The 58,783-nt window shown below is 34.6% G+C and overlaps 5 protein-coding genes, 1 non-coding gene and 2 pseudogenes across 8 annotated transcripts; 6 read left to right on the top strand and 2 right to left on the bottom strand.

The window, feature by feature from the left end:
* Nucleotides 1-7,310: 7,310 nt before the first annotated feature.
* LOC147279496 ((R)-mandelonitrile beta-glucosyltransferase-like) lies at nucleotides 7,311-9,488 on the top strand. The gene is made up of 2 exons (XM_086249585.1): nucleotides 7,311-7,828; nucleotides 8,112-9,488. The coding sequence occupies exons 1-2, from the start codon at nucleotides 7,315-7,317 to the stop codon at nucleotides 9,050-9,052; spliced, it is 1,455 nt and encodes a 484-aa protein (XP_086105711.1). The 5' UTR covers nucleotides 7,311-7,314; the 3' UTR covers nucleotides 9,053-9,488.
* Nucleotides 9,489-24,518: 15,030 nt separating this feature from the next.
* On the top strand, nucleotides 24,519-26,240 carry LOC147279495 ((R)-mandelonitrile beta-glucosyltransferase-like). Its single transcript, XM_086252312.1, has 2 exons — nucleotides 24,519-25,029; nucleotides 25,300-26,240. The coding sequence occupies exons 1-2, from the start codon at nucleotides 24,519-24,521 to the stop codon at nucleotides 26,238-26,240; spliced, it is 1,452 nt and encodes a 483-aa protein (XP_086108438.1).
* Nucleotides 26,241-26,692: 452 nt separating this feature from the next.
* On the top strand, nucleotides 26,693-28,600 carry LOC147279494 (putative 2-oxoglutarate-dependent dioxygenase AOP1). The gene is made up of 3 exons (XM_086252448.1): nucleotides 26,693-27,078; nucleotides 27,165-27,486; nucleotides 28,361-28,600. The coding sequence occupies exons 1-3, from the start codon at nucleotides 26,702-26,704 to the stop codon at nucleotides 28,598-28,600; spliced, it is 939 nt and encodes a 312-aa protein (XP_086108574.1). The 5' UTR covers nucleotides 26,693-26,701.
* A 914-nt stretch (nucleotides 28,601-29,514) lies between these two features.
* On the top strand, nucleotides 29,515-30,905 carry LOC147279493 (7-deoxyloganetin glucosyltransferase pseudogene; annotated as a pseudogene).
* A 1,553-nt stretch (nucleotides 30,906-32,458) lies between these two features.
* LOC147279492 ((R)-mandelonitrile beta-glucosyltransferase-like) lies at nucleotides 32,459-34,286 on the top strand (annotated as a pseudogene). The gene is made up of 2 exons (XR_015123449.1): nucleotides 32,459-33,037; nucleotides 33,111-34,286. The product of XR_015123449.1 is annotated as a (R)-mandelonitrile beta-glucosyltransferase-like (transcript).
* Nucleotides 34,287-35,664: 1,378 nt separating this feature from the next.
* LOC147279491 (protein TRANSPARENT TESTA 1-like) lies at nucleotides 35,665-36,934 on the bottom strand. The gene is made up of 2 exons (XM_086252035.1): nucleotides 36,518-36,934; nucleotides 35,665-36,096 (listed from the first exon to the last, which is right to left on the bottom strand). Exons 1-2 carry the CDS (start codon nucleotides 36,932-36,934, stop codon nucleotides 35,665-35,667), a joined length of 849 nt encoding a protein of 282 aa, XP_086108161.1.
* A 1,993-nt stretch (nucleotides 36,935-38,927) lies between these two features.
* Nucleotides 38,928-44,776, bottom strand: LOC147279490 (RNA-binding (RRM/RBD/RNP motifs) family protein). Of its 2 annotated transcripts, none has more exons than XM_086251640.1 (6): nucleotides 44,218-44,776; nucleotides 43,998-44,121; nucleotides 43,762-43,900; nucleotides 41,719-41,758; nucleotides 41,257-41,530; nucleotides 38,928-39,344 (listed from the first exon to the last, which is right to left on the bottom strand). In XM_086251640.1, exons 1-6 carry the CDS (start codon nucleotides 44,398-44,400, stop codon nucleotides 39,265-39,267), a joined length of 840 nt encoding a protein of 279 aa, XP_086107766.1. In that variant the 5' UTR covers nucleotides 44,401-44,776; the 3' UTR covers nucleotides 38,928-39,264. The 2 variants fall into 2 exon arrangements, with proteins under 2 accessions (XP_086107766.1, XP_086107767.1); XM_086251641.1 differs by having other exon boundaries at nucleotides 41,257-41,527.
* Nucleotides 44,777-58,336: 13,560 nt separating this feature from the next.
* Nucleotides 58,337-58,421, top strand: TRNAM-CAU (transfer RNA methionine (anticodon CAU)). The gene is given in 2 exon segments: nucleotides 58,337-58,374; nucleotides 58,386-58,421. It is a non-coding gene; the product is annotated as a tRNA-Met (tRNA).
* Nucleotides 58,422-58,783: the final 362 nt, after the last annotated feature.

Raw genomic sequence — 58,783 nt, 5'->3', positions numbered from 1 at the left:
GGTCCCCACAGGTTCCTAGAGTAGCTCGCTTAACGCTCCATGGGTGTGGGCGTCGAGGGTGGTGGGAGCTTGACACCATGTCTCCCCCTAAAGAGCATTTTATGCCTTTTCTCACAAAGCAGGAGGAAACATCAACATGCGCGATGAGTCATAATTTGCCATAATTAATTCATCCGAACTCCGAATGACGAACCGTCAGTTGCGTTAGACTCGTTTCGACCTCCTGAATTTACCGATATTTTTAGTTTTCTCAAATTCCAACCGGAAGACCTCGAAACAGCCAAATTACGAAATTACCTTTATAAGCGCTCAACCCGGCCACTCTTCGCCAAATGGATGCCATTCTCTTGCCATTTGACCCTCCATACTTCATATTAATGTCACGGAAGCACAACTCTAAGTGCGGACCGTGACACTTTGGGTGGTTGATGTTGTTCTTGCTCCCCCACATGGCCACATGTGCATCTGCCATAGGGATCATGACATGGAAATGGAAACCATAATGATTGTGAAATAATAGTATTATGCCATAACAAAATGCAATGCAATGTCATATGGTGGGCTAGATGTTAGGCAAAAATATCAAGGCCACCCGGCCCACCCTTTAGGTCAAGTCTATTCACGAACTTGGGGTGATTAAAATGTCTTTGGTTTTGACGCCATGTACTAGTATTACTTGACAAAAATCATATTATATACCGAATTTAGAAAAATTATAATTTCGAGTATGTTATCGGGATAAATAATAATTTAGAAAAATTTAATTACCAAAACTGAAAAAATCCTAAAACTTTGGGGCCTCAAATTTTAATTGGGTATGGCCCATCCATCTGGAAGTTGTATAACTTGGTAAGCCTTTCAAACAAGGAAGGTGTAGCTGCTGTAGCAGTATCCTGATTAAGAGGCCAACTCAATCAAAAGAATCAGGAGCAAATGGACTATGGCCCGACTCAAATGCTTTAATATGCTGTTTTGTTTTTGGTCTGAAAAGCTCCAATATGCTTTAATATGTGAGATTCACGTGTCCTGGACATTTAGGAAGAAAATGTTGGAAGATTGATTGACCCTAAAGCTCTATAAAACTGGTAAGGCTTCTATTTCCCAGAGCACTCCATTTTCTTTGGCTTTGTGTATGATTAATTTTTGAGCAATGTATAACCCCGATCCCTACCAAACATATATATTGCAGCACGTACATTTAAAAATTAATCAAGAGGCCTTACAAACACTTCAAAATTACATGGGTGTTCTAAAAAATTATCAAACTATGTACATAATTGCTATGCAAAAGAAAACATACTATTTACTTGAGTCTCAGATATTTCTGCAACAAGGCCGAATGTTTCTTCAACAAGGACCAACAATAATTTTGAATTCGGATCCTCTGCTAATCTACTCTATGAAAATACAAATCACAAACAAAAAGGACAATCACTTCAAAATTTAAAATAAAAAACAAAAAAAGGAAAAGTGTAATCATGAAAATAATAATTTAAAAGGCAATTAATTATTGAAAGGCATGACAGACATCGATCTGCAGTACTAGTCGTGGCTCCCTTGTTGAACTTATGCATCTATTTATTACTAGTGTGTTATTTTATATGTTACACTTTATATCTTTCTGTTTGTTTTCTTCAGCCCCTCTCCCTTCTACCATATGAGATTAGGGCTTCTCAAATTATATTAATTAATTGTTATGACAAATTTGTGAATGAGAGAAATCCAATAGCCAAAAACTATTGATATATATCGATGCAAGCTTTTTGGGTTGTGGACGATTTTTCAATCTGGGTGTTCCTCATACTCTATTCTATTGGATTTATCGAAGTTGATGACTGGATTCTTCAAAAAGCTTTTGTTACCCTAGTCTATAGGAGAGATATTTTTCATGTTTTTTTTGTTGGTTTATCAAACAATAAACTTTGCAGAGGAAAAAGAAAACCATGGAAGAAAAGGATTTTGGAGGAGACCAAGTAATGGTGTAGAAAAAAAAAAAAAAAAAAGCCAAAATTTATTATGATACCCAGCCAGTTCCATTACAAACATTCATACTAAATTAAAGGCAACTGCAATGTGAGGATAAAACATAGAGCTAATATGTGAGATATAGGGAGAGCGTGACCTTTTTTTTTTTTTTGAGAAGAATATGAGAATTTTTATTCAAGAGTGATAAGCCTCATACAAAGAAAAGAAAAATTATAGCAGCCAAGATTTGACTATGGCAGCCAAGGGTGAGGAGACGAAGAAGCAAAAGCCAAGTGAAATTGTTAAATTCACGTTTTGTTATTTTGGAAAAAAGAAGAAGTTATAATCCCCCTAAATTATTGTAAATTATATGATCTTACAATGGACATTTGTCATTTTATAATAAAAAGATTAGCTAAATTAAGAGATTAAGGTAGGAAAATAGATTTTTATCAAATTATACGTAATTTGTCATTTCATAAAAACATGTTGCAGATGGCTCCATGACGTTAATGACTCTAACTGCGTTAAAGTACGTGCAATAGAGACCAATTGGCAATTCAAATGACATTTATTGACAATTTGAAACAAAAATAATTTGCAATCGGGTGTCAATTGACAATAAATAAATTAAAATGGTAATTGGGAGATCAAAAAATTAAATTGATCTAGAGTTAATAAAGGAACCCATCGTGAAAATGGGTGAGAGGAGGAGAGAAAGTGGTAAATGGCTGCCTGCACGTGGGCCCCTCAGGTTTGCTGCAAACGTGCTTGATATTGGGTCATCTTGCTTGTTGATGTTTGGCCTTGTGATTTGTGAACATATTTGGGTATTAATATGAATTATGATTTTTTAATTAAATTTTGGTATTAATTTAAATTATTAAAAATATTAAATATTGGGTTCATTTTAAAGATCTCATTGAGATAATTTTAATGGTATAATTTTTAAAATAAATAAATTTATAATTTTTTTGCCATGTAATAAATTTATAAATTTTGATTTGTAAAAGAATATACGAAAATATTAAAAAAATATATAACTATTGACTTATACTATTAACTTGAAACATTACAACAAAATAAACTTGTGTCAAGTCATAATTGAACAAGGAGATCAATAGGCTTGTATTGAATTTCTTATTGATTTCAACCATTGCACATGCTATTATAGGAGTTAGGACTAGCAGGACCAGCACAACTAGGGGTGGGTTCGGTTCGGTTACCGAACCGAGAACCCCAAACCGGCAATCGACCGGACCCCCCTCGGATGGCAGTTTTGGTTACCTAGACCGGAACCGAAATGCCGGTAAACCGGCACTCGGTCGGACCGGCATTTCGGGTCGGCTCGGCTCGGTATGGGCCTTGACCGGCTTGAGTTGAGAGAGAGAGAGAGAGAGAGAGAGAGAGAAGAGCTGCTCTTCGATTCGCAGAGAACCCGTCGGACTGGGTGGCTTCGATTCGCCGCCGTGGGGCGTCGCCGGCGTGAGGAAAGGTACCAGAGGGACCAGCTCGACGAGAAGAATAAGTTTTGGGTGGTGGGAAGTCGCGAAGCCGCCGGAGCACAGAGATCACCTGCAAAGGGCTCGGCTCTGCCCCAGCTCGAGTCGCCGCAATCCTTACTTTTCTGGAAAATCAAAACATATGGGCAAAGAGAGGAGGGAGAAGCAAGCATTTCGGAGGTGGTCTCGCCTCCATCAGTCGCCGGACGACAAAGATACCGCCGGTCAAAGGCACGGCGAGAGAGAGCGAGCGTGAGGTCGGGGAGAGAGAAAGGGAAAGTGAGAAATAAGAGTGTTGGCAGGAGAGAGGAGAAGATTAAAAAAAAAAACTCTGATTTTTAAGTTTTAAAAATCCATTTGACCCAAAAAAGTTAAAAATCCATTAAAAATTTATACATTAGGGTATTTTGGGGTTTGGTTTGGGGTTTGGGTGGGGTTTAGGGTTTAGGGTTTGGATTTTTTACTTTGTATTACATATGTTTTATAATTTATATAAAACATACTTTATATAATACATTTTAATACCCTAAATATTTATATAGACTATAATTATTAGTTATAGACTATTATCATATTACATCATACTAAACATTTCTATAGACTAGGATTTTTAGTTATATACCAATTATAAATTATTGAATTATTATCAATTATATCGGTATAGGATATAATAAGCCTTATAAGGTATATGATTTAAAAATTTTAAAATACACAATAGGGTCTAGGGTATGGGATATAGGAATAGAATATAGAGTTTAGTATTCAGTTTATAGTTATATGGTATAAATTGTTTAGAATATAGTATAATATTAGTTTAAGGTATTTTTAATTAGTTTTTATATAGAAATTTATTATATAAATTATTAATTATAGGGTTTAGGGATTATAAATTTATATATATTTTATATAAATTATAAAAATGTATATAAATGTATTACAGAAAGGTATTTTAGGGTATAAAAATGTATAAAATTTAATATTTAAATTAAATGTTATATATATTCGGTTCGGTTCGGTAAACCGACGGTTCTAAGATCTGAGAACCTAAACCGGAACCGAATATACTGGTTCGGTTGACAAACCGATATCTCGGTACGGTTTTTCTCCGGTACGGTTATTTTCGGCATCGATTGGAACGGTTTTGGATACGGTCTCGATTTTTCGGTCAAATCAACCCAGCCCTAAGCACAACCACGAATGCACATGTGCCTTCAATTCCCGGGTTGTCTTCAGTATATCTTTTCTTTGATTGAATAGGGTATCAAATCATAAGTCTCTCAAAGGTGTCAGCCCTGTACTAAACACATTGCTACATCATAACTCTGTTGTATATATATATATATATATATATACATTTGAAGTACTACTATTGAGTATTTTCATATGCAACATCCGGAGATTTGAGTTGACAAATCACATATATGAATGGGTACTTGAATTCATTATTCATATGGTTCCTCATTAGATTTTGATTAGAATGCCCATGACTAGCTAACAGAGTGAAAATTTTGAAATCTTCAAGATTTTTATTCTAGACTTTGTATCTGAGTATTTTATAAATATGATTCTTATTCTTATCGATCTTGACCTTGCAAGATCTTGTATTTTACTTTGATTCACTGAAAAGAGAAGAGAATGGAAATAGCCAATTGATCTAAATCAAACTCATAAAAATTTGGACTTGACATCATCATCATCATCATCATTATAAAGTTTAAAAGGGAGTCCTAACATTTTGAGGCCTCAAATTTTAATTGGTATTCATGGCCCATCTGAAATTGTATAACTTGGTAGACAATTAATTAACAAGGAAGGGCTAGTTGAATCCTCAACAAGAGTAAGACGCTCAAATAGGTGGAATTTGAGTAAATTATAATTTAATACCTCAACTTTACCTCGGATTTCAAGTTAGTACCTTAAGTTTAAAAAATTGCAATTTCATGCCTCAACTTTCATTTTGTTTCAAGTTAATACCTCCGTTAGTCTTGCCGTCAAAAAGGCCGTTATCTGATGACGTGACACACCACTAAAGGCTTCATTTCAATTTAGTACCTCAACTTTACCATGTTTTTTAAGTTCATACCTCAAGTTAAAAAACTTGCAAATAAATAAATATTTTCTAGTTTTTATCTCAACTTCACCCCAACTTTTAACTCATCAAATCTTCACCAAAATCAACAATTTTATACTCATTTTGAAGCTATGAATCTCCTCTTTATAACCATATAGAAATAATTCAAAAAGAAGCTATGAAACGCGAAAGAAGTAGTCACAAATTAGGCTATTCGAAATTGTCAATTTGTTTGGAAAATTTGGCACTTTCGGGTAGCCTACTTTGTGACCAATTATCTTGGGTTTCATAACTCTTTTTTGCATGATTTTTATATGGTTGTAAAGAGGATATTCATAGCTTCAAAATGAGTATAAGATTGATAATTTTGGTAGAGATTTGATGGGTAAAAAACTGGGGTGAAGTTGAGATAAAAACTGGAAAACATTTATTTATTTGCAAGTTTTTGAACTTGAGGTATGAACTTGAAAAATATGATAAAGTTGAGGTACTAAATTGAAATAAAGCATTTTAGTGGTGTATCACGTCATCAAATAACGGCATTTTTGACAGCAAGACTAACAGAGGTATTAACTTGAAACAAAATGAAAGTTGAGGCATTAAATTACAACTTTTTGAACTTGAAGTACTAACTTGAAATCCGAGGTAAAATTAAGTTATTTAATTGTAATTTACCCTTCAATCTATTGTGACACATGTCTAGAAAAATTTATTAAAAGACTAACAAATCACTGCTTCAACAATTCATTTTTCAAAATTTTTGGAAACAACTCAGCATTTTGACGAAAAGAAAATTGTTTCCTGTCCCATTTTGCAGGTAAATTTGAATTGAATTTTAAAATTTTAATCGGTAATTATCATACAGTATAATATTTTTAATTAATTAACTGGCGTTCATGAGTTATGAATTCAAGACCTATTTGGTCTGAAGTACTATCTACTAGACCAAATGATCATCGACAACTATAATCTATTAGTTTAGTTATATTTATCTTCAAAATGTTGAAAATTTCTTACCATCTTCATATTAAAGAAAAAATTTTAATAGTTGATTTGTTGATACTCAGAATTTTCAAGCCGTTACGTACTTATGTCAATTTGTTGATTGATTTGTTTTGTACTTTAGTTTGAAAATAAATATAAAAATTTATAATTCTAGTGAATACGAGTATTTAGTATCAAAGTCAGAATTTGAATCTCCTTTAACCTCCTTGGCCTCTTTTGTAAGAAACAACAAATTCTCTGTACTTTTCTCAGCCTCTTGTCTTCGATAAGCGTTGAGCCTAATAAAGATAAGAATTAATATATTATAAAATATATAAATATAAAGAAAAAGATAATGCCCGGACCACAGAGCTAGTATGGGAAAGAGTACAAAATCGTATATACTGATCTGCTGCCGACCCCCTATATCTAATTAGCACATTAATTCTCCAACTCACGAGCTTGGATAGTTGCATGCACCAACGGCGTTGATGTTCATATTCAAGTTGGTAAGAGTTTTGAATGAACATCTCCAACCCCAAGAGCCGTATTTGACATATTTAACCCTGAATATTCCTTTAAAGTACTGTCAATGAAGCAGTGATCAATATTGCTTGCACTTACAATAGTTGGATTTATTTGACTTGTAAAATATTGTATTATATTATATATATACATGAACCGACTTACCCTTTTGCTCTATATAAACTGGCACCATAACTCTTCTCTTCTCCACAACACATCCCATTTTTCTTTAGCAATAAAGTTTGGGAGAGAGAGAGAGAGAGAAGTATGGGTTCTATTGCACTGACAGAGAAGCCACATGCAGTATGCATACCATTCCCAGCTCAAGGCCACATAAACCCAATGCTCAAAGTGGCCAAACTCCTCCACCACAAAGGCTTCCACATAACCTTTGTGAACACAGAGTACAACCACAAACGTCTGCTCAAATCCAGAGGCCCCAACTCTCTTGATGGCCTTCCCACTTTTAAATTCGAGGCCATTCCCGATGGCCTCCCTCCAACTGATGATGCCAATGCCACCCAAGACGTACCTTCTCTCTGTAATTCCACAAGCAGAACATGCTTGGCACCCTTCAGAGACCTTCTTTCCAACCTCAATTCTTCGCCGAATTCGCCTCCTGTGAGTTGCATAGTCTCTGATGGTGTCATGAGCTTCACTCTTGATGCAGCAAAAGAATTGGGTGTTCCAGAAGTTCTTTTCTGGACTACTAGTGCTTGTGGCTTCATGGCCTACGTTCAGTACCACCTTCTCATTCAAAAGGGTCTCACTCCTCTCAAAGGTATTAAACAATAATAATATTCAAGCCTAGACAAACTCAACTACTTGTTTGATTCTCTGTTTTTTGTTAATAAAGTGCATATTGTTTGGAATATATATGAGGAAATGACTTCAAAGTACTTCCGAGAGGTCATTTGGGAAGTCAAAAGATTTACTTAATTTGTAATTAATTAATATCTTTATTGATTTGGTTACTACTTTTGTATATGAATTACTATTTTTACATTTTGCATTTGAATGTTTCATTCACTAATAGTACAATTTTATTTTCTTTGATTTTGCAGATGAGAGTTACTTGACAAACGGGTATTTGGACACTGTCATAGATTGGATACCAGGCATGGGAGGTATTCGTTTGAAGGACATCCCCAGCGTCATTAGAACCACAGACCCAGATGACCAAATGCTTGCTTTTGTTGTGTCCGAGACCAAACGAGCTCAAAGAGCTTCTGCTATCATTTTGAACACCTTCTATGACTTGGAACATGAAGTTTTAGATGGTCTTTCACATTTGCTACCACCCATTTACTCCATTGGACCCCTACATGTACAAGTTAATCAGATCCCAGCAGATAGCGATTTGCAGTCGATTGGGTCAAACCTATGGACAGAGGAACCAGGGTGTCTTGAATGGCTTGACTCTAAAGAACCCAATTCAGTGGTTTATGTCAACTTTGGAAGCATCGCAGTCATGACATCCGAGCAGCTGATTGAGTTTGCTTGGGGACTTGCTCACAGCAACCAGACCTTTTTGTGGATCATTAGACCTGACCTTGTTGCAGGGGATTCAGCTGTGGTTCCACCAGAGTTTGTGGAAGAAACCAAGGATAGGTGTCTAATTGCAAGTTGGTGCCCTCAAGAACAAGTCCTGAGCCACCCTTCTATTGGAGGGTTCTTGACCCACAGTGGATGGAACTCTACCCTTGAAAGTGTTTGTGGTGGAGTGCCTATGATTTGTTGGCCATTCTTTGCTGAGCAACAGACCAATTGCAGGTACAGTTGCAAAGAGTGGGGCATAGGCATGGAGATAGAGGGTGATGTCAAAAGGGATTTTGTAGAGGGGCTTGTGAGAAAGTTGATGGAGGGAGAGGAGGGCAAGGAGATGAGGAAGAAAGCCATTGAATGGAAGAAGTTGGCAAAGGAGGCAGTGGCTGCTCCTAATGGGTTGTCTTTCTTGGGTTTGAACAAAATGGTTGACCAGGTGCTTCTGTCCCTGAGAAATTAGAATTTGATTGATTTATTGTATTAAGAGTGTAATTATCCCCATCTATGTATCAAACCAATGTACCATGCGGCTGGAGATGATATGAAAATCTCAAGTATTTAACCTTTTAAACCTTTTTATTTTTGGACATGGTATGAAGATTTGAAGTAGATTCATTTACAAAAGGCCCATGTGTTGGTACCACACCTAAAAATCCCGAAAATGGACACGTGTCTATTACTCCCTGAAAATCCCGGCCGGACAAATCATTTCAATGATTCAATCATCCCGGCCAAGTTAGAACTTTCCCAGAAATTCCGGCCGGGATGATTCAAAGAGAACAAAAGAAATTTCTGATGACAAGGACGCAAGGATAGACATCTGATACTCCTTTGTTATTTGTTGCTATTTTATTTAAATTTTATTTTCCCATTAGTTATCCAACAAGTTTGAGGAATCATTGTTTGCTTTGGGTTATCAAATATCTCAATAGTTCAATGAATGCCATTTGTTGCTTAAATATTAGCTCGCTCGTTTCAAGTTAATATGTCTTGTTTGAACCAAGGTTTTCCTTTTAGCTATAATAAGCTTCTCTGAAAATAGTCCTTGATTATTTAGTTTTAAATCCACCGTTTCCTTTTACTTAGGGTGTTTCTCGAAAAATGACATAACTATGGTAAGATTCTTGGCTTAGTAAGTGATCAAGATTACTTACTTGTTGCTAGTTTCATTTGTGTTCATATTGTGTCCGCTTTTTGTCCCAAAAGTTGCTTATTTCCTTTCTCAAGTTAGACCAGTTTATCATTCGCCGTTTAAAAATTTACACAAACTAGTGAAGTCCTAAGAAATAATTTAGGCGCATAAAGAATCCAGGCTGGGTTCATTTGAATCCTGGCCGGACAATCGTTCAAGAGGAAGTCAAATTCGGACCAAAAGGCCATTTCTCTATAATTCCCAGCCAGAAACATATACGGCCAGTGGCACGCCCATAAGCTAAAAGAATCTTTTGAGAGGCACAATCAGTTTTGGCCCTCCACGTGGCCAGACAAAATTTTGTGGCTAGACAAGTTTGAAGGACACTGAAACAGAGGAGATTTGGAAAAAAAAAAAAAAAAAAGTATGTTATAAAATAAAGAGAAATGTAGAGAACATAAGAGAGAATTGGGGAGGAATCAGAGTATATTTCTCATTTACATAAGGCCTCTATTTATAGGCTCTTGAATGACCTGAGATAGACCCTTAAGGTCTCCTATTTTACAATGAATTGAACTCCTCATAATTATCTATACAATTGCTCTAGATAATACATGAGATAAATATTGAACATGATAATGGACAGCCACATAATTAATGATATTTACAACACTCCCCCTTGGATGTCCATTGAATATGATAGTTGCCTCATTAAAAACCTTACTAGCCAAAACCCTATGGGAAAAAGACTAGCTAAGGAAAAGAGTACAATCTTCATGTGTTTCTGATAGATATAATGGGCGCACGACACTGCCTCATTAAAACCTTGCCATGAAAACCCAATGGAACAAAAACCTTGGACGAAGGAAAAAGAGTACAATGTTTGATGGCACGCTCCCCCTGATGTTGATATATTTCTCCAATCAGTGAATGTTGCCTCGTTAAAACCTTGCTTTGAAAAACCCAATTGGACAAAACCAAAGCAAAGAAAAAAGAGTGCAACTTTTGCAATATCGCTATTACAATGTTGGATGCGCTTTGCCTCATTAAAACCTTGCTAGGAAAAACTTGATGGGACAAAAACCTAGTTGAAGGGAAAAGAGTACAACACGCAAAATGGTTGGATGCTCTTCCTGATAACAACAAGCTTTAATTTGACTGGCTCAATAATCCAACAAATAATGATATCTCACATCTCATCTTCTAGAGAGTGGAGTTTGACAATGCCTGTATGAACATGGCTTCCATACTATCAGGGGATATATGTTTGTCATTATATGTTGAAATCCTGTTGAGATTGGAGCAATACAAACAAAATATAATTCCACTAAATAAAGTGGTTAGAAACAATTATCTCTAAAAGAGATGAATTATTATGAAAATACTTTAAGTATTGGAAAAATTACATGACACAATCATCAATGCTATATTCGGTCTACTGCATTGTGCTAAGTTGAATAAGGCACATTAAGATATGGTGCTTCTGGACCAAAGATCTTTCTTCCATATCCTTAGAAAGCAAGTAATCAATCTTAATGCCAATAGGCCAAATAACCGTTGGGTATAAGAATTTCACCAGTACTGTACTCGATCTGTAGCTCGAGACACTATTTTCATTTCCCAAGGTCATTAATATCAAATCCAATATTCAAGCATTCAAATAATCTTATGAGCTCTTCAGGAGCCTCAATTAATTCATAACTTTATTCAAAAGTTTGAATATGTTGCAACAATTTCCGAATTCGGGTTCTAATCAAAGTACTCAATAAGGCAATTTTGACCATATTTATAGTGTTAAGGTTGAGTACATATTTTGAGCTTTAGGCTCTTTCAATCCTTCAAGGATTTGCTTCAAGCACATAATATTTCATGGCACTTTCAATTTAGGATTTTGACTTAGTAATTTGTCTTATATCTTATAGGAAATCGCTTCTGGCGATATGCTTCAGGCATTTCATAATCTCTAAAGGTTTTCTCCATATGCAATAAACACATTTAATTTATCAAAATTTGTTAAAATGCGGTTGCATCTATAACAGGAGAATATATAACCACAATCTCATGTTTCTTTAGATAAATCTTGTGCCATTATAAATAGTGATTTCATTCACTTTATTTCAAACACTCTATAACCTTCAGGGTTAACATCTTTGGTGTTTGAACTATAAGCTCTCATTATTCCACGTTTATAATGATATTCAATTCTACTGGAATTGCTTCTTTCCAGTTTGGCCAATCATTTAATTTTGTCGACATTTATAGTAAACGTGGTTCCACATTATTATAGCCCATGATGATTTTTAGTAGCTACTATAAACAAAATATATCATCATTATATCAACGATCTCACAATTCTTATTTGCATGCTTTATGTATAAATATATATCTTTGTAATCGGTATACATGCCTCTTCAAGGGCTTTTATAGTCTCTTCAGGGACTATCATCTCTTCTAAGATGATTTGTGTACAAAATGTGGATCTTTAAATTTAATTAATTAGGCTTGTGTGGATCATTTCATATACTCTCCACTTCTGGGGAGCTAAACTTTGGAACCTATAGATTTGTCACGCTTCAGGCGTACAATAAACCATTTTCCTCCAAATTGATGGACTACTATGTTAGGACATCAATCCATATTGACATATATAAAACTTCTATATGTGACTTTGCAATTTCATTGTATATATATGCATCTAGCTTTCAAATAAATACATTCACTAGATTTACATTATCATTCATATCTCATTCCCATATTGAATGGCATGAAAAAAAAACTAGTATATGCATACTATTTTCACGCCGTTCTTCAGGAACAGTCATTTCTCCCCCTAATGGCGGGAAAATTTTCATAAGTGCATATATAAAAATCAATAGAGTTAGTGGTTATACAAACTCAAATGCTTATATAACTTCAGGTTATATAAAGACGAAACATAATCAGATTTGCAATGCACATGTAGGTATATGAAACTTTTGGTTTCAAATAATTCTTCAGCATCTAACTTAAGGTTATAATGAGAATCAATAAATTAATGATGAATGTATATGCCAAAATGTTCTAAATTGAAGCTATGAAACTTCAAGTTCATTAAAAGCCATGAAACTTCAAGTTTTTATACAAAATATAAGCAGAACTTCGGGTTCTTAAATCTTGTTAAAGTATAGAACTACAAGCTCATATGAATAAAGGCTTTCTGCTTAATCTAAACTTAATCAAGAACTTCAGGTTCATAAGAAAAATTATGGAGTTATGAAAAATTTTAGTTCTAAATCATGAAATGATAGATCAAAGAACTTCTGGTTCAATTTGATTCTATAACATAGAGCATGAAAATCAAGGAACTTCTGGTTCTAACTTGATTCAGTAATGCACATTGAACTACAAATTTTAATCAATCATAAGAACATTAGGTTCTATCGCATCTCCAAATGTCATCCACTTCTGATAAAGAAACAAAATGTCAAAGAACTTCAGGTTCTTATTTGACTGTTTAATGTAGAACTACATGTTCTGATCATATTTTTCAAGAACTTCAAATTTCTCAGGTTTTGAGTAAAAACCAAGGAATAAGGAACTTCACGTTGTATACGTTAGAATATCAATTTCTTTATAAGTTTGATCTTTTCATTCCGTGATAGGAAGCATAAATGAAGTATAGCTCAAAGATCGATTTAGAATTTCAAGTTCTATATAAAGAAAATGACATAGTCAATTAGTGTACACAAGAAATATAATTATGTACAACATCTAAATTTATAGAATTGAACTTCTGGTTCAATCAATATTGGCAAAATACCAATAATATGTTCCTATGTATTCCCAAAACCTCGAATTTGGAGTAGGTTAGAATTCGGGTTCTAAATATTTGCTCCTCAAAAGTCATAACATGAACATCATGTCCATTTTAACATATTTTTGAAACTTCAGGTTCCATATTCAAAACATGGACATGAATTTAATTTAAAACTTCCCGGTCTAAAAAGTTCGGGCTTTGAACTTCATGTTCATATTTAGACTTCAAGTCCTTATTTTCTTTATGTACGTACAATGTTAGAACTTCTGACTCTTAACAAGATTCATGTATTTTGAACTTCATGCCAAAATAATTTGCTCAAAACTTCAAGGTTGAGCTGCATTAATTAGAATTTTAAGTTCAAAATGATATCTATACTCGAAGCTTCAGGTTCGATGTTTAGGACTACAGGTCCATATAAAAAGAATGATGAAATTCTGCATAGCTAAGAATTAAAATAAGGAAATAAATAGAACGATGAAATTAAAGAAGAAATTGTAAAACATTTCATTAAAATAAACTATGGAAACTTCTGGTTCCAATAAAAAGAATCAACAAACTTCGGGTCATGATTTGTATATAAAGATTGAGAAACTTCAGGTCCTCATTTAGTTACATGATTGAATAAAAATTGAAGAACTTCGAGTCTTTATTATATATAATAAAAACAAGAAACTTCAAGATTATGATTTGATCACATAATAAGAACCAAAGAATTTAGGGTCCTCATAAAAATGGAAGAACTTCAGATCTTTGTATGATTAAATGATTAATCAAAATCAAGGAGCTTCAGGTCCTAATATAATATATGATAATCGTCGTGTATATCATATATAAAGCAAAATCAAGTGCTCAACAATATCAAGACCTCAATGATCGAATATGTTGTATTTGCACTATCATCGAACGTGTACTTCATTGCATATGGTTCCAATATTGACCAATCATCATGAAACTTCAGGTTTCGATTGGGTCGCGAAACTCAGGTTTCGATTGGATCGGATGGTAAGGAACTTCAAGCCCTTATAATAATTAATGGTCAAAGAACTTCAAGTCCTTATAATGTTGAGAATAAGAAACTTCAGGCCCTTATCTCATTTATGTCTGAATAATCACATATTACAATGTATAATAATATACAACGAGTAGTGGAACATTAAGATAATACTGACATTAAAATTGCATAAGAAAATTTATATAATATAATCATATTAATTATGAAACTTCAGGTTCATAATATTATGATCCATAAACTATAGGTTTATCAATTTTGATATATTCGAAACTTCGGGTTCAGAATTTTGGTCCTTGTATGGATCAAGGAACTTTAGGTCCTTGTATGGATCAAACAACTTCAGGTCCTTATATGGATCAAAGAACAGTAGATTGATTGTTGAAGTTGAAGAACTTTTTTTTTTTTTTTTTGGCCTTCAACAAATATTATATAGATCAAGGAACTATAGGTTCCGATCACTTTTGTGGGATCAAATAATTTGATCTAGATCTCTTTTGTGATAAAGAATAGTAGAGCAGTAAAATCGAATTAATGATTTATAAATAATAATAATAAATTGAATCATATCCATGACTATGTATAGGGACCAATCATCAATGAATACGTGAGTAGAGTGATCATACCCTAAACCCATATAAATAGATATGCTTGAACGGAATAGTACGTAACACATATGGTTATACAATCATATAACATCACCTCATCAATGGTGATTAATAGAGAATATAATACTCCTGTAAAGAGAAACAATATTCATAATGATTATATATGAATGACTTGCATAAACCACCAAATCATTGATTCATGCTTGTTCGTTGGTTAGGTGGCTTCAATTCCTTCCCTTCATATATATAAGATGGCAACCACTTTGAAAGATTGCCATTCTGCATGTATCCAAATTCAATTAACAATCTAAAAGGATAATAATTGTCAAAGCAATAGATTTATATTTGCAATGCAACCGGTCATGAAAACCGATGCATAATAATATATTGACAATACTACAATAATTGTGAATGGAAACTTGAATAATTAATATTTATATCATGGCATGTATATATAAAACCGAAAGTCAAACTAGAATCATTGTCAAATATCCATGTCTGGGAGAGTTTCAATTGTTTTGGTAAGCCCAACACTAGTATCCCTGCAAAGCTATGTAGCCTATGTTAATGATCCGAGAATAAGGATATTAAGAGGCTAGTGATAGAACACATATCACTAGAAGAGTATAACACATAAAATATATAAATAGAACAACTCTAAGATTAAGAGTATTGGTAAAAGCAACAAGGTTGCACCATATGACTCTTAAATCTAAAAGAGTTTATAAGAAAATAAAATATAGAAGAGACTATCGTGCTGATAACGTGTTATAAAATAAAGAGAAATGTAGAGAACATAAGAGAGAATTGGGGAGGAATCAGAATATATTTCTCATTCATATAAGGCCTCTATTTATAGGCTGATAGACCCTTAAGGTCTCCTATTTTACAATGAATTGAACTCCTCATAATTATCTATACAATTGCTCTAGATAATACATGAGATAAATATTGAACATGATAATGGACAGCCACATAATTAATGATATTTACAACAAAGTATGGTTTTTAAACTATTATTAGATGCAATAGAGGAAGATGTTCTATATTTCAAGTTTGAATCTCTCTTCTTAAATGAAAAAGAAATGTAGTAAAGAATGGTTTCTAACCCAAAAACTTTTGTTTGAAAGTAACTATTATATGTATGGTCAATTAGTATATAATTATCTCAATTTATAAAACAAAACTTATTGGCTTCAAGAAAAAAAAAAAAAAAAAAAAAAAGGACAGTCCTTAGGGTCACCCCACCCCCTAAAATCGCAATTTCGGTAATGCCGGTGCATGATCGGAATCGTTCACTTTTTAGATCACTTATTATAGATTATCTCTGCAAAAAATCAACTCAATCGAAAATCGTTTGGTTATATAACTGTTGTTGATTAAATAGAAAAAATTAATGGTTTGTTCAAAAAAATTACTCTTTAATCGGAAATCATTCATTTTTTCTACTTAATTGACGACGATTATATAGCCAAACGATTTTCGATTGATTTAATTTTTTTTCAGAAATGATCTTTAGTAAGTTATCTAAAAAGTAAACGGTTTCGATCATGTACCGACATTGTCGAAATCAGAATTTGGGAGGGTGGGGTGACCCAACTCCCAAGTACTGTCCAAAAAAAAAAAACTTATTTTAAGACTATTGGTTCGTTCCATAGAAAGATATAAACTACCAACATAATCTTTTATAAACCTAGATCTATATGGTACTCATTTTTTCATCCACATCCATAACTCTCTTCCTCTTCCATTTTCTTATTCATATCCAATTACCCAAAGCCCCTGATCTGTTATTACCCGGGTACCTGGCCTACTCTCATATCATGGTCATTGCAGTTACATGTTAAATCTACTCCTGGAGCTTTTCTCTTATAAGCATACACATACGTAAGCATATATATAAGGTTTGAATCACTGGATTGGAAGATTTTGAATTTAAGAAAATAATTGTTTGGCAATCTAATAACTCAAACCTTACCTAATTACATATATGCTTATATAATTCATTCTTATAAGAGAAAATATGCTCACCCCCATTATCCAAGTTTGTTCTTCTTTACGGTTTGTTATTGTGGTTCACTCCGGCTTGGATATCATTCTCCTATGATGTTGGTGGTTTTGGGGCTCTTGGCTTTGGTGATTTTTCAATTATAAAATTATATAGTGCCTAATTTTAAACACCCTACTCACCAAAAAAATTTGTCTAAACCCCCTAAAACTTATAATCCTAAATTACCCTTCTGACGCGCGCTGACGCATGCTGACACATGCTGACGTCACTGTAACTGTATTTTGGTGAAACGGTTTTTTTTTTTTTTTTTTTTTTTGGAATTGAAGTTTTTGCTAAAACTCAATATTTCACTAAAACTAAAATCAAACACTGAAATTGAATTTCATTACACTAAAACTGAATTTCAAAAATTCAGTTACACTGAAACTGAATTTCAAAAATTTTCAAGAATTCAATTACACTGAAATTGAATTTCAGAAATTCAGTTACACTAAATTGAAGAATTCAGTTATGAATTCACTTACTGAAACTCAATAAAGTGATGAAACAATTACACCTCGACTAAAATGCAATTACACCTTAATTAAAAAACAATTACACCTTTACTAAAACAATTACACTTCACTAAAACAGTTACACCTTTACTGAATTCCGTTTCACTAAAAAGAACACAGCAACCTTATCAAAAAAAAACCAACAATACAACAAGTCATTGAGATGAGAGGAGTAGCCAACAATACAACGTCGTCCGATCACCTCACGCGCGACGAGTACACGACAGTCGCCACTGCCTCGATCTGTTTCTACCTGCAAATTTGATTCATCATATTTCAGAACCATAATTTCATTCAAAGTTCATTTAAAACTCATGTTTCACGAACTGAAACTGTTTCACGAACTGAAACTGTTTAATCAATAAATTAAGTAAATTTGTATATACTTATAAATCAATTAAAAAACCCACATTTCTATCCGATTAACATAATTAAGCTAGAACTGAATTTGGAGTGAAACTGAATTTTCAGAAAGTAAAACTAAATTTTCTAGAACTGAAACTGAATTTACACAGTTACACTAATTAAGCTAGAAACTGAAACTGAATTTGTTGAATTCAGTTGCACTTTTTAATCGCCGAGGTACCTGTTTAAGACCAGACAGTTCAACAAATCAAACAGGGTTCATAAAATTGATCGTTCAACGGCCGAGTCGGGCGGTGACCACCACACACGGTGGCTGCCCAGCCCCAATCAACACACAGAAAATTACAGAACTCACCCAAAAATATTCTCGAACCTCGAATTGAGCTTTTAGGATTCGGGGGAGGCTGAACAGCAAAAAAAAACACCCAACCCGCTGCCACAAGTGGCGGATCTAGCGGTTGCAGCGGCAAACCAACCTGAAAACCAAGATTTGAGTTAAAACAACCCAACCAATAGCAAGAGCAGGTCGAGGGGACAAAGATTGATACCTGGATCGACAGAAAACACCACTGGAATCGGCCCAAAAACCGTCGGAGAAGCCGCAGCTTTGTAGCTTCGCAAAAGCCGTGCCCAGTGGTGGTCGGAGTGAGGAAATGGCATGGAGAGATTGAAGAGGAAGAGGCGAGAAGAACCCAACCGGTCCGACACCTCGTCGCCGCCGGAATTGACGGATCGCCGGCGAGAGAGCTCAGATCTGCTTAGACCTGATCTGGCGTCGACGTTTAGTTTCACGGCACGTGGAGGGCATAGGGAGGAAGAGGAAGGAGAGGCGAGTGTGATGGGACCGGTCTCGCCGGCAACCGTCGCCAGACGGCGGCGCACGCGCCGGCGACAGCAGCGGGGAGAGAGAGAGACGCAGAGGGGAGAGAGGCAACAGATAGGAGAGACCGAGAGAGAGAGAGAGAGAGAAGAGAGAGAGAGAGAGAGAGAGAGAGAGAGAGAGAGAGAGAGAGAGAGAGAGAGAGAGAGAGAGAGTATTAGTTGGCTGAAAATGAAAATAAAACAAAAGGGGTAAAACTGGAAAATTAAAATATGGGGAGTCAAAGTTGACTGGGTATTAGTTGACTAGGGGGTTTAGGAAAATATTAAGTGTAAGATTGAGGGTTATAAGAGAGTTAGATTTTGGGTGGAGGTTATGAGAGATTTTATCTCTAACTAGGGGGTTTATAATTATTAACATTAAAATTATATAACCTTCTACATAAATCACATAATCTAACTAAATTTGATGATTATAATGGTTAACAGTTGATGTGTATTTCTCATATGACATAATTATATAGGAAATCGTTTAAGATCTCACTTTGTATATTGAGTTTGTTGAGACAGTCTTAATAGTGTTTATATTTTTTTTTATATGGAGAGTGGGGGGATTTGAATTCAAGACTTCTCAACATTGAGGAGAGAAATACAACTAAATTAACTGCTATTTAGTAACAATATTTTTTAATATATGATATAAAATTGTCATTTAAGTATAATAAGATTTTTTAGAAGAAAAAAAAAAAAACTGAATTTTAGTAAAAATTAAGATAAAAATATACATATTTATTGATTAAATAGAATCTTTAAACCAGGCAGGACCATCTCTAAAATAAAAACATATTCCATTCCTCCAACACAAAATTGAAAAACTAATTCTTAAATTCTAAACGAATTGACAAACTTAACTTAACAAGTAGAGTGGAGTGAATGGTGAATCCAAGACCCAACCACTCAAGTGAATCAAAGTTGGAAACGGAAGTCCAGTCCCTGAATTACGAGACTCATTTTATATAATAAATTACGATTTATTCCGTAATCAATATTATCATGGTGAGCACAAATGTGATCAGTGCACATGTCATCTATTATTGTGTGCACGTATATGAATACGTATCCTGCAAAACTACAAATGGGAAGGAGGCTTAGAAAGCTCAAGAACAAGTCAACTTCAAACTCAAATGGTCTTGTTTTGCCCAAAATAAAAAAACCAAAGAACCAATGTCTATTGATTTGTGCTATAAAGCTCGAGAAAAACTTGTTTGTCTCCGTTATAGTGGACGTGGCAAGTAAGAGAGAGAAAATTTTGTCTCTCTCTCTCTCTCTTCTTTCCCTCTCTTGCATGTGATGTGCATCACATCCCTTATCACATCCCTTATAATGGGGACAACCAAATTTCTCTCATAAAGCTTTACATAGCTGATAAATTGACGACAGTATTTGCAGTGCCGCATTTGAAGTGGCTTGTTTACATTAACAATAATATTAGAAACTAACATTTTTTTTCTTCTAATTTTTAGCTACTAACTAATATAACATATAGTATGACATTTTTTTTAATAAAGTTGAGAGTAAGCTAAAATATGAATGTCAATTACCTGTTGTTATTTTTCTACTTAATGATACAAGTAGTCAATTTTGATCTACTTTGCCTCTATCATCTGTCCGCATAGCACACCAGCTTTTTGTCAACTGGCTGAAATCACCATTACTGGGCAATTATTTTTTATAACCAAATGAATCAACGCGTTATGTAGATTTTTTTGTCTGCTATAGATTCTTTCCTCGTTTAAATATTTGGGTTACCCATTTGGATAACCTGCTACATTGGGCCGGCTAAGACACATCGGTTGAAGAAGAGCCCCAAATTGTTTTTTCTCCTAAAAGGGTAATACTTGGTCCTCATAAGTCCTCAGTTTTGACGTGAACAAATCAAAAGCTGCCAGAATTGCCCATAATAGGTTAAAGGAATTAAATTTTGACTTTTAAGAGTTAAAAAATATGAAAATTTTGATCCATTAATTATAAAAAATAAATTTTGTAAACCAAATTTTAGTATACTAACTACAAAATTTTGATAACTTCATATCGATAATATTTCAAAATCTCTAAAAAATGAAATTTTTGAAATTTAATTACATCGTTATAACTCATGACTTATGAGCAATGAAGGCAGCTAATGGCAGATGGCGCAGATCTGTCATGGGCATAGGAAAGAAGAGAAAAGACAGAAAGGGAACAGAAAGGGGGTGTTTGGTTTCAGAATGGTTTTGCCCTTTTAATTAAAAAGACACATGGCAATCTCTCATTTGTCCACGTCAAAACTGAGGACATAAATACTAAAATAATTTTTAAGAACGAAACAAAATGGTATTTATATCCCTCCGAAATAATATACTTGGCTCCGTCCAATCAAATTATTTGATTACGTTGAGAATCTTGCATCCAATAATTATATTAAAATAATAATTACTTACATGATTGTTTGTTATATCATATATGTTATTTATGGAACATTAATATATTACTGCATCACATTAAAAAATCCAAAAATGTATTATTATAATTGTTATGTCATAAAATATTATTGACGAACAATTATAAAAGTTTTAAAAGCACACAAAAACTACTCAAACGCTTAATTAAATTGTGGATCAGATCGACATAAATGTACTCTCTTTATCTCTACCTATATATATATATATATAAATGTACTCTCTTTATCTCTACCTACATGATATTGAAGAGTATACTAACACTTAATTATAAATTAATATGTCTAGGGAGGCGATTTTCGCACTTATTTTTTCTCCGTTTGCATTTCATTTCTTTTTTTAATGTATTTTGTATATTTTTATTATATATTTTTTCAAATTTATTCTTTATGGCTGTTGAATTTTTATTTTAATTATCTTTCAGTAATGATTATTTTTTTTTTAAATTCTCTTATACTTATTAAAAAAATAAAAATAAGTAATTTTCTTTATCCCTCGTCGTATCTTCTTCATATGGCACTTTGCCTTCTATGCCATTTATTTTCTTTTGTGAACCAGTCTTGTACGTGCTTTCAATTATCATTCTAAACTTCATTAGGAAAATATTTAGCCTGTCATATTTTTTTTCGTTTTCTTCATGTGTGTCATGATTTATGTATCTTCTTCTTTTGATGGTGGATTTTGTGTTATGAAATTAATTGAGGTTTTCAATTAGTCCACTCTCTCATTTTTGGGTCTTTTAACACTGCCAAGAAAAATGTTCTCATGCCAAGCAACCACTACTTATTTGTAGCATATTTGATTTTTTTAAAAATGAATGTCACATGACAACTTAATTAGAAAATAGAGATGTACTATATATCATGAAGACGGACAAAAGTATAGAGAATTACATAAGCTTTTCTTCCTTTTTAAAAGAGAGTTATAAAAATATATATATTATTATGACAATTTTAAAAAATTTAATGTGTATAATTTAATGTTGCATATGTGACATTCTATAATTAAAAGCCAAATAGTATATGTGAAAAATAAATAATAAAAATATATACAAACATTTAAAAAAATAAGAATGAGTGCAAATGGAGAAAAGAGGAGTGCGAAAATCACCTTCTTATGTCTATATGTATATACCGTCTTTTTCCAAGCAAGATGTCTGTTTTTTAATTAAAGAATATATGTATAGATTTTATGGCTTTTTTTGACCATTTGATTTTATTTTTGATAGAGTTTAATATTTGAAGGTATAAATCATCCATCGAGACATAGTCTTTTGTTTTAATCCCATGATTTTAAACTCCCCTTCCTTGTTAAATTTTAGTTTTTAACTCTCGAATTTTGGGTTACAACTCAAAATTGAGAGTTACAACCTAAAATGTTGAACACCGTAAAAAATAGCTTGAAAAAATGGTAAAATATCATAAAAAGACTCACATCTTTTTTAAGAGAATTTCTGATACAGGGAGATCATGTATATTATATAGGGGAATGCTAGACTACCTTAATGACATGAAATTTTCATGTCAATTAAAGTATTTAATATTATTAAATACATTTAATTATGCATTTGTCACATAAGCTTTTAAAAAGATTCATTTAGCCTTTATTAAAATTATACAAAACGTAAATTAAATTACAAATAAAAAAATTTCAAGACTAAATAAAAAAAAAATTCCGTTCAATTTAGGTATCAAATTATAATGTTTTTTCATTTTAACTACCAAAATATTTATGTCATTTCACTTTAGATACTAAATTTTAGTTTTTGTACCAACTTTAAAAAACATAATTATACTGAGCTGTGACTGTCTAATAGTCCTAACTTTTTTTATTGATTTGTTGTTTTTTCAATATTTGCAAAGCTTAAACTTTAATGTTTAGTTTCTGGGTTATAGGACTTCATCACCTAAGTCTAAATCAAAAGCATTAAACCCTTATAAATTTTGAATTTTTATGAATTTGAAACAGTCACAACTATATAGTAAACCAATTTGTAACATAATTCAAAATATCTTGCTCTAGGTTAGTACCTAAACTAAAAAAATTAGCGTCAAACAATCATAACTGTATAGCAAACTAATTTGTGACCTAATTCAAAATGTCTTGCTCTAGTTTAGTACCTAAACTAAAAAAAATTAGTGTCTTGTTGTTTTACTAAAAAATTATTAATATTTGATATTTAATCCTAATTTTCTAATTAAAAAACCCATCAAAACATACGTTCATCTCTTAACAAAGTTTTGCCCCAATTTTAGAATCCTAAAAACCTACTATATCATTTCTCTGATTTCATCTGCGATTTAAATTTTTTTTATTCAATTCATTTATTTTGATACGCTTTAATTCACTACTTTTATCTAAGCAGGCTTTGAAACTTGATTGTTTGGCTCTAATCGCTTTGGCTTAGGTGGGTAAAGAGCTGTCCCTCGTGCTTGGGTGATGAGGTTTGATGTGGAATTTTTGTTGCCGGATGATTTCCGTTTGCTAGTTGACTTGCTCTACTAGACGTCTAGATCCGGCAACTTTTTGCTAGTTGACTTGCTCTACTAGACGTCTAGATCCGGCAACTTTGTATTTTGCTGTTTGCCCTCCCTGAACTGTAGGTGGTGTTCTTCCTCAATGTCAAACGACTCAAACAAGCAACAGTAGGTACTGGTATTCTTCCTCTTCCAGTTTGCCTTGAAGGTCGTGTCTTGTGGCTCAAATGCCTTTTCCCATAAACCTCTATATTTCTTTCCTAACAAATTGCAAATCCAATTGAAACTTGAGACAACATCAATCATACTATTTGATCCACGATAATTTGATGAAAAGTTGTCGATTTACAGTTGTAATTCAATCATCGAAGAAGATAATACATATTTTTTTTTTATAAAATTGGAATTACAACTCTTAGATTTTAGATGGCCGGCAAAATAGTATTTATAAACAAATAATGTTGCCACATGGCACATGGCACAAGGATAGGGCACAAAATCATTTCACTATTTTATATATATATATATATATTATTTTTGAACGGACTGATGGACTCTTTTGCTTTATAAAACTGGCATTATAATCACTTCCTTCTCCGCAACACATCTCATTTTCGTTAGCTCTATAATTTGAGAGAGAGAACAGAGAATTAATGAGTTCCATTGCCATGACAGAGAAGCCACATGCAGTATGCATACCATTCCCAGCTCAAGGCCACATAAACCCAATGCTGAAATTGGCCAAACTCCTCCACCACAAAGGCTTCCACATAACCTTTGTGAACACAGAGTACAACCACAAACGCCTCCTTAAATCCAGAGGTCCCAACTCCCTTGACGGCCTTCCCACCTTTAAATTCGAGACCATTCCCGATGGCCTCCCTCCAACTGATGCAAATGCCACCCAAGACATACCTTCTCTCTGTGATTCCACAAGCAAGACCTGCTTGGCACCCTTCAGAAACCTTGTTTCCAAGCTCAATTCCTCACCCACTTCCCCTCCTGTGAGTTGCATAATCTCTGATGGGGTCATGAGCTTCACTCTTGATGCATCAGAGGAACTGGGTGTTCCAGAAGTTCTTTTCTGGACTACTAGTGCTTGTGGCTTCATGGCCTACGTTCACTACCACCACTTAATTCAAAAGGGTCTCACTCCTCTCAAAGGTATTAAACAATATTAATGAAGGGAAGCCCAACTACTTGTTTCTCTGCTTTTTGTTGATAAACTGCATGCATGTTGTTTGTAATGTATTTGAGGAAATGACTTCAAGCTTCTGAGAGGTGATTTAGGAAGTCAAAGACTTATTTAATTTGTAATTTATGAATAAATTTATTTATTTATTTTTATGCATATGAATAACTTGTACTTATTAAACATTTTGATAAGAATGTTTCTTTCACTAATAATACTATTCTATTTTCTTTGATTTGCAGATGAGAGTTATTTGACAAACGGGTATTTGGAAACTGAGGTAGATTGGATACCAGGCATGGGAGGTATTCGTTTGAAGGACATCCCCAGCTTCATTAGGACCACAGACCCAGATGACATTATGCTGGATTTTCTTGTGTCTGAGACCAAACGAGCTCAAAGAGCTTCAGCTATTATTTTGAACACCTTCCATGACTTGGAACATGAAGTTTTAGATGGACTTTTGAGTTTGCTACCACCCATTTACTCCATTGGACCCCTACATCTACAAGTTAATCAGCTCCCGGCAGATAACGACTTGAAGTCGATTGGGTCAAACCTATGGACAGAGGAACCAGAGTGTCTTGAATGGCTTGACTCTAAAGAACCCAATTCAGTGGTTTATGTCAACTTTGGAAGCATCACAGTGATGACATCCGAGCAGCTGGTTGAGTTTGCTTGGGGACTTGCACACAGCAACCAGACCTTTTTGTGGGTCATTAGGCCTGACCTTGTTGCAGGGGATTCAGCTGTGGTTCCACCAGAGTTTGTGGAAGAGACCAAGGAAAGGGGTCTATTGGCAAGTTGGTGTCCTCAAGAACAAGTCCTGAGCCACCCTTCTATTGGAGGGTTCTTGACTCACAGTGGGTGGAACTCTACCCTTGAAAGTGTTTGTGGTGGGGTACCTATGATTTGTTGGCCTTTCTTTGCTGAGCAACAGACCAATTGCAGGTACTGTTACAAAGAGTGGGGCATAGGCATGGAGATAGAGGGTGATGTGAAAAGGGATTACATAGAGGGGCTTGTGAGAAAGTTGATGGAAGGAGAGGAGGGCAAAGAAATGAGGAAGAAAGCCATTGAATGGAAGAAGTTGGCAAAGGAGGCAGTGACTGGTCCTAATGGGCTGTCTTTTCTGGATTTGGACAAAATGGTTGACAAGGTGCTTCTGTCTCCCAGAATTTAGAATTTTGATTAATTGACTGCATTAAGAGTGAAGTGGATATTTAGGATTTTGATTAATGATTGTATTAAGGGTGAAGTGGATTCCCATCTATGTATCAAACCAATGTAGCTTGCGGTCCTACAATTTTCTATTGTAAAATGTGGTCTAATGATTAAAACAGGCCATGTCAAATAATCAAATAAAGCACATGGATTTTTCGTTTCTTTTTACTATTGCAAACTGTATCATATAACCAAATAAAGGACATGAAAATATGAGATAAGATTAGTAAAGAATTGAGATGAGTATCCTATGGTTCAACTAGAAGACTAGAATTCATACATGTAATACATGCGCCCACCACTAAACAGATGGCTAGCATGCACCACCTTTTCCATAGCATTTAACACCTTGCGAGATCTCTCTTCTCCTACAATTCTTTCTCCATCTTTTCCTTAGCTTGTGAGCAGAAAAAGAACACCATGAGCACCCAAACAGTGACCAAAATTCCGTTGGTAGATTTCTCCAAATCAGAGGACTGCTCGAATCCAGGGACAAGTTCTTGGCTCTCCGCTCGCAGAGAAGTTTGCCATGCACTTGAAGAGTTTGGTTGTTTCATTGCAATCCTGTCAAACAAAGTGTCTTTGGAGCTTCACAACACTTTGTTTGGTACATTGAGCGAGATGTTTGATTTCCCCACCGAAATCAAAGCCCAACATGCTTACCAAGACAAGCCTTTCCCTGGCTATTTCACTAAGAATCTTGCCCATGAATCCATGTTCCTTGATAATGTTTCAAACCCAGAAGAACTTCAGAGATTCTCACATATTTTTTGGCCCAACGGAAACCATCAGTTTCGGTATACTTTTCAAAACATATGTTTTTGGATTGTTCATTTTAATTGTTGTCTAATTTTAATTGTTGTTGTTTTTTTTGTTGAGCCAGTGACAGTGTTAATATGTATATGAAAGTGTTGGCAGAACTAAATGAAGTTGTGACGAGAATGGTATTCGAGAACTATGGTGTAGAGAAGTATCATGATGATCACATTCAATCGAGTTTTTACTCCATGAAATTTACTAAATACAAAGAACCGAAGAAAGGTGAAAGCGATGTGAGCCTAGCTAGTCATACGGACAAGAACTTTTCCACCATTCTCTGTCAAAATCATGTCAATGGTTTGGAGATAAAGACAAAGGATGATCAATGGATATGTGTTGATCTTCCTCCTTCATCTTTCATATTCCTAGCAAGTGATGTGTTTCAGGTATGTATATGCCATAAATTTTCATTTAATATAACTATATATATTTGTACTGCATTCACCACTAATATATGTATATATCACATCTCTCACATGCATACGTAATATAAGTGAGTTGCAACTTTGAAAATTCCACGTAGTTATAAGCCCACACTACTCTTTTATTTAATAGATGAAAAATCAATTTTCTAGCTTGATGATGAAATTCATGTGAAACCAATATATATTAATCCATCGGCATCCAATTGAGGTGATTATCTATAGTATAAATAACGTATTTTTCAACAATTACCAATTAGCTATTGTCTAATAATATTTCTGTCCACTTTATGGAAGAGTTCCAAAATTCCAATCTCTCGTTCTCATAAAACAAATGTTTTTAAGAGATAATTAGGTTTGGATTCTTTAGAAAAATAGTTTTTAGATTGAGACCGGGGGTGTTTTAAAATTTATAAGAAACTTTTTTAAATTCATAATAAAGTTCTTTTAATTTGTAAGAAAATTCTTTTAATTCATAATAAAGTTCTCTCTCGATTTGAAGGGCATTTCTCCTCCTAAGGTATAGAGTGGGCTTTATAGAGGCTGTATATTAGGTTAACATAAACCCTAAACCCTAACATAAAGCCGTCAAAGAAGAAAAATAAAAGGACTTGATTAAAAACTCTAAATCACTACCGGTCTTAGTCTAAGAAAGACTTAAAAAATGGACTAAACTCTAAATTTCCTTATTTTTAATCACTAAAAATTTTGAAAGAACTTTTTTGTCCAACCAATGTTTATCCATACTATGAGATATATATCATTAATTAATTAGTTCTTTCTTTTTTTGTTTGTAGTTCTAGTGTAATTCCAAATTTTATTTTATTTTTCATACTAGGTTTGGAGCAATGATAGAATACGGTCTTGTAGACATAGAGTCGTTGTGAAGGAAACTAAGGTTAGATATTCATTCGGGCTTGCTTCACTCAAAAAAGGGGTAACATACATACCGAAGGAGCTTGTGGACAAGGACAATCCCTTAAGATATAAGCCACTTGATCAGTCAGAATATCTTAAAGCACAACTCATCGGCACTTCTGGATCATCCCTTACCGTCAAGGCATATTGTGGCATTTGATTTTTTATTTTTTTGGGAATCAATAAAGAAGTAGGATTTGTATAATGATTTCAGAATATAACAATATAATATAGCTGGAATATATTTTCTTTGCTTTTTTTCCCAATTAATAAAAAAGTTACGCATGCATGTTTTCGATCTTAACTATTGTTTTGATGTCATTATACTTGGTTTCTTATTATATTTGAGATTTTAAGGGTTTGCTGGGCTGTATATATAATATTCACTCTATTAATGTTGGGGATGGATATATCAGTTCCACGCCATTTCTCAAACATTAATTAAAATCAGGAAACAAACTAAAGAGGATTTTAATGCTTGCTGCTTGACCCTATGAATATTGGTTCCTTAAAGATATGGGCAACCACAATCTGTTCAAAGAAAAGCTTAAAAAAAAGTGGAAAAGTAATTATTATTTCTCCAAGAAGAAGCGCACTTAATTTAGAGCTGATTACTCTCCTTTAATATACATCCCCTCAAGTGACTATTCTATAAGGATCTTACATATAATGTCAAAAAAGAATCTGGAAGATAGATTACTTGTTATGGAAAATACATGAACTACCTAAATAGACTTCCAAAAGATAACACAAATCGTCAGAAAAAAGATGTTGATGTCTTGATGATGCTGCAAAAACTGTGCTTGTTTTTCTGCTTCCTCTTATCCAATTTTGCTCCTCTAATCGTAATTGGGGGTCCTAAAATCCTTCTTTTTGTCTCAGTTAAATCTGAGCCCTTGAAAGATTCCCGTATCCCACATAAAAGAAAAAGCACATGTATTATATGGGAATCTATATATACGGGTTAAGTGGCTCACATTATGAGAATCTTTTCAAAAGTAGCCGTTGGGGATGATTATAAAACTTGTAAATCAGACTTGTCTTCCCCACACAGTATTAGCAATTTCTGAATTAATGGGTTCCAATGCCTTGACATCAGAGATTAAGCCACATGCAGTTTGCGTACCATTCCCAGCTCAAGGTCACATAAACCCAATGCTGAAATTAGCCAAACTCCTCCACTACAAAGGCTTCCACATAACCTTTGTGAACACAGAGTTCATCCACAAGCGCCTGCTGAAATCCCAAGGCCCCAACTCCCTCAATGGCCTCCCCACCTTTAGATTCGAAACCATTCCTGATGGCCTCCTTCCGGCTGATGATCATGCCCATATTGCCACCCAACACATGCCTTCGGTATGCGAATCCACAAGGAAGACCTGCTTGGCACCCTTCAGAGACCTTGTGTCCAAACTCAATTCTTCGCGGGATGTTCCTCCTGTGAGCTGCGTAGTTTCTGATGGTATCATGCACTTTGCTCTTGATGTAGCCAAAGAACTGAGGCTTCCCCAAATTCTTTTCTGGACTACAAGTGCTTGTGGCTTCATGGGGTACCTTCAGTATCGGCCTCTCATTGAAAAGGGCATCATTCCTCTTAAAGGTACTATTGTATTCATCAATCAAAATGAGGAAATGACATCAAATTTCCGAGTCTTCATTTGGAAACCACTGACTGTACTATTTATTTTCTTTGATTTGCAGATGCTAGTTATTTGACAAACGGGTATTTGGATTCTGTAATAGATTGGATACCAGGCATGAAGGGTATCCGATTAAGGGACCTCTCTAGCTTCATTAGAACAACCGACCCAGATGACCCAATTCTGGATTTTGTTTTGGTTGATACAGAACGAGCTCAAAGAGCTTCTGCTATCATTTTGAACACCTTCCATGCATTAGAGCATGAAGTTTTGGGTGCACTTTCACATTTGCTACCACCCATTTACTCCATTGGACCTCTACAACTACAACTTACTCAAATCCCAATAGATAACGATTTGAAGTTGATTGGATCAAACCTATGGACAGAAGAGGTAGAGTGTCTTGGATGGCTTGACTCTAAAGAACCTAATTCTGTGTTTTATGTCAACTTTGGAAGCCTCACAGTCATGACATCCGAGCAGCTGATTGAGTTGTCTTGGGGGCTTGCACACAGCAACCAGACCTTTTTGTGGGTCATTAGGCCTGACCTAGTGGAAGCAGGGGAATTAGAATCAGCTGTGGTACTTCCACCAGAGTTTGTGGAAGAGACCAAGGAAAGAGGTCTATTGGCAAGTTGGTGCCCTCAAGAACTTGTTCTGAGCCACCAAGCAATTGGAGGGTTCTTGACCCACAGTGGGTGGAACTCTACCATTGAAAGTGTTTGTGGTGGAGTGCCCATGATTTGTTGGCCCTTCAATGCTGACCAACAGACCAATTGTAGGTTCTATCAATATCCCCAACATACTTTATATACTCAACATTAAATTTAAAATTGTTAAAATTTATTAACATACCAAACACTTTTTTTCCAAAATGTCCTTACTCAAACCCAATAAACAGCTGAAGCCTATGCACACTCAACACACACTCAATTTTACCAAACACCTTTACCACTACCAAACACCCTTTGAAAACGTCGGTGACTTACCACAAAACACTCTTTGAAACGTTTGGTGGCTTTCATCATCATCTCTAACTCCACAACACAGTAGGAAGCAAATCCCCTACAAGCAGACCTTGACATCCAACAACTGCCGATCTCGACTTCAGCCTTGGCAAGGCCAACACCAAAACTTTCTTTGTTCCAGACGAAGCGTAGGTAGTCATGGTGAACTTATGGTCGCTCTGTTAATCCTCAAAGAATATCTTTAACTTTCTTGAGATATCAGTGTAAGGACATGGATGGCCCATTTTTTCCAGAAAATATTGCAATCGGAATATACGAAATCTATGAAAAACCCAAAAGGGATTGATTCTCTATAGTTCTAAGAAGCAGAAATTCAACACCAAAACTTCACTTTCTCTCTCGTCTTCTCCCTTGGAATTTACTCAAAGTCTCCATTAAAATTTCTTGAAGAAAACTCAAATATCAAAAGCTTCGGCAGTATGTAAGGTTGAGAGCATCGCCCCCCTTTTATTCATCCTAAAAATTACCCTTTTTTGCTTCAATTCAATTTCATTAGCAGAGGAAATTACATATTTAATTTTATACTTAGTTTAATTTTGGTTTAGGATCTTTTTTAAGTTCTATTTTGGTTTATTAATTGTTTTATTTGTTTAATAAATATTCAGATTTATTTTCTCAAATTTGTCCCTCCTTTTACATTATTAAATCTCAGTCAAATTCAACAAATTTATACTTGTTTTAAAGTCATGCATCTTCTCTTTATAACCATATAAAAATCATTCAAATTGAAATTCTAAAACTAAAATAATTAACCCCAAAATAGGATAATCGAAACTACCAATTTTTCTTAAAAAAATTTCAAATTTTTCAAACTTTATCAAATTTCAATTCTCTTTAATTCTAATATTTCAAATTAGTTCTTATGACTAAGAAATTATGAAATATAATTTATACTTAAATTATAATTAAAGAAAATACAACCAAAAGAATTTAAAATCATAACTTAAAAAAATTATGGACAAAAATTGAACAAGGTATAAAATATGAGAGGAGGAGAGTCTGGTTCGAAAAAGATAGAAAAAAGAGAAAAATTAGATAAGAGAGTTGGTTTTGGATCTTTGCTCCTCTGGTATATGGTGATATTAGAGACAGAGGTGGGTTTGTGGGGAAGAAGATGAACAGCCCACGAACTTATAAAACGGAATTGGAGCAATTTTTTTGTTAATTTTGTTTTTTTTAATAGGAGTTATTGAGCTAACAGTGTTAGATAGCTGTTAGGTAGGATAGCTGTTAGGTAGGAGGACAGGTGTCAAAATACTATGCAAGGGACAGGGAGGGGACTCGAGAATTGGTGGACTCCTATAGCTAGCAGCCTAGCACTTGTATGAAACTGATAAGGCTTCTCTTTCCCAGACCAATCCATTTTCCTTAGCTTTGTGTATGATTAATTTTAAAGAGAGAAGAGAAGAGAATTGAGAATGGATTCTAGTGCCTTGACAAAGAAGCCACATGCAGTTTGCGTACCATTCCCAGCTCAAGGTCACATAAACCCAATGCTGAAATTAGCCAAACTTCTCCACTACAAAGGCTTCCACATAACCTTTATCAACACAGAGTACAACCACAAACGCCTGCTTAAATCCCGAGGTCCCAACTCCCTTGTTGGCCTCCCCACCTTCCGATTCGAAACCATTCCCGATGGTCTCCCTCCAAGTGATGCCAATGCTACACAAGACATACCATCCCTAGCCAATTCCATAAGTAAAAACTGCTTACCACCTTTCAAAGACCTTCTCTCCAAGCTCAATACTTCGCCAAACTCCCCTGCCGTTACTTGCATAGTTTCTGATGGTGGCATGACCTTCACACTTGATGCAGCCCAGGAACTCGGAATTCCCAACGTTCTTTTCCAGACAACAAGTGCTTGTGGCTTCATGGCCTACCTTCACTATCACGCTCTCATTCAAAAGGGTTTCTTTCCTTGTAAAGGTACAATTGTATTAATCACTTAAATAAGGAAATGACTTCAAATTTCTGAGTGGACGTTTCTTTGATTTTGCAGATGAGAGTTATTTGACAAACGGGCATTTGGACACTGTGATAGATTGGATACCAGGTATGAGAGGAATTCGTTTGAAGGATATCCCCAGCTTCATTAGAACCACAGACCCACATGACCAAATGCTTGTTTATGTTGTGTCTGAGCTCCAACGATCCCAAAGAGCTTCTGCTATCATTTTGAACACATATGATGCCTTAGAGAATCAAGTTTTGGATGCATTTTCGAGTTTGGGATTGCTTCCACCTATTTACTCAATTGGACCTCTACAACTACAACTAGTTCAAATCCCAAGAAATAATAAAGATTTGAACTTCATTGGGTCGAACCTATGGAGAGAACAACCAGAGTGTCTTGAATGGCTTGATTCTAAAGAACCCAATTCAGTGGTTTATGTCAACTTCGGAAGCATCACAGTCATGACATCCGAGCAGCTAATTGAGTTTGCTTGGGGACTTGCAAATACCAACAAGCCCTTTTTGTGGGTCATTAGGCCTGACCTTGTGCAAGCAGGGGACCAATCAGTTGTTGCACTTCCACCAGAGTTTGTGGAAGAGACTAAGGAAAGGGGTCTACTGGCAAGTTGGTGCCCTCAAGAACAAGTCCTGAACCACCCTTCTATTGGAGGGTTCTTGACTCACAGTGGATGGAACTCTACCCTTGAAAGTGTTTGTGGTGGAGTGCCTATGATTTGTTGGCCATTCTTTGCTGACCAACAGATCAATTGCAGGTACTGTTGCAAAGAGTGGGGCATAGGCATGGAGATAGAGGGTGATGTCAAAAGGGATTATGTAGAAGGGCTTGTGAGAAAGTTGATGGAGGGAGAGGAGGGCAAAGAGATAAGAAAGAAGGCCATGGAATGGAAGAAGTTGGCAGAGGAGGCCACTACTGCTCCTAATGGCTCATCTTTCTTGGATTTGGACAAGATGATCAACAAGCTTGGTGCTTCTTTCTCCGAGAAATTAGAATGTACTTAATTAAATTAGAGATAAGGCTACTTCTTAGTTTGTACTTGGATCATTGATCTAGTACTTCATGAATGAATTAAATATAATTTGTAGTTTTGGAATTTACCCTGGCTCTTGAGAAATTCCAGAGTCCATACCTAAATAAAGGGACTATGTATCTGTTTCAACAGTACCATGGTTGTAATTTCTAATAATTTCCATGCAGTGCCAATATTCCACTTCCAGGCTTGTCTGAATGCTTCAAGTTTTTCTTCTTGTTTTGAAGTGGATAATCTGATCTGCAAACCAATTTTCTGGTTGCGTTAAGGTTACAACGAAGTTGCAATCATATACTTGTCTCTCAGTATCCCTATCTCCCTTTTGATTGACTAGGGTCTCAAATCTCAATCATATATGGCTATCAAAGGTGTTAGCCCTTTACTCTATTGTCTTTCAAAAAAGTCGAAGTACGGAAGTAATACTATTTTCATTTGCAACATCCGGAGATTTGAGTTGACAAATCACATATGTTTCTTCATTAGATTTTGATTCGAATGCCCAATGACTGATGACTAGCTAACCATTATTTTCATCAACAGATCGGAAAGAGAAGGACAGACAAGAGAGAGAGAGAGAGAGAGAAATGGACAGAGAAGAGAGAGAGGGAAATAGACAGAGGATAGAGAAAGGGAGGCCGGTAGACAACCCGCAGACGGACGGTGTGGTCAGGTGGGGTCGGTACTTGGGTGGCTGGGTTTTGATTTTTTTTTTTTTCTTTTTTGGTCTAATGAGGGTATTAATTTTAATAAAATGAAAGGTGTGTAATGAGAAATTAGATAAATTAAAAAGAAAAATTGGTGTGAAATAAGAAAGAGATGTGTAGTTAGAGTCAAGGAGTAAAATTTCGATGGAAATTTCGACGGAAATTTTCGTGGAAATTTCGATTAAAATTTCGATTTCGACAAAATTAGATAAAAACGACAGAAATTGTTATCAAAATACGGAAATTTTGAATGAAACTTGACCATATACTTATTTAACATATTATCTACTATATTAATAAAAAACATTGAAGAAACCAAATTATATAGTAGATTTTATATAATATAAAACAAATATATATATATATAATGCAATTATGCAATCTACATTAATGAGCCACTCATAATTTTCCATCTTGGAGGTATATATAAATACTGAGTCACGAAGCAAAGTCTGCACATAGTCATATTGAAAAGCTTCATTTTAATTTTTAGTTTCCCTACTTTGTAATTCTTTTATAATTTTAAGGGTTTTTGTTTTGGATAAATTATTCCCAAGGACAAAAAAACACAAGGTTTTTAACTAGAAATCCACCTAAAAAAATTAAGCAAATGGACATTCTATTTTTCCTGTGTGTGGTCGGCAATGTAAAAAAAGCTGGGGCTCAGCATCTGCATCTGCATTTGGAGTTAATGCTTGATATGAATCAAACTCATGCATATTTTCACTCGAAATCATTATTCTCATAAAGTTTAAAGAAGAGCCATAAAACTTTGGGGCCTCAAATATTAATTGGGTATGCATGGCCCATCAGGAACTGGTATCATCACTTGGCAGCTAGGCCTTTATTAAAACAAAGAAGGTGTAGTAGTATCCTCATCAAGAGGCCCAACTCCATCAAAAGAACTAAGAGAAAATGGGCTATGACCCGACCCAAATGCCTTAATATGGTCTTTGAGTGATCTCTTGTGCTTGAAGTCCGAGCCACAAATGCAGAGCCAGCGCTTGCCACAGTTCTTCTCATGGGTCCTCCAGTCACCTTTCACAGCCAGCAGCTTCCCACACTTACGGCACATGAAGGGCTTCATGCCATGTTTCCTCTTGTAGTGGGTTTGCAGAGTCCGGAAGTCTTTGAGAGGCTTTGCTCTCGGGTGGTCGATGTTGTTCTTGCACCCTTCTGCACAGCAATAGCATGGGATGCCTAACATGGTTCGTGGCTGTGTTCCCTTCAGTGACTCTGGCCCTCTTCGGTACTGTGATCCATGCCCCCACATGTGCATCTGCCATATATATAGGAATCATGACATGCATATATAAATTTTCTAATTTTGCAAATACCAACTTAATGCTCCTTTGGTATGATTAATTTGAAGGGTTTTGGTTTTGAAATCAAGGAATGTGAATCCAAGTTGAAACCTGAGTGCCGCTTTTGAAATCAAAGATTAATGTTGATCGAAGTTGAAACCCATTCGAGCCCTATATACAAAAGGGATTAATGGGGTAGCAGCAAATGCTTTCGATCAGCTGTTGAATTGGTAAAAATTTTGAGTGAGGATTGTATATGCCTTGAAATTTTACAACAATTTGGATCACCCGGAAGTGAGAAACCTTACACATAAAAGAAAATTATGAACCAAATATTTGAAGGAGATCGAGTTTGATATATATATAATTATTAGAACAAGGTTTAGTACGTTGTACCTGGAGATTATTGTAGCGGTTAAATGTCTTGAAGCAGACTTGGCAAGAAAAATGAGTGAAGCCAATGAGTATTTGTTCTGGAGTTGGTATCCAATATTTTTGTGCTACCACATTAATTTCATGACCTACCTTCTCATTCGAATTGAAGGAGACATCTGATGAATAATATTCTGGCAGGCCAATGTGTAAGGCCACAGTGACTTCCTCATCTTTATGATCTGCATTGCATAGTTTAGGGTTCTGATAATCTTGGCAAGGCCCTTCGGGTGAACGAAGTAGGCAACTTATGAGTGGTAGAGGCTCAAGATCAAGATCAGCATTTAGGTTCTTATTTGGGAAAAGATTGAGGGTCTGATCGTCAGGATGGTTTGCAGAAAATAAGGGAGAGGATGTTGATGAAATTTCAGAGGGCTCCATATGATGAGTAATGAATGGTGCAATATATCTCTTGATTAAAGATATCAAGGTTTTTATAATGAGATATATGAATGCATGGTGATAATCATGAGAGAGAGAGAGAGAGAGGGTGGTAGGGTGGCTGGAGAATATTGTAGTTGAACGAAAAGAACCTTTGTTGAGGGGGTCATAACTATGGGCTGTAAGCACTGTGTATATGTTTCAGGAAAGGAGGGAAATAACCTTAAATTCTGTGGCCCATGTCACCTGAATTTAGCAAGAATTGCACCACAGAGGGTTGAAAATCTAGGGCAATATGCATCATGCATGCACTAGCTATATATAGTACTACTCTGCTAATTACCCAACAGTCAACCCATGCCAGGCACATGAGAATGAGAGAGAGAGAGAGGTTTGCAGGGTGAATCATTAATTTCTAGTTGTTTAGGACATTTCCTTGATATTCATTACGTGCAAGATTTAATTAAGCTAGCTAGCTATAGTTGATTGGTTGTTTATCCTACCTTTATAATTTAGTTATCCCCCAAAGTTGACATGTTATCTTCAATTTAATTATTACCGTAGAACTACTAGAGCTAGCATTAATTATGAGAATGTGGTTTCCTTGCATTTCATATTGACTTGGCCATTTGATGGCTTGCTAGCTAGCTAGCCAAAGCAATATTTTGAGCACCATTAAGAAATATATATGTGTTCACTGGTCAGTGACTGTAGCTCAATTACCAAGTAGACCCAATTTGAACAAGTGCAGCTTATACGTACCTTGCTAGCTAGCCGTTCTGAGTCCTCATGGGAGCCACCATAGATGATCGATCTACGTTGGAGAGTTCTGCATTCCCATGTCTTTTTTGGTGTTTTCATGAGATTTTATTTAAAAACATATTGATATATATAACTTAACGAGGTATCCTATTTAACATGTACTCATATTGCACAGTTTATTTGAAATGAGATATTAATATTGTGACTAGAATTGAAACTAATTAAATATGCATTGTAGAAAATTCAAATTTATCTTGACAAAACAATATGATGGCCGATGGTTTGAATTACTGTTAATACTTTTTCTATTAGATGAGCAAAACTTGACTGCAATGAGCGTATATATACACCCTTACATGCATGTTAATAATTATGCATTCACTTATTATAAGAATAAGAGTGTAAATACCTGTTACGGTCAATTTTTTCTCCTATCAGACATATTGTTGATCTTGTATTAAAAGCTATATATGTAACTCATCCTTCTCATTTTTATATGGGAACCCTTAATATTCCTAATGAAAAATAATTACTTAATACTTAAAAATAAAAAATATATATTGAAGTGAAGTGTTATTAATGAATCAAAATGTCAAATAATTACAAAGAAACATGAATACATAATTAGAACAATTGAGAATCTAGTTTTGGATCACTGCAATTAATACAACATGAATAGATAATTCTAATAAAAAAATGATGACACATGACAACTGTACGTATTCAGTTGAGAGTATAAAATAAAATGCAAAAATTGAGAGAAATTAGGAGAGATTAGGAGAGATTATTAGAATGAGAAAGTATAAGAGACAATGAAATATATATATATGTGTGTGTGTGTGTGTGTGCATGAAATTTTTGAATTAGATTGTGCTATACTTTGAAATCCGATCGATGGTGTTTTTAGTAGCTGTCCAAGGGATTGATTTACTTTTGAGTATGCTTTGTTTGCTTTGCTCTTCTCATCAATATATTTAAATATTATGGGATGGTCCAAGTGATGAGAATGTGTGAAATAAATGATTGAGATTATGATATATTTACGTACCATTCGATTTCCTCCATTTAACCAAGAAAGAACCAAGCTAGATGACTCAAACCGAGCCAAAATATTAGGCCTGACTGCCTGAGCTCAACGTACCCGGGCTAAAAGAAAAGACACATATTATGAGAGTTGTACAAGTCAACAAAATTTCTTATTCAGGGATTCCAATCACTCCCCTCTTCGATCTCTTCAAGGTTCATACATTATGAAAAGAAAGATTAAACACTTTAATGAACGAAACAATGAAAAGAAAAAATTTATAATAGAGCATGATCTAAGAAAAATAGTGCATAAGTTGGTTGATTAGTTCATCTTTTCTTGCCATAGCTGTGCAGAAAACAAGAAATTTCGATCTTGAAGCAGTAACCCTAGTGTTACACAGATTTCGATCCAAAAAAAATTATGAATGGCTAACGAGAGAATATGGCCGGAGATCGATGGACTGTTGAAGAACATGAATTTTATTATGAAGATTATACAATTGAAACTTTTCATCAAATCATGTATTTATGAATGAGTTCTTTTAGGTATCTGGGGTACTTTCTGAAGTAGCAACTCCAGCTGCTTCTGTTTCTGAGGAGACATATTGTGGATTCTGTGAATCTGAGACCAACAATAACAAACATAGATTCAATCATTCAATTTCCATGAGCGCATGCACAAATACATATAACATGTACATCAGTATAGAGAGAGAGAGCTAGATTAATTTTAATAGCAATGGTGTGCCCTAATATAGAAGAGTAATACTCATTTAGAATTATACTGTACGGTTTTAATTATAATATGCTTAATGATAATGATTAACATACAGTATAACAACATAATATAATATATCCCATTCGATTTGAGAGTGGAGCAGTGCCACTCCATATGTGTGAAAAAGAATAAGACCAAGAAGTATTGGGAAATACAGCGTTTATATACAGAATAATTTCCTTAATTGATCACATAGTATAATGCTTCTTTTGATCTTATGATCATTTTATGATCTCATAAAGTTCATCTTATGATCACCGTTCATTTGCATTACATATGAAATCGTGTACAACAAGTATATATATGTACTTGATACGTACTATACAGAATAATTTCGTATAGACAATAATATATTGATCGATCCTAGTATAGCTAGCTAGGAAAGAGAAGATTATACATGGCAATTATTGTATAACCTATCACCTAAGTTTTGGTGTTTAAAAGAAACTACACAATATGTCAATATTAGCTAAGGACGGAACATAATTCCAACATGACATATATATATATATATATATCATGCATGCCTAAGGGCTAAGGCAATGAGACAACATCCGACAGAAAATTTGTATTTACAGAGTTGGGGTTATGAACTGATGACTATGGCCAAAAACAAAATGGCTACAAAAATATATGTCCAGTCATGACCACTCAACCACGTACAGGTCCACTTCCATATATAAGGTTAAAGAACCTTCTTTATGGTCTGGACTTCATCAAGGTAAAAAAACTTAGATGCGTTTTCTGAACATTGATCAAATTGTCTCATGCCAAAGATATGGAAAAAGTATGATTATTTATATAGCATTTCTAAGCTATGAATTTGTGCCATATATGACATCTACCTAGAGTAATCGTGCGTGACCTATAGACATGAATATATATAGAGAGTGAGTAATATTTTCTCTACCACATAATATGTATGTTTAATAAGAAAACATTACTCGAAGATATAATTATATGATACCCGAATGTAAGGTATAATATGACTCTGACTGTTTGTGCGATATATGACATCAATTAATTGATGCCCGTTTTTTAATTTCCTTGGCTCATCATCAATCATCAATGGCAGTATCTAACATGCACGCACCCCTCTTTATACGACCACTTGGCTGCATTTTCAGAATGAACCAAGGCCGAAGCCACATGCATGCAGTAGTCACTGTTAGTTTACACTCTGTGGCTCTGTGCTTCTGATCTGTCATGAGTCATGACTTTGTATTGACCCCTCTGGGTCTTCACTCAACACAAACCAGACAGCTCACTCACATGGGTTGGCTTGCCCTTGTAGCCCCACTAGCTAGGTCCATGTTAGACAAATTCCTAGGGAAACAAAAATCCTATATATATAGTTTGTGGGACTAATTATTGGAGTTGTGTGGTTGGGCCCGACTGATCATCAGTGTGGATGAAGTTAATTCTATATTTAAAAATTGACACAACAATCTATAAATATATAAATCCAGAATTCACTATTAATATATAGCATTTGAAGATATCTACTGGAATTAATCTTACCCTGATGGTAGACTTAATTAAGTAGTTAATTAAATTGGAAGAATATCGGTACATACATAAACAATACTAGTAGTGGGTTCACGCTAGTTTTGTTGCCCCACACTAGTAGAAAGTTTTTCCAATATTAAACTAATTTATATATTACTAATTCACAAATAACAAACAATTAATGCACACATACAAATATAAATTAATATCAAATCTAAAAATGAGATAAATTAATTAAGGTAGTTACCAGGAGGAGAGGTAAAAGGAGGATGCCTTGTGGGGGGTTGTTGTAGGAGTGGAGGATAAGAGGAGAAGGAGCCCTGCTCCATGTGCGTAGGATAGTAGACATATGAAGGTGAGGGAATACGGTGCGCCTGGGGTGTAGAAAATGTTCCCCTTGGAGATTGAAAAGAATACCCATAATAATAGGGAGTGCCCATTGTTGAAGGTGATAATGATCCTCCATACAGTTGGTGCTGGTAGTACTGGGGCTGTTGGACTTGTGGGTTGTACATAGCCTGCTGCATGCATTAACCATTCAATATTAAATTAATAATGCATGTGAACCAATTGTTGTATGTGTTTGTATGTATGCATGAGTACTGAGTGAGAGAGAGAGAGAGAGAGAGAGAGAGAGAGAGAGAGAGAGAGAGAGAGAGAGAGAGAGAGAGAGAGAGAGAGAGAGAGAGAGAGAGAGAGAGAGACTAACTTGATGGTACCCATAATCTGCGGGAGTGTAGGTTGGGTAGCTGCAAATCAGTATTCAACGAGATTGATGAGTAATTAAGGATGATATTCAGAAAATTACTTTATAACTGATATATATTGAATAAATTAATTTCTTTCCAAAAAATTAGGTTAGAAGTTAAAGAGTCGTTTCACTAGTTGGAGAAACTGGTAACATATGATAAATTTATGCTAATGCATGCTTCTTATCACCCTAAATTTGTTTTTAAGGTGATATAAAGTATACATGAAACCAATGACAGAAAGAAAACATGACTTAATTGTCACCTTAATCAGTGAAAATTTATTATATGTGACGAAAGGTGATGTTACGAATCCATTCATATATGTTATATATGCACAATAACTTTTTAATTAAGATCTATATTGAGGACTTGAACGATATATAGCTCATATATAGTAGGTGAAAGTAATTAATTCATCTTAACTGTTCGTGTCCAATTCATCAACACATGACATGTAAATTCAATTACCAAATTAAATACATCTTTTAATTTGCAGCATATATGTTTTTTTTTGGCCACTTTGCAGCATATATGTTTAGCTGAAACTGAACCATACAAAGTTTGAAAACACAAAGACATAGGAAGCACCACCCTAAAGTCAAGTGATGAAGACAAAGATGACCACATTGAACAGAACAAGAATATACCTATCTGAAAAGCAAGATCGCTACTAAGGCTTAGGTTGGGATTACTGTGAAAAAAAACAGCTGTGAAGTAAAGTCAGCTGTGAAATAAAGCAGTTGAGTGTTTGATAAAATATATTTTCAAAAGTGTTGTGAGTACAAAAAACAGTATGAAAGTGTTTGGTAAATTGTAATGTAAAACTGTTGTGGCTATTTATAATTACTACAATGAGAGTATTATAAGTAAAATAAAATTTTCATTGTTACTGTGATTCACTGCAGCTTTCAAAAGCACCTACAAACTTGCTTTCTATTTTTGCTGTGAGGAGTTGAGAATTGTGAGACAAAGCACTTTTTCATTTTTTTACCAAACACCAAAACTGATGTGAGTAATTAAGAATTGTCATTTACAGCAGCTTTTGGGTCATCCACAACAATCTAAACAGGGTCTAAATCTATTTGTCATTCATCGCCCAAATGTCACTCTGTTTATCTTTTTTGTTTCATACAAATTTTCTCTTTATAGTCTATAGATAGAATAAAAGTATTAGAAAATTAAGATGAGTAGTAAATAGCTAGATAAGCACAAAATAGTCCTTAAATTTGTACATTGAAGTAATTGATAGAGGAACAGCATGACTACCACATTGCACAACCTTTTTTTTCTTACCCTACTTTTCTTTTCCATCTAGAAGTCAAACAATTGTTTTTTTGGGAGTTGAATAATATTTTAAAATAAACGGTCTGACATATTATATTGTCAATTTTTTTATTAATCAACAATTGCCGTCCATAAAATTTGGACTTATGAACTCTTTTCATAAAAGAGGGATTGGGTGCTACGAGACCACATGGTCATTGGCTTTATATTATCATTATTAATGGTATCACATATGATTTGCTACCCACCCATAGTGGGAGGGGTGCCCTACTAATCCGAGGGCTTAGGAAATGTTTAAGAAGTACATTGTCCACCTAGCTTAATTTTTGTTATAAATATAAAAAAAAAAAATGCCTCTACTCACATAAGGATGCATGTTATGATCATAACGTGCACGTAGGATGAGGCATAAAAGCTAGGAAGGCCCCATGGCTCTAGGGGTGTCCTTATATATGCCCCTGTAAGTTTATGCCCATCCAGAGAACACATAGCACCCCACCTCCTTAAGTAGGGTCAATTTATATGATTTGTATTTGCTATTTGCCTATTTACAGGTTGATACCAACTGTACCGAGAAAATATTTAATGAAACTTCAAAAAATAAAAGGACACCACGTCTATTTACTGCAAATTTCTCTTTTTAATTCATTGCATGGACCATTTCTCAACCCCAAAACAAAAAAAAAAAACCAAAAAAAAAAAATGTAACCCCTTACCTGTAAGATGGATACATAATAGGCTGCGGAGGCGGTAACGGCGGTGGCAATGGTGGCACTCCGCCACCATAGGACGGCGCAGCAGCAGCCTGTGGTAGTACTCCACTTCCCTGATATGGACTGCCTCCTTGGTTTCTTCCTGTACATCCCAAATATTATCAAATTAATTATTCATTTTCAAGTCCAATTAAGAAATTGCAATTGATTTAATCAAACATATATATAATATAATGTACCTCTAGGGGGCGAAGGTCGAGGCCGACCCAATGAAGCAATGTTGCAATTTGCTCTTCTTCCATCGATCACAGGGTTTGGATTCGCACAAGCCCTTCTTGCCGATTCGGAATCACGAAAAGTCACCTACTCATCATTTGATTACAACCCAAATTCAGTGTTTGAACAAATATATACATCTTATGTTGTGCATATGAGTGAGGTGATTTATCAAACACTTACAAATCCATATCCTTTAGACTTTCCGGTACTCTTGTCTGTGATGATAACAGCCTCAAGAATCTCTCCAAACTGCTCGAAATAGCTGCGCAGTTCCTCGGTGGGTGTCTCCCAAGCTAGTCCTCCAACAAACACTTTGGTGAACGTGGTGTCTCCGAATTGGGATCGGTAATGTGGGTGAGCCATATTGGCAAGCAGATCATCAAAATCAGAAGCAGATGATCGATATGATCGATGTCTCTGTTTTTGCAAGAACCAGAGTATACCCTTTGGTCTATTAATTAGTTGGCAAACAATTGGGTAAGTTCAAGTATGGTCTCTTCTTCTACATCTTGCTCTGGCTCTATATGTGCCTCCATCTTCGCCATCATTAGTTTAAAATGTTGTTGTTGTTGGTATTTTTGTAAAATATTTGATGGGCAGTTTGAAATGGAGATGGGGGTTGGTTGGTTGGTTGATTGAGTGAGTGAGAGAAAAAGAGAAATAGAAAGCATCCGACAGCTGCAAACGCTGATTTGCTGGATATGAATGAATTAGGAGATGGAGGGGTTGGCTTTGTAATACCGAATGACAGCTGCGAGACTAACGCACTTGAACTTGTGTCCTCCCTGTCCCTCTGCATTAATATACCCTCCCACCCTCCAATCAAATATTATTAATCCACTCCCATTTTTAATTCTCTATTTACTTGTTCTTTACTTCTTTGTGTTCTTCTCCACCTTGCTTTTGTCTTTTTCTTTTTTTCTATTTAGGTGAGAGAATTCAAATTTAAAATATCTCCAATATTGTGGATAGAAATATCACTAAACTAGTAGCTAATTAATACAACCTCTTAGTCTTAATTATCTAGTCCAAAAAAAACAATGTCACACCCAAAAAATGCATAATATATATGTTCAAATTAATGTGGACATCTTATTCTTGATATGCGGTTCAATGACCGAAAACTCTTCGATTTTGGATCTTTCATTAAAGATCATTTTTGTAAAAAATTGATTAAATATAAAAAAATTTATTAATTTGATTATCATATCATCATTTCAATTTTATTAAACAAATTGTGTTTTTTTGCATATGATCAAAGAATTTTTAATATAATTGATTTTTGTAAAGATGACCCATCAAAAAATATTAAAAATAAACGATTTTAATTATTAAACTACGTTGTGAGACGGTCAAAATGGTTTCGTCTACAAATTTATTTGTTTTTTTAATGTGAAGGTTCACACTAGATTCTTTTACTATATGTTATCTGTAATTAGGTCTTTGTTTATGATTAATGTTACAAGGTGTGGGTATCAGATACCCCAACATTTGTACTCATTGTGGGTCTGATCTGCTAGCTAAGCTAAGCCATTAAGATGGACCATCCGATCATCATCGAGTTGCCACTTTGCATCGACAAATGATTCAGTGGATGTGATTGCTTATTGTACTGTACTCTGTTGGATAATCAGAATAAAAAAAGCTCTTCATATAGTGCTAAAAGCTGTTCATATGGTGCTGCTGATCGAGCACTACCCAATAATGAGTTTAATTGGTTCTTTCCATTTTTTATCTGTTTAATTTCTGGATCGAACCAATGAAAAACTGACAATTGGGTTGCTCCAAAGGAGCTCGATCCATTAATGTTATTTTACTCTGCGCATGTTAAACTTAGCTGGTTATGGTCAAAAGAACAGCTAATTTTAGTTTATAAAAGATTTAATCTTTTTATTCTTTTCTTATTCGTGAACTGCTTCTAAATGCTAATCAAATATTCCCACATGACCCCATGTTCCCAACTATCTAATCATAAGCTGTTTACAAAGCCAACTTCCAAACAAGAGAACAACCGAAAGAAAACAGTAGTACGTTAAGATTACAAAACCAATGGGTCACAGAATGCAGATAAAAAATCATGTGCATTAATACAAAAATCAAAATCTAGACTAGTATTTATTAGGCATAAATTCAATTTAGACAAGTAACTATATATGTTATTTCAACGGGGTTTATGAACTTTTAAATATTTCAAATATATATCCGATCTATTATCTAAATTGAAAAATGAATTTATGTCCATTGATTCGTTGAGAGATTAGTTAAATGACAGTTTGGCTTTTACTGACAGGGATTACTTGGTGATGTAGCGCTATCTCAGCAAACATTTCCCGCCAAATGAGCGACACGGGCCCACAATTTAATAATAATAGAGAGAGAGAGTTTGTGGGCCCGTGTCAAGGGTTAGGTGGACCCGCGGGAAATGAGCGACATGGGTCCACCTAACCCCTGACACGGGTCCACAAACTCATCATCTCTTTCTCGCTTGTTGAACACAAGTGAGGGATTTATATTCGAATTTGGGGGAAAACGTGATGTTTTTGGAAGACTAAATGGTCAGGAGAGCGTTCGACGAGCGGGAAAGAGGTGATGGGTGTGTGGGCCCGTGTCAAGTGGATATGTGTCCCTCATTTGGCGGGAAATGTATGTTGAGTTGGTGCCACGTCGCCAATTAATTCCCGTTAACAAAAGCTAAGTTGACATTTAACTGATCTCTCAATAAATTGATGAACGAAATTTTATTTTTTAATTTACATAATAAATCAGATGTATATTTGAAATATTTGAAAGTTTATGAACTCCGTTGAAATAACATATATAGTTATGTGTCTAAATTAAATTTATGTCTATTTATTAATTATATACGTGTCCATCTGCATGAATCATTCCCAATCCTTGGTCATAATCATTAATTAACTCAAAAGTTGAACCTCTTATAGTCTATTATTATATGCTAATGGAAGACCATTATCTCGTCCATAAGCTAATCAGTTAATCACCATGCGAGCCATAAAGTCTCTGACTCTCTCTCTCTCTCTCTCTCTCTCTCTCTCTCTCTCTCTCTCTCTCTCTCTCTCTCTCTCTCTCTCTCTCTCTCTCTCTCTCTATGTAGGATTATGACTTTTGAGGATATTTTGACATTCCAACGTGGGATTACTTGCATATATGTTTCTAATTTTTATGTCGTAAAGCTTGTATTAAATTACTATATGTTTAATAAGACTCTAAATGTGGATAAAAAATTCAGTTAATTAAAAATCAATACAATTAATAATTTAGATTGACAATCTAATTTTTCATGAGAATATTGTCGATGGAAATATTATGGGCTTGTTTAATAGTGTTTTTTGAAATAGTCAAAAATATATTTGCTTATGTTTGGCAACAAAAATAAGAAGTGTTTTTGGGTTCTAAAGCACTTGAAAGCGCTTCCGGGTGAAGCACCTACGTACCAGGTGCTTTCTTAAGAAGTGCTTCTAAGTATATTAACAAGAAGCACTTGAATTTTTTTTAAAAAAATTTATGTATTTCTAACAAAAGCGCTTCTAGTGAATGCACTATTGAACAAAAGTGTTTTCTATAGAAATACTCCCAAACAAGTCCTATATATATGTGTGACGAAGAAGTTTTGAGTAAGAATATCTTTATTTAAGAAAAGTGAGATTTAAATGAGAACATTCTATTTCCAGCTTTGCCGCCTAATAATAAGAAGTGTTTTTTTTTGTAGGTTCTCTTTCAAACATTATTTTTGGAAAAATCAGCAAAATTAGAAATATATTGTTTGGTTATTTGATTACCATTATATTATCTTATTTTTATGATACATATTATTTGTAGTGTATATGTTAGATTTTAGATTTCCAACAAATGGGACAAACTCATAGTCTAATTTGATCATAGAGAAAATCAAGGTATATTTGATCTAATATCAAATTAAAGCAAAGTGGGGCCTACTTACTATTCAATAATAAAAAAATCTGACATCTTCATTATTTCATCAATTCTAATAAATTAAATTTTACCAAAAATAATAAATAATATTTACTCTAAACTACATTTGCCACCGACATTGAAAATATTCTATAAAAAAAAAAAATCTTAAAAATGGTTGAAGTACATTACAAACTTCTGTATAACTGCAAATGAGTGTTTGATTGTAAAGCTGTGAGGAGCAGAGAGAGCAGACGCACGCACAATGAGCTCGGTCGCAGTGATTATGTTGCTTGTTGCCAGCGTTAGGGATGAGGAGGAGACAGCTATCTATGACTAGTTTTTATGAATTAGCAAGTGTACAAGTCCGTGAACTGGCACTGCTAGTCCTCGCCACGTGGGGTCCTATCACTCTTTCACAACATGCAATGAGCTGGATATCCATCTACTCTCTCTCTCTCTCTCTCTCTCTCTCTCTCTCTCTCGCATTTGCATTATATATGTTTATGGGTGACCCTCCTTGCCTGCACCAATCAATGGCTATTTAAAGCTGCACTGCACTTGACTGCAGTGCAGTCACGACCCCAAATTGCATTGATCAACAGAACCAAAAAAAGAAAAAGGCAGCATTCTCTGTGACTTTAATGTCCTCAAAGCTCTCCCACTAATGGCAGCAGTCATGTACTCATGTTTCCTATACCCCAAAAGCAAGACTGCAACACCCTTTTCTCATCAGTACTCAGCCTTCCTTCATCATAGGATATTCAAAAGCTGATTAATTTTTTCGACTCTTTGACAGTTTGACCTTTTCTATCTTTCTTGATCCCTTTTCATCAACATGTTCTCTGTCTCATGCATCATCGATCTTCTCCAATTAATTTAGATCCTTGACAATTCTCAACTTTGTAAATCCTATACAAACATTGCAATCTTGATTAATGACCAATGAGTAATTCCACCCTTTTGCTCTAGTACTAGGTTTTTTAAACTTTATACAACATGTTAATTTAATTCTTAATTTGTACATAGTAGCATATATATTTTGATGTATTAATTATATATAGTTCATTTGAGTACTTCTCAAAAAACTATATATAATTTCTTAAAGCATTTGTAATGGTGAGGTTCATTTCAATTTTATTACAATAAATTGAATTAAAGGTAAAAAAAAAAAAAAAAGACTTACAGCGGTAGAATTCATTTCAATTAGGGATCAATAGTTCATTTCAGAAATCAAAAATATGAACTCTAAAGTGAAATTCATTTCAATAAGTTGGCCCACCATATGAAAAAGTATATATCTACAGCCTCTCTCATGTTGACATATAGACTGTATTATATTTCCTTATCTCTCATTTTAAAACTGCAGTTCAGTTCAATAGATACCAAAACAGTTCACAAAATTTAACTATATATTGAACTGATACGATAGCAATTTAACTGCAATTGGACTTAATTGCTATCGTATTTGGTAATTTCAATCATGCACTTCCAATACGATAGCAATTAAATCCAAATCGTTAACTTCGTTTAAATCGATGATGAAATCCGGTGTACTTTGCACGTGAGTGACATTTCGGACATCTTACTATACATGGATGCCTATGTAAGCCATACCCGCTATTCTACGCAATCATTTTGAAAAAATAAAAAGTTTTAACATCAAATTGAATATATTAAACGACCAGTATGTGCTTAAATAGGCATCTAGAGGGACTAAATTGTTCGAAATATCAATCATGTGCGAAGCACGTGCTTTTACTTCATATTTTCCGTCAACAATTTAAACAATATATGTTAATTATTTGGACTTAATTTCTATCGTATAGAAAGTACTAGACCAAAATCGCCAAAAATAAAATTATAGGACCAAAATGAAAAATTTGTAAAAACATAGAGACCAAAAGTGTCATTTAGCCTAAAATTAAAACAGTACTGGAAGCCCAATCCCGAATATGGTGCAAAACTCACCTTAATATCATGTCTTTAAGTCCTCCACTTCTTTTTCAGGCTCAACCTAGAGGCACTTAAAATATTCAAAAGCCCGACGACCTTAGTTTGATCCAATTCAAAGTTCAAAATTTTGTGTTAGTGTTAGCCCGATCCGACTTGTTTTACATTTTTACGTTTTGTCCAACCCTTGAGTACAAATTTTGAAGTTAAAAACAACATATTTATTTTATAACAATTACATGACCAAACAATTTTTTATTTTGATTGATTTGTTTGCAGAAATGATTTTTAAAAAATTATTTGAAAAATTAATGGTTTCTCTTATGAAACTATATTGTAAAATAAAAATAAGAGTTAATTATAGTAATGGTCCACAAACTATACGTCAAGTATCACTTTAGTCTAGGGTTGCCCATCGGTTGGTTCGGATCGGTATTGGGGCTTACCAAACCAAAACCAAAAAATTCGGTATTTTTCGATTTCGGTATTTTTCGGTTTCGATATTTTTTGGTTCGGTAATTTTTGGTAAATTTTAGTTTTCGGTTCGATTTCGGTAATTTTGGTATCGGATATTTTCGGTTCATTTTCGATTTACTTCGGTATATCTTCGGTTCATTTTCGGTTTACTTCGGTATATCTTCGGTTCATTTTCAGTTTAATTATAATAATACTAATTATTATATACCAATATAAATTAAAATTTAATCAAATATGATGCATAAAATATAATGTTTGATGAATATATATTTGCACGAGTAGTATTGGTAGTTTAGTATAGTACTAGTATTTTACCCTAGTAATTAATAAATATACTAGTATAATTAGTTTAATAATATGTATTAGTACATATCCTATTAATTTAGTATGTATATATACCGATAAATATAAGTGTATATATATATGCATTACTTACCTAAAGATAAGATTTTTATTTTCTTAAAAATAATAACATTTACTTTATTAGAGAATGACTCTATATATTAACTCACACTTTTGATAATATTAATATGATAACATTATACAATTATATTTTTTTATAGTTATTTAAGATATTAGTAGTTTAATATTTATTGTACCACTAACATAATAGTATTATATAAGCATATATAACTAAATTTCGATAATTGTTTCAGTTTTTTCGGTATATATTTTGGTTTTTTCTATAATAATCGATTTAGTTTCTTTCGGTAATAATTTTCGGTAATCGGTCGATTTACCAACTTTTTTCGATTTTTACCTAAACCAACCTAACTTTTTTCGATATACCAAATCAAAAAAATTTGGTCGGTTCGGTAAAAACCAAACCAAAAGGCAGCCCTACTTTAGTCCTCAAATTTTATTTTGAAATTTTAGGGCCCTTAAACTTTCCAACTTTTCTCACTTGTGGTCATTATCGTTACATGTGTCAACTTTTCCATCCAAATGCTTACCTGGCAGTTAAAAGTCTCACTTTTTTATGCTTACATAGACAAAAATTAATAACAAATTCTTAAAAAATTAAGAAAAATGAAAATTATATATTAAAAAAAAACAGTCGGCAGCCACCTACCCCTCCCTTCACCATCACCCAACCCACACCCTGCGCAGCCCGTCGCCGCCCTCATCGCCGGCGTTCGACTGCACGCCGTCAGCGATCTCCTCCTCTCTCTTTTTTTTTTATCTCTCTCTCTCTCTCTCTCTTGTTCACGGATGCGAAACGACTAGAGCAGAAATGGGTGGCGAGTTACTAAAATCCCTATTTGGGATTTGCAGATTTTGAGCAAATGCAGCAATAACTGGAGAGTTTTTACTAAAAGAGGTATCCAAGAGCTGAGATCAATCATAGACAATGAACCCATCTTAGATTTGAAATGGTTGATAATGTTCTCTGATTTCCTCATCCACAAATCCATCTAAGAACAAAAACAAAAAATGGTGCCACTTTGTAAGTTATTGAGAGAGAAGAGAGTGGTGGTTTGCTACTCCATGGAATCTGTAATCATTTAAGATAAGAGTGCCTAATTAGAACCATGGTGGCAGGGACGGATCCAGGATCCAAATCCTGGGGGGTCATGGTTAGGTGGAGTTTGGCGCTGCGAAGCGGCGGCGAAATTTTTTAGGGACCGAGCAGGTGACCGGTTGCGGTGGTGGGGGAGGCAGGCACCAGGGATCGGCGGTAGGTGGTGGGGGGTGGGTTAGGTCTGTGTGGGTTTGGGAAATTTGGTTCAAGAAGAAGACTTGGGGACTTGGGGTTGGGTATGTGAAGGGCACACGGGCTGGGGATTTACTTAGCAGGTGTGTGTTTTGTTTTTAATTCCTAGCTCCAAACGATGCCGTTTTAAGTAGGAAGCTTAGAAAAAATTTAATTAACTGGCCTAAACGACGTAGTTTTGGTTAGGCAACAAACAGAAAAAAAAATGAAAAAAAAAAAAAAAGAGCTCAGCAGTTGCAGACTTGCAGGCTTGCAGCTGCGGCATCTCGCCCAAGACTTTCATCGAGCAGGTGGGGGGGTCATCGAGCAGGTAGGGGGGTCACCGTTCTTCTCGCTGGGGGGTCACCTTCTTGCTCAGTCAGGACTCGTCGCCTTCTTGCTCTGCCATTTGGGGGGTCGCTTGACCCCCCAAGCTATAAAGTGGATCCGTCCCTGCATGGTGGGATGGGTGATGGTGATGGTGAAGGGAGGAGTGGGCGGCTACCGGCTTGGTTTTTTCTTAGTTTTAATTAATTTATTGTATTTTTAATATACTTTTTAATTTTCGAATTTTTTATTATTTTGTATTCATGTAAGTATTTAAGAGTTACCCACAATTGCCTCATAAGCATTTTGGATGAAAAAATTAACAGATGTAATGAAAATGACCAAAGTGAGAAAAGTGGGAAAGTTAAGGACCCTAGAATTCTAAAATAAAATTTGTGGACTAAAGTGTGATACTTGAGGTATAATTTGTGAACCATTGCTATAATTAATTCTAAAAATAATAAAAGAGAATTTGAAGAAGAAAATAAAAAAGAGAAAAGAGCTAACATTTCTTTTTGTATTTTAATCCCAACCTTCCTAATATATATGCTAGGGTGGACCTATTAAGAGTCGGTGTGGACAGTTGCGCTTTCACAATTTGACCTACACATTAAATTTCTCAATTAAGACTATTTGAGAGTTTCTTTCTCTCGAGGAAAAATAGTGTGTAATTTTAAATTTCCTAATCATCTAAAAAATTTGTCTAAACCCTCACTCATCTAGAAACTCTCACAAAACCCCCTATAACTTATAATCCTAAATTACCCTTCTGACGCACGCTGACGCACTGACGAGCGCTGACACACGTCGACGCACGCTTACGCATGTTGACGTGCGCTGACATCATTGTAACTGAAGTTTAGTGAAACTAATTTTCTTTTTTTCTAAAATTGAATTTTTTGCTGAAACTCAATATTTCGTTAAAACAAAAATCAAACACTGAAACTGAATTTCAAGTATTCATTACACTAAAACTAAATTTCAAGAATTCAATTACACTGAAACTGAATTTCAAAAATTCAGTTACACTAAATTGAAACAATTCAGTTATGAATTCACTTACTGAAACTGAATTAAGTGATGAAAGAATTACACATTGACTAAAAAGCAATTACACCTTGACTAAAACACAATTACACCTTGATTAAAAAACAACTACACCTTCACTAAAACAATTACACTTCACTTTGAAACTGAATTAAATGATGAAACAATTACACCTTGACTAAAACACAATTACACCTTGACTAAAAAACAATTACACCTGCAATAAAACGGTTACACCTTCACTGAATTCAGTTTCACTAAAAAGAACACAAAAACCTTATCAAAAAAAAAAAACACAACAAGCCATCGAAATGAGAGGAGTAGCCAACACAGCAAGCCATCGATGTGAACCTAACAAACAACTACTTCATGTTCTCTTACTGATTACTCAACCGGAGCCTATCGGACAATTACTTCCCCTGCTTCTTACCTGCAATTCGAAGTCACACTTCTTAGCCAAAATCATTAAGCAACCTTATAAACAAAAAACAAAAAAAAAACAACACAGCAAGCCAACACTAATCGAAGTCATAGTCACAAACCAACCAGTAAGAATATGAATGAGATCCAAAATGTCCAATACATGCACACATTTCAAATGGTCTTTATGATAATGCATGAAAAACATCAGATTAGTAAGCCATCTCTTATTTTTCCAGTGATGCATCAAAGAACGTAATATGGCATGTGAAATTAAAAAATGATAAGATGTAATTTTGAATAACAAATTTCCAGCATATAACCAACACTTAGATAGCATAAAGAATATCTATTGAAATCTCACCGAACTTGAATTTCATAACTGGAACGTGAGCATCAGGCACGGGATGGAACTCTATTACTTCAGGCATCTCAGATAGCATCCTATGTAGTTCACCAAAGAAATCTTCCTATAGACAGAGCAAAATTATGTAATAATCATAAATAGAAACAGACCAAAATTACAATTCACACAACTAAAAGCATAATCAAAACACTAATACATAGTTCAAGGAGAGTACCGATGGGTTTAGATCAAGGAGAGGAGTCTAGTGGTGGTGGTAAAAGGTGGTGGCGCTGCGGGAATTCTGAGATCGCCGGCAGGGAGTGCAACGACTTTCGTCGTGGGTGCTCCATTCAGGATTCTAAAGGAACCATCATACTCAGGGTGACGAGACGAAGGAGGTGTGGGCGGTCTGACACCTCAATGCTGCCGAAATTGGCAGATCGCCGGTGAGGGAGCTTGTTCTGCCTGGGATCGATCCACTATCTTCGTTGGCTTTCACGGCGAGTGGAGTGCAGTGGAAGGAAGAGAGAGGCGAGGCAAAAAGGTTGGGACCGGTCTCGCCGGCAACCGTCGTCGGACGACAGAGAATGCACCGGTGACAGCCGCGCGGAGAGAGAGAGAACACGCAGACAAAATGTGTGTGTGTGTGTGAGCGAGAGAGAGAGAGAGAAAGAGCCAGAGTGAAAAATGAAACAGATTAAGTAACCCTAGGGCTATAATCGAAAAATTAAAATAAAAGGGGGTCAAATCTAGTTGGGTGTTAGTTGACCAAAGGGTTTTAGGAGAGTTTAAGTGACTAAGGCCTTCCACTATGGTAAGACCCATTTTTTGTGACCCAAAACCCATTTTGGGTCACAAATAGTGCTGTGACTCAATTCTCACTGCAATGGTATTATGACCGGTCACATTGTTTTATACATATTTAAAATATGACTAATATTGATTAAGTGATGTTTAATTTAAAATTTAAATTATAATAAAAATTATTCTATTGGTCTTATTTTAATGAGATCTTTAAAATAAGGTGAATATTGAATATATTTAGAATAAGAAAATTCTACAGGTATGTCATCACTAGGGCTTCATCTTTAGCTACCTCCCAAGCATATCCTCTAGGAGCCATGACAAAGAAAAAAAAATTTGTGCAAATTTGGTAAACAAAGGTTGTAGTTTGTGATGAAAAACTATGAGTGTTGTATAATATATATAGACTCATTTGAGAATATAGCTGTTGGAGGGTTTGGGGAATTTTTATTAATTTTTTTGAAATTTTTTGGCAATTTTTTTATTATTATTTCAATTTTAAATGATTTATTAATTATTGTTTTTTTTTTTAAAAAAAAGCTTGGGCGATCTGGACCGTTGATTATCAACGGTCCATTAATCTAGGCCCTTTAATTTCAAACCGGCCACTTAAAAAAAAAAAGGCTTAATTATCGATTTACCACCCAAAATTGTAACTCATTCCCACTTTACCATCTGAAAGTTTTTTTGTCCCAGATTACCACCTATAACTTACATCCGTATCCCATTTTACCTTGTTCCGTCAACAATTCCGTTAATGCTGACGTGGAGCGCTGGATGTGCGCCACGTGTCACATCTTTTTTGTATTTTTTGATTTTTTTGATTTTTCTATTTTTATAAACTTTGAAAATTAATTAAAAATAGCTCCGAACTTAGAAAAATACACGGAAAATTCCTACCGACTTGTCTTAACTAGTACTAATTTACTATGAGGTCAAAATGCCAATTTTCCCTCTAAAAATTTCCAAAAAATTTGGAAAGTCCAAATTTATTTCTAGAAAATTAAAATACTCTAGACTCTTTGAAAATTCATAGAATAATCTCCCGAACTCCAAAAAATATGAGGTCTGCACCGTTAGTCTTCTAAAAACTAACAATACCTTTCTCGTGAACACTTGCTACCCAAAAGACCTCTCGGTCTTAGAGAAAAATAAAATTCTCTATAAAATAAATTCTAGAAAAATTCTAAAATTTCTATAAAGTCTCGAAATAATTCTCTAAAACAAGCTTTTGGTAATTTTTCAAAATATTTTTGAGAATTTTTCCAAGAGTTTACGAAAATTCTAGAATTTATTTAATAGAGGAAAATTTATTTTAATTTTTTAGAAATAAATTTGGACTTTCTAATTTTTTTGAAAATTTTTAGAGGGCAAATTGGTAATTTAACCTTATAGTAAATTAGTGCTAGTCAATAGGAGCCCGTAGGAATTTTTCGTGTATTTTTCTGAGTTCGGAGCTATTTTTAATTAATTTTCAAAGTTTATAAAAATAAAAAAATAAAAAAATGCGAAAAATAAAAAAGATGTGACACGTGGCGCACATCTAGCGCGCCACGTCAGCATTAACGGCCAGATCGTCAACATTAACGAAATTGTTGACGGAACAAGGTAAAATGGGACATGAATGTAAGTTACAGGTGGTAATCTGTAACAAAAAAACTTTCAGGTGGTAAAGTGGGAATGAGTTACAATTTTGGGTGGTAAATCGATAATTAAGCCAAAAAAAAAATGGCAGCCTCAGATCACCAACGGTCATTTAATCTGGACCGTTGGTGATCACTCATCACTGTCGCACGCGTCACACCAAAGTAAGTGGCTAACAACTGTTGCAGGCGGGGCCCACCAAATTTTCGGCTGTAGCACACTCTCTCTCCTCACGTGGGTGAGCCACTTTTGCAATTGGGTCATAGCCATTTTGGCGCACACTGAAACCCAGATTTAGGTTACACTTTGGGTTACTCTAACTTTTGGGTCACATTTTCTGGCCCATAGTGCTTGGGTGTGAGCCATTTGTGACTCAAAATAAGTTTTGAGTCACATTTTCAGGTGGCATAGTGGAAGACCTAATAGGGGGTTTTGAATTAGTTTTATTAAGGCCAAAGGTTTTGAAATAACCAAACTCTAAATAGGGATTATGAATAGTTTACTAGAGGAAAAATTATATGAAAACTTCTTATTTTGCCCCCACAAAAAAAAAAAAAAAAATCTGGATGTGCCACTGCATGTGTGTAAACTTTCAGCCCAACCCACCTAGTATGTATTTATACTTCCATTACATGTTTGATGTTTCTATGTCTGTGTGTAATGTCAATGAGAACTCTCAACCAACCTATATTTAATCGGTCTCTCATTCTTATGAATTGGTTATAAAAGCTACCAGAATCCAATCCTTGTCATTGGTGATCATATATATATATATATATATATTTTTTTTTTTTTTTTGTCGAACATGGTGATCATATTTATTCAGACAGCTAGTTGTGTAATCTTGAAAAGTGAATGCTTGTCCAAAACACCATCCTTGATTCCTTGTCAGTCATTACTCTTTACAACCATCAGCCGCTGACCATTATTCCCAGCAATTTTATAGGCCAACAGTGCTAGTTGTTCCACATTTTTTTTTCACATTTGTATCTTATTTGATGTGTCATTACTTTACTAGAAGGGTATTTCCTTTTTCCTTTTTAAGTTTTATTTTTTAATTTTTAGTATCCAATATATGAATGTCATGTAAGATGATTTGAAATTATTGTATAAAAATATGATAAGTGTAATATACCCTAAACCCTAAACCCTTAATGTTAAACATTATTGACTCAAATTGCTTGAACGTGAAATTAACAAAAGCAAATTAAGCAATAGGCGCAAAAGGTCTGGTGAGGCAAGTGGGACTGTCACTGACTTTAGCAGATGAACAATAAGGGGCCCAATAGAACTTTATAAAGGTAATTAAGTTCTGAGCCAATAATTTCAAGATTTTGTTTGGTCACTCACAAGCAAACCCACCATTAATTAGCTCTCAATTGTTCCTACTTACCCACTTAATTAAATATATTGAATTAGCAATTTAGCACCATCCACCTTTCAAGTTCTCAATTCCTTTGTAAATATCACTATAAATACAAAGCTATCGACCAAACCTCCCAATGAAGAAGGTCGTTGGGCTTAAAGGGCCTATTGACTGCAATCTGTAACCAAGCCTCATGGGCTGAACTACTGAAGCGCTGGAGTGTCTTTGGGTTTTATAACAATAAATCCATGTTTTAATAATAAATAAATGTATAGTCGGTTGTTTAGGACATGGGGTGGTGGCGCAGTTGGCTAGCGCGTAGGTCTCATAGCTTTTGAGTGATCCTGAGGTCGAGAGTTCGAGCCTCTCTCACCCCAACCCAATTTTTTTTATTTTAAAGATGCGTTTGCTTCGTAACTTGTGAACAATTAATTATATTTAGAAATGTTTAAACCCCATTTATTTTCATTTTTGCATTATTTGCATAGTTCATAAACATAGATCAAACACATATGTTTCATTATTTTTAAAGCTATATCATAAAACTACAACTTTGTGAAGATTATATTTAGAAAGGTTTAAACCCCATCTATTTTCATTTTTGCATTATTTGCATAGTACATAAACATAGATCAAACACATATGTTTCATTATTTTTAAAGCTATATCATAAAACTACAACTTTGTGAAGATTTCCCTTCTTCACTCAGGACCCTCATATGCTTAAGGTTTATGTGGT

Source organism: Dryas octopetala, chromosome 7 (assembly GCF_963921425.1).
Source record: "Dryas octopetala chromosome 7, drDryOcto1.1, whole genome shotgun sequence".
In the NCBI taxonomy this organism is placed as follows: Eukaryota; Viridiplantae; Streptophyta; class Magnoliopsida; order Rosales; family Rosaceae; genus Dryas; species Dryas octopetala.
The sequence above is the reverse complement of the archived record's forward strand: the minus strand, read 5'-3'. Positions and strand labels throughout refer to the sequence as shown.

What these genes read in the sequence shown, in the direction of transcription:
- LOC147279490 (XM_086251640.1), bottom strand. Translation starts at nt 44,400, where the DNA reads ATGGCTCACCCACATTACCGATCCCAATTCGGAGACACCACGTTCACC. An exon ending in TCGACCTTCGCCCCCTAGAG is followed by an intron (nt 43,901 to 43,997) that starts GTACATTATATT and finishes TGGGATGTACAG; the next exon opens with GAAGAAACCAAGGAGGCAGT. An exon ending in CAGATTATGGGTACCATCAA is followed by an intron (nt 41,531 to 41,718) that starts GTTAGTCTCTCT and finishes TAATGCATGCAG; the next exon opens with CAGGCTATGTACAACCCACA.
- LOC147279491 (XM_086252035.1), bottom strand. Translation starts at nt 36,934, where the DNA reads ATGGAGCCCTCTGAAATTTCATCAACATCCTCTCCCTTATTTTCTGCA. An exon ending in ACCGCTACAATAATCTCCAG is followed by an intron (nt 36,097 to 36,517) that starts GTACAACGTACT and finishes TATATATGGCAG; the next exon opens with ATGCACATGTGGGGGCATGG.
- LOC147279495 (XM_086252312.1), top strand. Translation starts at nt 24,519, where the DNA reads ATGAGTTCCATTGCCATGACAGAGAAGCCACATGCAGTATGCATACCA. An exon ending in GGGTCTCACTCCTCTCAAAG is followed by an intron (nt 25,030 to 25,299) that starts GTATTAAACAAT and finishes TTTGATTTGCAG; the next exon opens with ATGAGAGTTATTTGACAAAC.
- LOC147279496 (XM_086249585.1), top strand. Translation starts at nt 7,315, where the DNA reads ATGGGTTCTATTGCACTGACAGAGAAGCCACATGCAGTATGCATACCA. An exon ending in GGGTCTCACTCCTCTCAAAG is followed by an intron (nt 7,829 to 8,111) that starts GTATTAAACAAT and finishes TTGATTTTGCAG; the next exon opens with ATGAGAGTTACTTGACAAAC.
- LOC147279494 (XM_086252448.1), top strand. Translation starts at nt 26,702, where the DNA reads ATGAGCACCCAAACAGTGACCAAAATTCCGTTGGTAGATTTCTCCAAA. An exon ending in AACGGAAACCATCAGTTTCG is followed by an intron (nt 27,079 to 27,164) that starts GTATACTTTTCA and finishes TTGTTGAGCCAG; the next exon opens with TGACAGTGTTAATATGTATA. An exon ending in TAGCAAGTGATGTGTTTCAG is followed by an intron (nt 27,487 to 28,360) that starts GTATGTATATGC and finishes TTTTCATACTAG; the next exon opens with GTTTGGAGCAATGATAGAAT.